Source organism: Lagopus muta, chromosome 2 (genome assembly GCF_023343835.1).
Source record: "Lagopus muta isolate bLagMut1 chromosome 2, bLagMut1 primary, whole genome shotgun sequence".
Classification (NCBI taxonomy): domain Eukaryota; kingdom Metazoa; phylum Chordata; class Aves; order Galliformes; family Phasianidae; genus Lagopus; species Lagopus muta.
The window spans coordinates 39,034,871-39,106,540 of record NC_064434.1 but is presented as its reverse complement, the minus strand read 5'-3'; the positions used below and the strand labels follow the sequence as shown (position 1 = coordinate 39,106,540).

At 45.7% G+C, this 71,670-nt stretch overlaps 1 protein-coding gene and 1 long non-coding RNA gene across 2 annotated transcripts; one reads left to right on the top strand and one right to left on the bottom strand.

The window, feature by feature from the left end:
• Nucleotides 1-10,969: 10,969 nt before the first annotated feature.
• On the bottom strand, nucleotides 10,970-13,215 carry POU3F2 (POU class 3 homeobox 2). Its single transcript, XM_048936000.1, has one exon. It carries the CDS (start codon nucleotides 13,132-13,134, stop codon nucleotides 11,857-11,859), a length of 1,278 nt encoding a protein of 425 aa, XP_048791957.1. The 5' UTR covers nucleotides 13,135-13,215; the 3' UTR covers nucleotides 10,970-11,856.
• An 8,775-nt stretch (nucleotides 13,216-21,990) lies between these two features.
• Nucleotides 21,991-47,848, top strand: LOC125689092 (uncharacterized). The gene is made up of 3 exons (XR_007375031.1): nucleotides 21,991-23,744; nucleotides 24,650-24,977; nucleotides 46,134-47,848. It is a non-coding gene; the product is annotated as an uncharacterized LOC125689092 (long non-coding RNA).
• Nucleotides 47,849-71,670: the final 23,822 nt, after the last annotated feature.

The window sequence follows — 71,670 nt, the reverse complement described above, 5'->3', positions numbered from 1 at the left end:
GCTGATGGCTTCCTACAAAACATCTTGGCTAAAACAGGAAAGCCTTTTATTTTCTGCTATTTGAATGTTTAAATTGAGTGCTAAAACCAGAAGGAAGCAGGCAATAAAGCACAGTGAGAATAACAAATAACAAACAAGAAGCAGGCAGGAGTGTGTTGGTTGGGCAAATGTCTTGATTTAAATTAGCTTACATGAGGACAGCTGCTTCTGATTTTGTTTTAGGACTCTGTAACTTTTAGATACATCCTCTCACTAATTCATCCAGACGATATCCAAACCAAGGCTGTTTATTTTCACCTCATAGCAGTGGTTCAAACCCTCAATATTGCTGTGAACGTATGAGGACATAGATGAGTCCTATTTGGCTTCAATAACTTTCCTAGTTAAGGTCTGTTGAGAAGCAGACACTGGGAAGTTCAGTCTAGAAAAGCAGGCAAGTACATATTTAGGGTATGTTGAAGACTGTTTAGCAAAACCAGAAGCATAAAATGGTGGTAGCAGTTCATGGATGTGCTTTTCATGGCTATTTCCTGATATGAGCTTTATGGGCCCCCAAAGGTAATATCCACGTGTTTTGCAGTTGCAGTCCTAGAATATTCTGAGAGCTATGTCTGTATGTGTGATCTTAGATATCACGTTTACTCTCTGTGCTGTCATTTCATAAGTCGTATGCATTCAGCACTCACCCATCTTTCGCTTTGAGCTCCTTTTAGTACTCTAGCAGTGTTTACCTCGGTGTTCTGTATATTTGTATTGAATATTTCCCTCTGAGGATTTTTTTTACTTGACTACATTGCCTACATTTCAAAATGATCTTTTTTTTCCCCCTGAGTATTCTGCTTGACCAGTAGTAAACTGAAGACATGTTATCAGTGTATTGCTCAGATTTGATTGCTGCATCTTCTCCGCATCTCCACATAAACCCAGAGATCTCTGCAAGTGCAGGCACAGCTCAGGTCCACACTGCCTCCTCCTTGGTTGGATACCTGTGGCAGATACTACTTGGCATTCCTTTGTGGTGTGAAGTGTCGCATGACAAAAGGGTTTTACATGTGTGTGTGCAGAACGGGGAAGTTAGACCTCTACTCTGCCCTCGTGAGGCCTCATCTAGAGTGCTGCATCCAGGCCCTGGACCCCCAGCACAAGAAAAATGTGGAGCTGTTGGAGTGGGTCCAGAGAAGGGCATAAGGATGATCACAGGGCTGGAGCATCTTTCGTATAAAGAAAGGCCAAGGGAGCTGGGCTTTTTAGCTTGGAGAAGACAAGGCTCCAGGGAGAGCTCACTGCATCCTTCTAGTAGTTGAAGTGAGCTTATAAGCAGGAGGGGGCTGACTTTTTACATAGGCAGACAGTGACAGGACAAGGAGGAATGATTTTAAACTAAAAGGAGAGAGAATTAGGTTAGATATTAGGAAGAAATTCTTTACTAACATGGCAGTGAGGCGCTGGCACAGGCTGCCCGGAGAAGCTGTGGATACCCCAGAGCTTATTATCAACACTACTAAGAGTGTTGTAGTTTTCTTCTGTTACTGCCAGTATAAAAAAGTTGGAATTAACGTCCTTACCGAGTTGTCAGTGTCTGCTAATTCAGAGATGACAGTCGTGTTAAAATATATTCAGTGTACAGTGTTTATCTTGCTCTGAAAACTTAATTTGTATCCCTTTGACTGTGTTGCAGAATATCAACTGTGCATAAAAAAAAAATAAATAAAACAGAAAACTATATGTATTTATCTACACTCATTGGTCTTTTATGCACTCATTTAAAAAAAAAAAAAAAGAGCTGAAATAAATCATAAGATATAAGAACAGTTTGAGCGTATTTTTCACTGTTCGTTTTGAAATGTGAATCCTGAATGTTTTAAGAGACAAATCTGTGAGTTTTTCTTTCTAAACTGTATTGCTGCTTAATATTTAGATTACTGTAGCTCTATTAAAGCATATAGGACTTGGCGCACTGCACATAGTGTTTCACTGCCTGAGGCAGTTTGTGATCTAGGTACAGAGCGAGAGACAGCAGATGGATCTGGGCAGACGGGATGTAAAACAGAACATGGAGATGACAATGTACTGAGAGAGGCCTCCTAGAGAGTAATCACTGAATTTCTTTCCAGAATGATTTCCGACTTGAACACAAATGATGTGACCACAAAGTATTTCCAACCCTGTTAGTGGTAGGGGTAGTGATGTATTTGTTTTTAGGTGCTGCAGAACTTATGTAACAGGGTGGCTTAGCAAAGATTTCACAGAGTTCTGTGCCTTTGAAAGTAGGAAATAGAAAGTGATGGGTTATTGGCTGGACTCCATTTGTCCAGAACCCCCTGGAAAGAGCTGCTTGGGTAGACTTTGTCTTCCCGCTTCATCACTGGTCTAGAAAATTTGTTTTCTGATTCAGAACTGTTTCCCATGTGGATATAGGTGCAATCAGTGATCATTTGCTTTTAGACAAGGTTCACTAAGAGCGTTCCTCGGATTCGCCTGCTGTACTGTTAATTGTTCGAGGCAACGCTCCTGTAAAAGCTGCTAAAATGAATACTTTGTGTATTTCTTGTGTCTCTGAGGAAACCTTCCTTAAGACTTCTTTTAATCTCCAGCACCTGCAGCCTCAGTTTATGCTTTTGTCTCACAGCTTTGCCTCAGGCCAGCATTGCTTCACACATGCTGCAACCATCTTCTAGCAGCACCGTGCAGCTGCCGGAGCTTCTGGGTGTTGAGAACTGCTAAGTATGAGCCTGGACCCTTGTTCTGTGTGTCCTGACAAAGTGCAGCTGGCTTTTGGTACGTGCAGAGTGCAGTTTCAGGCTTCATGTCTGTCTGTCCTGTGTTTGACAGATTTCTCAGCGCTGCTTCTGCAGTTCTGAAAGTTCACGTGTCTGAGTGGAGGTTGTCAGGTGACTTGATTTCTATGTGTAAGGCAAACTGTTAGGAAAAGAAAAGAAAAAAAAATGACACAAAACCAACACAGACAAACCCAGATTTTAAAATATTTCAGGATTTCCAGATTTTAATGCCTGGGAGATTGCAATGCACTTTATCACTTTATTGTCTGGCAGGAGTGCTTTATTATTTGAGGAAGCGAAAGCAATTACGTGTTCTCAATACTTATATAGATTTACATGTTATCAGTCCAGAGGGACTGAGGTACATTTAATGTTCTGTGAAAATGTTCAAAAAATGTCAATGTGGCTCTGCTGCTTTAAGATGCAATTGGCAACTTTAATTGAATGTAAGCAAAACAATGTAGATCTGATACCATGCGTGCTACAAATGTGTATCCACTGGTGATATCAAATGTTGTCGTATACAATGCAGACGTTTATTGTTTTTATGTAACACTTCCTACTGAAGTATTGGAAAGCCCGAAATAGAAATGCTCTGATGTGATGACCATGCAGTCCTGAACTGTCAGACTTCTAACTCCTAAAGAAGTGCAACAGCATTTTTGTGACAAGGTCATATCCTTTTCTCTCATACACATGGTTATGTTTTATTAGAGCTCTTATTTTGCTTTTAGAAAGTGCTCGAAAGCAGCTCAGTGCTAATGAAAACTGGAATAAAGTTGTGTTTACATCTAGGAACATGATGGATTTAAGCAGTTCTCACTCTTGCAGCAAGATGCTGCTGGAAAGTTTGGTCTTATGTCTACTATCGCTTTTTAACACCTGTTTGTGGGACCCTGTGCTGACAGCAGCTGTTGCTGGGCAGTGACTGCAGTAAAGTGCCAGTGCTGAACTGTTGAGGTGGGCCTTTTGGAAATACCTGGAATTGGTGTTTGGGGATGAACTTGCTGTACAGTATCTGTTCAGGCATTTTAGAAATAAGACAGAGTCTTTAGCAGGGTTTGTTGTGATAAGACAGGGGGAAATGGTTTCAAACTAAAAGAGGTGAAATTGAGACTGGAGCTAAGGGAATTGCTTGTTTACAATAGGTACGGTGTGGCACTGGAACAGGCTGCCCAGAGAGATGGTAGAAGCCCCGTCCTTGGAGACTCTCAAGGTCAGGATGGACAGGGCTCTGAGCACCCTGATCTAGCTGCAGGTGCCCCTGTTCATTACAGGAGAGTTAGACTAGATGACCTAGAAAGATCCCTTTCAACACAAACCATTCTATGACTGTATTTTCATTGCATTTTGGCAGTGACTTTTGTTCAGTCAATGTGGGGCGTTTGTGCATGCATTGATCTGACCATGCAGAGGGTTTGGTTTGCTGGAGGTGGTGAAACACTGCTTCCAGTGTTCGCATTTTCCCCCATATACTGCACTAAAGGATAGTGTGACTCAGAGTAACTTATTTCCTGCAGAACTTCTTTCTGAGGTCTGTGGCTGCAGCCCAAGGCTGAGTATGAGGTCAGTAGGGCCTGGGCGGCAGCAGGGCAGGAGCCCCTGGGCTCGTGGTGGCTGCACTCACTGACGAGGCTGGGGCGCATCGCTGAGCTCCCTACCCACTCTGCACGTGGCTGTGATCAGAAAACGTTCGCTGCACCGCGTGCTGATCGATCCGTGAGAGCTCAAACGGGATGCGAGACTGAACCTTTGAATTAGCTAAAAGAAGGGATTTGAAAGAGCAAAATATAGCGAGTGCTGATCCAACCTAGAGATCTACAGTGTAGCTTTGATTTTTATGTTTTTTTCTAATACTTTTAAATAATTCAGTCTCTTCCAAGCACGACGGCAGCTTTCAAGTGAAGGCATTGATCCATCAGCTCTCCGAGAGGCATGGAGGCCCAAGATGGCAGCGCTGCAGGAAGGAGGCAGGAGGGAGGGGAGCAAGCTGGGTGCCGCCTGTCACCTGCTGACAGGAAGCGGGCAGCTCACAGCCCACCTCACTCTGGTTTGTCACATGCGGTCTGGGAGCGCTTTTTGTGTCTGCCAGTGGGTGAGAGCTGAACCTAAGGTGCTCCCTAGAAGACTCTTGCAGATGACCTCCATGAGAGAATATGTTGTGTTTTCAGCCACCCATCGTTTGGCCTTGGGGCTGCCTAAGAGTCACTGTCCCTTGAGCAGGCCCAGGGGCTGGATGGGAGCTGAGGGGCACAGGGCAGGACCCTAACCCTAAGCAGTGTGTTTTTATGGTGGACTGCTTGAGGAGGCATCTGTGTTATACAATGGAACTGCTTGGTTCCAATGTGCGGTTTACACATTGAGGGTGTTTGGCAGCACCTGTGCGTGAGACAGGTCAGTGTTCTCCAACTATACAGAGTGCCCGCTCTGCCCTTTCGGAGCTGGACCTTCCTCGTCGCTCCCTGCCTGCTCTGGGAGAGCCCCGTGCCTCAGCTGACATGGAGCTGACACGGCCCCGAGCCGCCCTGGGAGGTGCCGCCACCGCCGATCCCGCTGCAGCAGCCGGGGCACAGCGCTTGTCAGTCCCGCTATGGAGCGCGTCCCCAGCCGGAGCCCAGACACACAGCGGGGCGTTCCTTCCCGAGCAGGGTCGCGCTGGGGCGTTCCGTGCCGCCGGGGTGCCGGCGGTGCTCGGTGAGGGCGTTTGTTGAGGAAAAGGACTCGGGCAGCCCGCGCACCCCCGTCATCTCCCAGAGGCCCCGTCCCTCGGGCGCCCGGCGCCGGCCCCGCACGGGCGGTGGCGGCCGCTGGGGGGAGCCCGCGCTCCACGCGCGGCCCCGGGCGCTGCCCAGCGGGGGCCGGGACCGGGGGCGGCCCGGGAGCGGGGCAGCGCCCGCGGCGCGGCCCTGAAGAAGGAGAACGGGGAGCCCCGCCGGGACCCCGCCCCGGGCAGGGCGGCCCTGGGGGAGCGGACAGAGGCCCACGGAGGCGGCCGCTGGGCCGCGCAGCCCGGTGCGGCTCCTTTGCCCGGTGGCGGAGTCGGCGCCCACCGGCGGCCGTGGGAGGGTCGGGCCGCCGCTGCGTTTGTGAGCCCCGCGGGGTTTGTGCCGCACGGCAATTGGCAAAGGTTAGCAGCGCGTCCGGAGATCCCGCGTAATCCCAGCTTAAATATTAAAAGTCTGAGCAGCCCGGGCCGAGTATTTACCGATGTAACTCCATAGATTTCCCTCCAGAGCCTCACTTCTAAGAATTTACGGGACTTCTTTTTAATTATTATTATTATTATTTTTTTTTTTCCCCTGCATCTTTTCCCACTCCTGGGTTATGCATTTACCAAACTAGCGGGGAGGGGGTTGGGGGAGGGCCAACAATACCCGGGGAGCGGTCTGTAACGTGAGAGAAAGGCGAGATTCGGCCCCAGAGTCGCTCTAGGGGATCCGCAGCCACGGGCGGACCGAATCGCGCAGCCGAAGCCCGGCAGAGCCGGGGGGTGCGACGGGAACGGGGCTCCGCTCTCAGCGCTGCAGTAGCCGCAGCCCCCGGACAGCTGTGCGGGGAGAGGGGCTCAGGCGGGAACATGGCTGTAATTACAATTCCCCATCGGAGGAGCGTGGCTGAGGGAGAGATCTTATCAATTAATAGTAACGTTAATTTGAATCTCGTGGAATAGGTTGGCTGAAAATACACCTCCTTCTAAATATCCTCGTTGGAGAAAAAAGAAAAAAAAGAAAAAAAAAAAACAAAAACAGAAGGAAAGAGAAAAGAGGGGGTGGGATGGGGTGGAAAAGGATGTTTCAACCGAAGCCCAAGCAGGGGAAATTGGGGGGAAGAAACGCGCCGCTTTGGATAGAAATAATTATTTGGGGGGGAGGAGGGGAGGGGAGGAGGGGAAATAAAAATAAGAATATAAAAAATACGTGTGTATCTGCGAGAGACGGCAGCTTTTACATGGGGAAAATCGAGGAGCGCTCCCACCCGCCGACGCGGTGTTTTCATCGTGCTCTCGGCCCGCGAGCTGTTAAGGAGAAAAATAAAGGGATGGGAACGTGCGCCAACAGTTTGCCGTGAAATAAGAGTTAAAAGAAGTAATAGAACTAATCACTGTCTCCTCAAATCAAGTAGAAAACATTTCAATGCACTAATTAGAGTAATTAGAATAATAAGACTGCCTATATGTGGTAAGACAATGTGTACAAACAACTTTATTTAATGTATACTGGTAATCAGCGGTGCGTGCGTGCCTGAATGCTCAGTGCAATAAAATTCACCCCCGTCCGCCCAAACAATCAAATACAAATTAGTTTAATGATTGTGCCTGCTCGGATGTCTTAGAAATCCGCAGGCGGAGGGAAATAAATAGCCCCATCCTCGTGCGCGCCTCTCCCCTACTGACCGAGGGGCCGATGGCTCCGCGCACTTGGCAATGAATGACTGCAGACATGAATGAATCGGGGAGGGAAGGGGAATTAATGAATGAGTCGGGCCGAAAGCGGCCCCCGACTTTCGGAGGGAGCCTCTCTCCGCCTCCCGCCGGGGCTGCTCCGGGAGGGCGCGGGGCTGCGGGGCTGCGGGGCTGCGCGGCTCGGGCAGAACCGGCTCCTTCCTGGAGTCTCGCGTTTGGGAAGTTCTTTTGTTAATTTTACTGTTTCTGCTGAACCACGCTTTGCCTTTTTGCTTCAGCCCGTTCTCCCCGGAACGGCACCCGCTCCTCAAAGTGCGGCCAAGCGCAAAGCTGCCCGGCCGAGAGCGACTTAACGCTGAGCTGCTCGGAGCATCTCCCAGCCCCGACGGCAGCCGCACAGCACCCGCACCTCCGAACGTCTTTTCTATTCCCTTTCGCATCGGGCCCGGAGCGGCAGCAGAGCCTCTCATAGTCCGTTTCCCAAATACACCAGAAACGAATCACTCTCAGGCAGAGGGGCGGCGGAGGGCCGCGTTCTCCAGGCCCCATCCCGGAGTCCGAGTGACCGCCATCGCGCCCCGCTGCTACCCGCGGCTCTTTCCCACGCGTGGGCCGGGCCGGGGGCAGCAGCTCCAGGTCACAGCCCCGTGCCCGAGGGTGGCCGGGCGCTGCCCTCCCGCAGCACGCAGCCCCGCGCAAACCCAACCGCAACAAAGAGCCATAAACCCCCATCCCCAGCGTGGCTTGGGCCAACTTCTGGGGCTGGAGGAGGCTGAGGATGGCCACAGACTGAGGCTGCCTCAGCGGAGCGGTGCGAGGGCTCGGCCTCAGCATCCGCAAGCAGAAACCGAGAGCGAGGAGAAGGGGCGGCCCTGCAGCGGCCTCTCTCCCCGTCGGGGCTCTGCGGAGCCGCCGAGGGCAGCGCAGAGCAGCGCCCGGCCCGGGGAGCTACCGGCCGGGCCGTGAGCTCCTTCACGGGCTTCGGGACACCGATTCAGCCTCTACTCGAGCGAGCGAGGCGAGGAGCCAGTGCTCTTCTTGCCGACATCTAACAGAACGGCTGTGGCCGAGCCTAGCTCGCTGCGGGCACCTTGACATCCACCTGCAGACAGCGCACTCTACCACCACCACTCCGTGGGTTCTTTCCTCTTTCCCTCAGATCAAGCAGAGGGAAGCAACCACACGGGCCGGCCTCCCTTTGGCAGCACACGCCGAGCTGGGCACGGAGCAGCCCGGCGGGCACCAAAGCGGCCACCCCGCGTCCATCCCCGCGGCCTCGGGCCTGCCCCGCGCCCAGGGCTGACCGAGCCCCTGCCCGCCCCACACGTGAGCGTTGGGAAAGACGCACGGCTCCCTCCGAACCCCCCGAAGCGTCCTGCAGAGGGCAGAGGCTGCCCGCGTTCCGCAGCCGACCCGGCGGGATATTGACCAAGGACTTCAAATCCATACCCGGCTTAAACATTTTACCCGTCAGCACGTCTGCGGTCACAAAACACTTCTTCTTTCTGTCACTTCGCTTCGAAACTATTGATAAGATCATTTAGCTGAATCTGTTCGGGATGAGTGTAATATTGACTAGGAGTTAGAAAAGATGATTAAATCTAATAAGCCGAGAAACTCTCGGGAAGGGGGAGAGAGAGCAGGACGTTTGCCCTACGAAGCAGAGCAGAGCCCCAAAGGCCCTAGCACTTCCTCCACACGCTGCCGCTGCCGCCGGCACCCACCGGCACGGCCCCGATACTCGGTACCCGGCTCCGGATCACGCAGCCGCCCCGCTCCGGCCCGGCGGCCCGGCCTCAGCGGCGCTCCCCACGGAGAAGCTCCGCCTTTCCTTTCCTTTCCTCTTTTCTTTCTCTTTTCTCCTTTTCTCCCTTTCTTTCCTTTTCTCTCTCTTTTCTTTTTTTTTTTTTTCCTTTGGCACGGGGGAGGAGAGTCGGGTGTTGCGTTCTGCCAAGGCCGCGCAGAGCGGAGCCCTCTCGCCTCGGGCCCGGCCCTCCTCCAGCACCGCAGCGCGACGGAGCGGGATGTCAGCGCCGGAGAGGGACGGCACCGCTCCGCACAGCATCATCGCTCTGCCCGCGCCGCTGCGGGGCTCTGCGGGGAACGCAACCCCCGTGCTCCGCTCCCGCAACCCGCGCCCTTGGAACGGGGCAGCGCTCGGTGCGGCCACGGAACCGCTTCCCCAATTCCGTGCGCTATAAAGGGCTGGCGGTGCTCGCACAGAGCTAACAGCGCTGCGGTGTTCTCCCTCCCGATTTCAGAGCTACGCCAATCTGTGCTATCTTTCAAAATAAAACAAAAGGGATTTCAATAATTCGAACAAACTATGAAGGTATTGTGCATTTCTGTTTTATGTAGATAATAAAATATTACTTTAACATAAATATATAAGGATCTCTGCGTTTTTATTTTTTTCCCCACAAGCACATCCAAATGTACCAAAACAAAGTATTTGTAAAGAGACCGAAAAAAAAAAAAAAAATTACATCCCATATAGATTTGTTCACCTACTCATTTAAAGCTACAGAAAAACAGTTTCCAGAACCTGTTCGCTTTCAAAGAAATAAATATACATTGAGGCAGGCCACTTAAAAATGATATGAAAATATTTCCCTGGGTAGCATTTAAAAAAAAAAAAAAAGAAAAATAGACAAAGAAAACATTGAAACTATTTCTGCATTTCGAAGGACAAATATTAAACATATATACAGAGCGGTAAGGTTTGCGTGGTAACTTTTTTTTCTCTTTTTTCTTTTTTCTTTCTTTTTTTTTTTTTCTTTTTTTTTTCTTTTTTTTTTTTTGTAAGTAAACCTATGTGGAGTTTGAGGCTTTTCCCAAACAGCCCTGGTTGCCGTTCTCTGACCTTACACACGGATCGGTGGGTCTGAAAGTTGGGTCCTCCCCGCGCCACGGGCCGGCCCTGCTCGGAGTCACCAGTCCCCAGCACGATAAATAACCAGCAGCTCGGTACGGCCAAAAGAAAAGGAAAGGAAAGAGTAAAGCTCGGTGCCCGCATCTCTGTAACCATCGTTGGGAAAGTGGGAAAAAGGCTTCAGTGTGCATCGCTTCGATACCCATCACTGTCTGACCAAGGGGGAAAAAAGGGAAGGAGGAAGGAAGAAAGAAAAACAAATGTCACAGCGCTTGAAGAGACAATGGGAAACATGGTCTAACGCCTCGGCTGCTGAATGCAATATTTATATGATCTCTGCAAGAGAACGCTTCATTGTTTTTTTTCTCCATCACCGTCCAACACTCATCTAAGTAAACTTTTAGCTTACAAAAACGCCTCGCCTATGTAGCACCCGTCTAAAGGGCCCCGTTATGAACGTGTAACTACCGGAGTTTAGAGTTCCCCTCATGTCTATGGATGGCGGTGCGCAGCACACACACGGCGCTGCTCCCAGCCCGCTCCGCGCCTCTCCTCGGAGCTTTGTGTCGTGTGCTGCGTCCCCCTGGGTTCCTCTCTCTCTCTCTCTCTCTCTCTCTCTCTCTTTTTGGAAGTTAACCGTTTCCCATCAGGATAATGCCACGAAATGCACTTTAAAACTGTTACTGGGGAGAGGTGTGGGGGGAGGGGGGGGGGGGAGGCGAATTGAAAGTGGCATTTTTTCCACTTCATTTCACCCTTCTCCCCCCCCCCCCCCCCCTCCTTTCCCCGGTGAAAGACACAGGGCTGCCCGAGCGGAGCTGCTCCTTTCGTTCCGTACATGACGCTGCGAACCGACCGGGGATGGGGGAAAGGGGGTAGAGTGGGGAGAGTGGGGGGGGGGGGGGGGGGGGAGGGGAGGGGGAGGAAAAATAATAAATACGGGAAGCAAAGGTGAAAGGAGCGCGGGCTGCGAGTAGAGCCGCTCCGGGGGAGGCGAGGAGGGGCCGAGGCGAAGGGCTGTGGCCGGGGGGGCCCGAACGTCCCCGTACTTCTCTCGGGGCGGCCCCTGGGGCGCGAGGTGCTTCCTCCCGGCCCTGCAGCCTCTCGCCGGGGCCGCGGTCCCTTCCGCGGCCGCGCACTGCCGGAAAACGAAGTTTGCTTCGTCCCTTCGCCCCGCTCTCGCTGCCCCCGCGGACGGTCCGGAGCCGCTCCGCCGCACGGCCGTGTGCACATCCTACATACATACGCCTGCGTGCGGGCGGCACACACACACACACCGATATACGTACTCCTCATCCCCCACATCGGGTCAAGAGGGCAAGAAACCCACTGAATTTCTGTAAACTTCGATATCCTCGCAGTGCAAATGACTACGTCTCAATACTGCCTGGGACAAGGGCTCCTTCCTTTCCCTGCTCACATCCCGACGGGCGGATGCCCACAGCCGCGCGCCCGCCCGCACCGCCGCCCCCGGCCCGGCCGGCGCAGTACTCACTCCTCAAGGCCCGGCCACAGCCCGCACCCGCCGCCCGACCGGAGCTTTCTGTCTGCTTGGATTCGCGTTCGCTTTTCTGCTCGCTTTTTGTTTGTTTGTTTTGTTTTGTTAATTTTTTCCCTATTTATCTTTCTTTTTTTTTTTTTTTTTGCTCGATTTTTTTTTTTTGAAAGAGAGGAGAAAAATAAAAACAAAGAAAAACAAAAACAAAAACAAAAACAAAAAACAACCCCAACACCGAAAGGAGGACGCCGGAAAGGCGGGGGGAAGGAGGAGGAGGAGTAGGGGTGGGGGGAGGGCGCCCAGGTCACTGCACGGGGGTCTGCACCCCATGGTGCGGCGGCGTGTCCCTGCTGGGCCCGTACACGTCCTCGGCGCCCGGCAGCGTCCCCCCGGGCGGCGTCATGCGCTTCTCCTTCTGTCTCCTGTTACAAAACCACACTCTCACCACCTCCTTCTCCAACTGAAGGCTGTCCGCCAGCGAGGTGATCTCCTGCGCCGAGGGCTTGGGGCACTTGAGGAAGTGGCTCTCCAGCGCGCCCTTGACGCTCACCTCGATGGAGGTGCGCTTTTTCCGCTTGCGGCCCTGCGCCGCGATCTTGTCTATGCTGGTGGGGCTGCCCGAGGAGGAGTCCGCCTCCTCCAACCACTTGTTCAACAAAGGCTTCAGCTTGCACATGTTCTTGAAGCTGAGCTGCAGGGCCTCGAAGCGGCAGATGGTGGTCTGCGAGAAGACGTTGCCGTACAGCGTGCCCAGCGCCAGCCCCACGTCCGCTTGGGTAAATCCCAGCTTTATCCGCCGTTGCTTGAACTGCTTGGCGAACTGCTCCAGGTCGTCCGAGGTCGGCGTGTCCTCGTCCGAGTGCGCCTCGTGGTGCGGCCCTCCCGCCGCCGCCGCTCCGCCGGCCCCCGGCCCTCCTCCGCCCGCGGGGTGCGGCCCGTGCGGGTGCTCGGCACCGTGGTGCGGCGGCGCGGGCGGCCCGGGAGCCTCGTCGTGGGCGTCGCGCAGGCCGTGGTGGTGCAGGGCGGGCTGCGCGGCGCCCAGCATGCCGTTGACGGTGAAGCCGGGCGGCTGCGGGTACAGCAGCCCCGCCTGCGCCGCGCCGTTGGCCGCGGCCATGCCCGGCGGCAGGTGCGCCGCGCCGCCCGCCCGCCACGCCGCGTGGTGCCCGCCGCCGCCGCCGCCGTGGTGCACCAGGTGCGGCGCTCGGCCCGGCGGCGGCGGGTGCTGCGGCGGCGGCAGCTCGTCGCCGCGCGGGGCCGCCTGCACCGCGGCCGGCTTGATGTCGGGCGGGCCCAGCGCGCCCGCCGCCGCCCAGGGCGCCTCGCCGCCGCCGCCGCCCCCTCCGCCGCCGCCGCCCCCTCCTCCGCCGCCGCCGCCGGGGCCGCCGTGGGACAGCGCGGCGATCCACTGGTGAGCGTGGCTCAGCGGGTGCCCGTTGCTCTGCAGCGCGTAGTCCGCCTGCACCAGCGCGCCCGCGTCGCGGTAGCCGCCGCCGGGCTGCATGCCGCCGGGCGGCTCGGCGTGCACCATGGGCGAGCCGGAGGCGAGCAGGCTGTAGTGGTTGGAGGCTGCGGTCGCCATGACTCGCCGCGCCGCTCTGCTCGCGCCGGTTAAAGGCGCCGCGCATTTGACAGCTACTTTTGCGCCTCGGGCGCCGCGCGGCGCCCGCGCCCCCCCGGCCCGCGCGGCGGCGGGGCCCACCGCGAAGGCACGCGCGGCCGCCCCGCCCCGCCGCCGCCGCCCATTGGCTGCGCGCCGCCCGACGGACGGGGGCGCCCCCGGCGACCGCCGCTGCCGCCGGCTCCCATTGGCCGAGCGCCGCGCCCGGGCCCCGCCCCCGGCCCGCCCCCCACCGCCCGGCGCCGAGGGGAACGGGCCGAGGGCGGGGCCGGGGGAGGGGCGGGGGCGCCGACGCTCCTTTCCCCCCCGTCCCGATCCCCCCTTTCGGGGCTCCGCCCCTCGCCCCGCTCCTGTTGCTCCGCGCCCGGCGGCGGCGCCCCGACCTCCCCCAGCGGGGTGCGAGGGACCCCAGGCGGGACGGAGCGGGCCCCGCTCGGGGCTCGGCGCGCTTTCATCCCCGTCGCCGTTATCCGCTGCGTTCGCCTCCCTCCGACGTGCGGACGGGGAACGATGCTGCGGGGCGCGTGGAAAGCTCCCGGCAGCCGCTCCTCACCGGCCCGGCCCGGCGCGCAGCCCCTCGGCGGCGCTCGTCGCCCCCCACCGCCGCCCCGTCGGGCCCTCCGATCCGTCTGTCCGCTAGCCCCGCGCCAGCGGGGGCTGAGGCGGACACTGCGGCGCTCTGATTCGGCTCTGCCCCGCTCCCTGCTCACAGCGGCTGCTCCTGCACCGCTCTGCGGCACGGACGTGAGGAAGGATTTCCGACGGTCCTGCAGGCTCTGAATGCGCCGTCCCATTCTCGGGGCCCGCGGGGCCCCGCTGCTCCCGGGCTCTCGCACGGCTCGTGGGGCGTGAGCGGACTCCGGGCCCTGCGCAGGGACAGAACCGGGCCGGGGCCGCACGAAGCCCAGCGCAGCCTAGGCGCTCTCGTGGGAACCGCTCCCGCGGGCCGTGTGTGGGGGACTGGGAGCCCGGGCCGCCTCTCCTCGGGTGGCTGTAAGGAACACGTTCAGCTGAGGGACCCGCAGCGAAAGGGTGGGAATGGGTAACTCGGGTTGCCCGGCAGAAGGGCGCAGAGAGGGAACGCTGAGGCAAAGTTGTGTAAAGTTTGCGCTCACGGCCACCGCTTCCCGCGCCTCCTCTCCTCTCACGGCTGCTCCATCCCTCTCGTTCATCGCTGTGTGAGCTCAGCCCTGGGAATGGAATGGTTTGTGCTCACGGATGCGGCTCTTCTCCCTTCACCCGCGGCCCCTCATCCCATCGCTGGGGCGGTGCACTCCGCCCGTGAGCGCGGTGCGGGCACAGCCGCTGCGGCCCCGACAGCCGCGGGACCGCTCTGAGCCATGTACCAAAAGAACGGGGCGAAGTGCTGAGCGGTGAGTGTGAGGCCTTGGGAGGGAGGGAGGGTGGCGAAGAAGCAGAAGAGGAAAAAAAAAAAAGACAAATTCCATCAGTGTAGGCGATATGTTCTGGTCGATGCGCCCGCGGCTTTGCGCACTGAGCCCCGGGGCCGCAGCCCGGCGCGGTCGGTGCGGAGCTGCGCTTCGCTCCCGGAGCTTACAGGCAGAGCAAACCCCCCCGGCCGTCCGTGCCCTGCAGCCCCGGACAGAGCGGGAGGGGCTGAGAAGTTTCTTTGGTCCTGGAGGGAGGAGGAGAGGAGCGCGGTGGACAGAGGGCGGCCCATTGTCCGCACCGGGGGCATTTTTGTCGGCCCGGCTGTGGTTGCTATAGTGAGGAGGAACGGGGAGAGAGAGAGGAGGGAATGGGGAAAAAAAAAAAAAAAAAAAAAAAAAAAGCCGAAAGCAGCAGCCCCAAAGCGAACAGAGGAGCGCGGTCCGATCTCTCCGCGCTCCCCGCAGCGCCGCCCGCGCCCAACCAAAATAAGAGCGCGGCGCGGGGCTCGGGGTGCGGCGGCCCCGGAACTCTGCGGGGAGCCTCCAGCTCCGGCCCGGCCTCGGCCCGACCCCACGGCCTCTCCCTCGGGCACAGTTGCGCTACAGGGCGGCCGTGGCACTGCTCCCGGATCGCTGCTCTCTCTCTTTCTCCCTTTTTTTTTCTTTTTTCTTTTTCTTTCTTTTTTTTTTTTTTCTTTTTTTTCCCCTTTTTGGTACCCAAATCACTGACAAAAGGGGGGGAGGGGGGGGGGGGGGAGGAGAGGACGGGATGGACGACCTCCCCCGATGCAAATGAGCAGCCCTTAAATTTTACAAGAGACTCTTATTTTGCAGCGGCGCTTTTTATTGCCTCGCTATTGAACTTTGCAAACAGTGCGGCGGGGGCAGGCGGCGATGAAGGGGCGCGGAGGCGCGGGGCTGAGCGGGGTGAGCGGTGCGGGGCGCGTTATAGTCTCTCGGTGAATAGGGAACGGTGCAGCTCCGGAGATGGGCGCAGACGTAGCAGTGAGCGCTCGGGGAGGGGAAGGGGGCGGCGGAGGGGGGGCACCGCACTGTACTGCTTTGGTTTTGTTTTGGTTTTTATTTTTCTAGGAGAAGTTAGATTGCAGCTGAAGGAGAGAGGTCAGTATCTCTTCCAATCAATCTGTCTGTCTGTCTGACGCTGTCCCCATCTCATCCCGGCGAAGGGAAAAGCTCCAACTTCGCTCCTCCGCGCAGTGCGTGCAACTCCGCTCCCGGCGTAGTAAGGTTGTGGCCGTTCGGTGCCTTATCTGAGACGGGAAAATAGTAGCGCTCCTTCCAATCACGGGGCGGAATTGGTCTCCTCCCGTTCAGTTGTTACATATATATGTATTTTTTCTTTGGGTCTCATTTTGGAACTGCAGTTGACAACTTTTATTTAAAACCACTTTACCAGGCACCACTTAATGCATTATTCACGTTTTTAAAAATGCTTGAGAGAAATCACCTTAATGAAGAGAACATTTGCGGTAATTTGGTGATAATTATCAGAATCGCCAAACATTCGCAGAGGCTGTAGCGTTACGTGTTGGAAGAAAAGCAAAGCGCATTATTCTAATGGTCTGATATGCAAACTACGGACCGTCTAATTATAACCTTTAATAGCGCAGACGCGATGCGGTGCCGCTGTTGGGACGGGAGGGCCGCGGCCGTGCGCTCCGAGGACCGCGTGTGCGCCTCCATCCAGCGAGTGCGTTCCCGTGGAGCAGGGCCCTGCCAAACCGCATTTAAGAGAATAAAAATTAATGACTGCGAATTTGAGCGTTAAATTAACATTAATTATATGACCTGCCTGCTGGAAAGATTAAATTTCTTACGCCCTAATTAGATAACGTCTCCTCATACATCAAACAATTTCCTTTTCCAGATTTCGGTATTAAAATGCAGAACGGGAAGAGCGGGGCCGCTCCGTGGACGGCGCGGGGTGAGCGCTCTCGGCCGGCCCCGGGTCGCGGCCCTCAGTGGGGGGAGGGAGGTGCGGCCCCGGGACCCCTGCGCCCCCCTCCCGGCTCCGGGCTCGCGGGCAGCGGGAGCCGGGTAGGGAGCCCCGACGGCTGCCGGGGCCGGGCCCGGGGGCGGACACGGGGGTGAGCGGCGGGGCCGTGCCGGCGGCGGGCCGGGAGGCTCGGTTACAGGGCGTCGGGTTGCAGGGTACTGAGCTGGTGTGTCGGCGGCTTATGCACTAGGGAAGAAAGGGGGGGGGGGGGGGAAAAAGGAAAAGGGAAAAATAGGGAAAAAGTGGAAAAGGGGGGAAAAAGGGGGGGGGGGAGGGGGAGGAAAAAAAGGAAAAAGGAAAAAAAAAAAAAAAAAGAAAATTCGACGAAAAGAAAAAGAAGGAAAAAAGAAAAGAAAAAAGTGATTAAAAAAAAAAGAAAATAAAGATCGGAAAAAGAAAGAAGAAAAACAAGAGAAAGAGAACAAAAAGGAAAGAAAGAAAGAAAAAAAAAAAAAGAGAAGGAAGACTAAAAGAAAGAAAGGGAAAAAAAAAGAAAAAGAATAAAGGAAGAAAGAGAGGTGGGGAAGCTTCTCCCTAACCCCTCCTCCTCCCCGGGTGGGATGCTAGTGGTTGTGCGGGGGGTGCAGTGCTGGGCAGGAGGGGTGGGTTCTGGCTGCAGGAAGCCCCCTGCCCACATGGAAGAAGCTGTGAAGAGGAATCGTGGCATTAGAAAGCGTTGCCTTGTTCCCACTTCATTTCCTAGTACCAGATAATTGCTTTTTCAACTCAATTGAGACTCGGTTTGTATTATTGCTGTTACCGCTCCTCTGTGAGCTTCTGTGTCTGTCTAAGACACCCGTGTCTCCTGTTAGTCTCGTGCTCGCTCTCTGGATGTGGTTGATAACAAATGATGTTCAGTGCTAAGTTCAGTAATGGCATCCAGAAAGTGCATGGCGAGGAGGTGGCAGTGGCGACAGGAGGGAATTGCCACGTTCCTGGGCTGTCCCTGTGCTCCATCAGCTGTGGAGACCTATAGGCCGTGCAGCTGGGCCCTTCTCCTTCACCAGACCGATGCTACTGCTCTCAGGTGAGTGAATCTTTCTGATGAACAGCAGAAAGGTTTTATTTAAATACGATGGCAGATAAAGTCTGGCTGACAGCGGGCAAGGGCACTGAGGGCAGCAGGAGTGTGCAGCATGTGGGGTGTCCAGGGCTGCAGCATCTCCAGCAGCACAGCTCCGGCAGAATGTGCATGCCCCAGTGACAACCACCACCACCCAGACACAGCCCAACAGCACATGTAAAGGATCCTGAGCAGCACAACAGCACACTGTGGGAGCAGCAGAAGCCCTTATCCTTTGGAGCCCCCTCGTTTGCCACTCCTCCTAGTCTGACAACAGCTGCTTTCGGAGGCTGTTTTCATCCCTGGTCACAGTGAGGTCCCCCAACAGTTGCATGGAGAAGAGGGCAGAGAAGGTGATTCTGTGAAGCTGTGGTCCTCACCCAAAGCACACTTGCAGGTATTCACACTGCAGCCTATTCTGTTCAATAACCAAGCAATTGGGCCAATAATTTTGTATTGACAGGAGAACACATAACAGCTTCTTCCCTGAAACTGCAGGCATGGACATGATGGGATGTCCCTTTCTCTTCACTGCTCTGAGATACAGCTCAGAGTTTAAGGGTAGTTTTAAATATTTGCAACCCTGCACACATTCTCACACTCTACTTAATCCAATGCTTTTTAATGAGCTGAATCACTCTCCTGTTTGCAGAACAGGATGGACAGAGTCTTTGGCTCAAGTGTGGTAGAGGTGAACCCATAGCTGAGGCTGTCGATTGCTGTTCAGGGCTGCCAACTCAACTAGCCGAGATTTCTGTGCTGCTCCCACACAGCCTGTGAAAGGCAATCAGTCTTCTTGGGAACAGCTCAAATAATTCATGTACCATCATAATTGTATATTCCTGCTAAAGTGACACTGAACAGTCAATTCTTCAAGAGAAAAGATTTGCCCATCACCCTAGGTAATTGTGAGCGCTGCTTATCTAAAATAAACCACCCTGAAAGCCCCATGGTAGTGTATGTGAATGGACAAATGGGTGATAATTCCCAAATCTCAAGCTCGCTTACTGCAACAAGAACACTCAGCATGGCAGCTGGAACCAGCCTGGGTCCACCTCCCTTCCCTACCAGACCCTTGGTGTGATGAGACTCTGGCTGTGCAGACCCCCTCCCTCAATGTCTGCAGTGCAAACATACAGCCACTGCTGAGATGGCACCTGCAGTACAGTCGGCAGCAAATGCGATGAAAGAGAGCTCACCTGCTTGCATGTGCTCACGGAGCTGTTCACCCACTTCTATTTGCTGCCACCCCACAGGCTGCGCTTCAGCAGAACTTGGCTCAAGGTGCCTTGTTTCAGCAGCTGCACAGAGGATGGCTTCTTAGTGATTCTGTAGCTCAAAGGTGTGCAAAATAGATGCCTAACTGGGAATAAAATTATCATAAGCACGATTATGCCTGTGCTGAAAGGACAAGGTCAGGAGGAGAATCCAAAATGTCAACAGGACTAGTTGGTGATGGATTGTCCTAGACAGAGCTGTCCAATGTTATACATCACAAAAAGTTAAAAGATGATGGAATTTATATGTTGGACTCGTCAGTTCGTATCAGAACCTAAGGAGCAGCAGCAAAACCAGGCACAGTGCCTTTGTCTGTCTGGCATGCGTTGGGATGTGTGGTGAGGATGGCAGTGAGGGATCTCCTGAGCTGGCAGAAGCTTCTGCATTTGGCACCAATGGTCCCAGAAGCCACTGTGCTCTCCCTGCCCCAGATCCACAACCCACTCTCCTCTAGGAAATGAGGTCTTTCTGCAGCCTTGAGGTCCTTGTGTTGGTCCTTTATTCCATGGAGACAGTCATTGCTATCTCATAGCCCATGGACCAGTACATCAGAGTTGGGCCAGACTGCTCTAAAGAAGCTCAGAGCTGTTCTGGGTACCACCCCCTGGTTGTTTCTGCATGGCTGCTTGTACACCTCCTACAGTATTTTCTTTTTTTTTTTTTTTCTTACAGCCATCTTTTACACTAAATCAACACATGTATCCAGTAAACATTCCAAAAAAACCCTGATCACAAACCACTGCTCATACTTTATTTTGGGAGAGGTCCTTATTCACTTCTGTTGAAAATGAGGAAAGCAGAATATTAATGGTTGTTCCATTTCTAGAAAACACCTTCCCTTCCCTTCCCTTCCCTTCCCTTCCCTTCCCTTCCCTTCCCTTCCCTTCCCTTCCCTTCCCTTCCCTTCCCTTCCCTTCCCTTCCCTTCCCTTCCCTTCCCTTCCCTTCCCTTCCCTTCCCTTCCCTTCCCTTCCCTTCCCTTCCCTTCCCTTCCCTTCCCTTCCCTTCCCTTCCCTTCCCTTCCCTTCCCTTCCCTTCCCTTCCCTTCCCTTCCCTTCCCTTCCCTTCCCTTCCCTTCCCTTCCCTTCCCTTCCCCAAAACTATTGACACCCTAGTTAAAAAACCAGTCATTGTCTGTGATAAATAGCGGACTTTGAGGATCTACATTTTGCATGCGGTCCCTCCAGAGACTGCTCTGTGCCGAGCCGTATGTATCTAGAAATCTGAGGCAGTATACTTTTCCTTCGTATCTGTTTCTGTTTACCTAAAAGATCAGAGCTCCTATTTGTGTTTTCATTGTGTTTCAGTGTTTGTGCTGGGGCCGGTGAGTAACCACGTTCTGCTCTTTTGAAAGGCTCAGAGCAGAGCGTCGGTGCGGTTCCTTCTGGGTTGTAGCACTGGAGAAAAGTTGCAGTTTTCTGCAGGTTCATCTCTGATAAGGGAGGAAGGAACTCTTTCCACTGCCTTTAACTTTATTTTGGTGGGCTCTTGCAAGATGCCTAGTGGAAATGCGCAGTGGATCGGGATAATTAGAATGAGCTTGGATGGCAAGTAAGCGAAGGAATAGCGTGCATATACATTAGAATGCATCTCTCCCACACCTGCGATATTTCTTTTCTGTTACTTGCAGGTGAGATGTCCCTTCTACTTGACACTGTGTCACATCAGAGTGTTTTTGGGCAGTGTAGATTTGAGGCACGCAGATCAACCAAGAAAACCGTTCACAGCTGAATTAAGTGCTGGCTTCTCTCACAGGAGTTTGGTGCAACTTTTTTTTTCCTGAATTCTCCTGCTCCTGGATTTATGTAATTAAATGACAACCTCAGCTCTTGTGAGAAGTAAAAAATACGGTTTCTATACATCACGATTCTGGAGGGACACTTTAAAAAGTAATTTGACGTTTCCCTAAATGTGCAGCGACCAACAGAGAAATAAAATGAAACCCACATTTATTATTGGGAAAAATCTTGAAACTTTTAGCTGTGCTTGTCATTTTTAAAACTGACTTACGATTTAGATGAGACATTAAGAACAGCTTTCTAATAGAAAGATGGGAAGCATGAGAATAGATTGCCTGGAGTGGCAGTGGGAGGATTTGAAAATTGGTTGGACAAATGTCTGCAGGAACGTGGCAGCTGCAGCCCATCCAACCCTGTGCGGTGGACATGCCAGGACTCCTTCGTGCCCCTGTGGACAGGGGCTGTCAAGCCCAGGATCGCTCCCTGCCCGGTGCTGCCTTTCTGCTTGACTTCTCTGGGCTTACTTTTTGGGCATAAGCTGTTCCTCTGGGCAGCCAGGAGCAAGGCAGGGGGTCACCTTCTCTGCACACGTTATACATGAATAAACACCTTCCTAGGATTACTTAACCCAAGTCTGCTGTGCGCCTGTTTCCCTGCTGACACACCATTAGCATCTGAAGCATCTATATTTCCCGAATTGCACAGAGATAACTTATCACTCCAGCTGCTTATCTCAGACCTGCCCCGTGGATCCAGGGGAAAGATTTTCCCTTTAGCGCTAGCAACGGGTGCCTGATGCTTACTTTGAAATGCCCCTCCTCCTTTAGAAAAGGAGAGGTGGGATTCTTGCCCTGCACATTTTGCATCTCTCTCTCCATCTCTGTGCCCATCCAGCCAGGTTTATCACTGTCAGAACACTGGCCCAGGCTTTGCTGGCAGTGCTAGCTGTTCCATGCAGTGTTTGCCCTTGGAAGTTTGGCATGTGTCAGGAGCATGCCCACATTGAATGTGGGTGTGCAGCTGAGACAGTGGGCTGGGTGGGTCAGCTGTGCGCTCAGGAAACTCTTCTGGAAGCTGCTGGAATGTGGAGTAGAGGAAGGAGTGTCTCATTGCCTTTTTGTGCCTCTTTTTTCTCTCAGTGGCTCCTCTGGCTAACAGGTCAGCACTTAATATGTTCTGCAGAGGTTCACATTCTGCAAAAAGTCAGTGGGCAAAAGAGCCCATAACAATTAGCGTGACAGTGAGCAGGAGGTGAGAACGGAATGGTGGCACACAGCAGGTGTCTGTCTGCAGTCCCCTGCCACTAAGGGCGATTTGGTATTGGAAGCATCCCAGGGCAGACAGATAAAGCTTCATTTCATGAGCAGGAATAGAAAAACTCTCTTCAGCCCCTGCTTGCTCTTTCCTGCCCTAGGTCATTTTGCTTCAAATGAGGGCAGGGGGAATAAGGTTAAAATGCAAAGGCTGGCCAGGATGTCTGCCCTGGTTGGAATAGCGTTTCTTGCAGCTCTAAGCTAGTAGTATGTAGTCACCTCCAGGTCCCCCCCGCTGAGCTGCAATAACACAAGATGAGAGGCAACCTCAAGTTGTGCCAGGGGAGGTTCAGGCTGGATAACATAAAGAATTTCTTCTCACGGAGAGTGGTGAGGCACTGGCATGGGCTGCCCAGGGAGGTAGACTCTACTACTCTACTGTCCCTGGAGGTGTTCAAGAAGCGTGTGGATGTGGCACTGAGAGATGTGGTTAGTGGGAATGGTGGAGGTGGGTTGGTGGTTGGACTAGGAGATCTTAGAGGTGTTTTCCAACCTTAATGATTCTGTCTTTCTATGAACACTAGGTGTCCCACTGCAGGTGCTACCAAGTGCTATCTCTTTACCGGGCCTCCAGCCTGCTTGTGTCTGCATACAAGCACTTGGACCGTGATGCCCAGTCTTATAGGGTGACCAGACACAGGCAGTGCTTCTAGGAGCTGCTGGCTCAGCCGTGATCCCTGTGGTTGTGCAAGCCCTCAGACTTGGCTGGGACTTGCTGGGGGAATCTGCCTGCTTAGGAGCACTGCAGCTTTCTTACCACAGCTTCAGGTAAGAAAATAGGCGAGCTTCAACAGAGGAGGAAGATCAAGGTAAGAAGCAGAGCATTACTCTTGCCATCCTGAGCACTGGTATTTCTAAATCACATACTTTGTCATGCCATGAAACCTTATCAGAAGCTGCACATAACTAACCACAGAATCTAGATTCATTGGCTTGAATTTTATTGTAAGAGATACCAGGAGCATGAAAGACACCCTGTTGCTATCACCTATAGATAAATTCCTTGATGTTTTTCATCATGAAATTCTGCTTCCTCTTGCTTATGTAGCTTTGCCATCTGTCTCGATTTGACTGTTTCAGTGCTTGATGTTTTCAGCCAGAGCAAGATCCAGGAGACAAGTGAAAATATAAGCAACCCATCCTTCATTTCAGAGCAGAAGCTCTCAAAGTTTGCAAAGTTGCAAAGTTTGCAAAGGAAGACTTGACGATACAGTGGGAAAGCTAAACCACCTGAACAGGCAAATGCAGGCACCTGCTTTTACTGTTATTTGAAAAATCCTGGTTTTACAGCTAATCTGTGAGGCTTTTTGTGCATGGCTTGATTTGTAGTTTCTTAATGATTGGGACTGGCAGCATTGTTTATAGCCCTGACAGACTATTAACAATGAAACATTATATTTTTTTCCCCATCTAGTCTCTGTCTCAAAGCAAACTATCCTGGAAGCACTCAATTTGGTGCCTTGGTCATTTCAGTGAATGAAATTAAGGGAAAATGATATATCTGAACATCCTCAAAATTGCAGTCATTTCTTTGGGAAGATCTAGCACAGCACACTCTCAAACAGAAACTTGGAATTCTGAAGGGCAGGGAGGTGCCTTAAGCCAGATTCTAATGTTTCTGAAAATGTTTGTTAACAGATAGATGCTTCTTTAGTCTTTGCCACACACAGTCCCCTCAGCTTCCATATGCAATTACTGTGCTTCAGCCTCTCCCTTCAACAGATCGTGACCAGATCACGGATGGAGAAGAGACCCCAAGCCAGTGGATTAGGTGAGGATTTCCCTGCAATCTCTATCTGTGCTTATTTTATATTTCTGTGTTTCTGGGGAAGGGAACTGCAATAGGGATCTCTCTCTTGTGGTTTATGTATGTTCCATTTTTATGGAATGATGGTGGAATAAAGAGAACTGGAAAGTACCAGAAAAATGTAGAAAGATGGGGAAAGGTTTCAGATGCGGGAAAAGAACAGAAAGGAAGAGGTGGGCTAGGGACTGGGTGAGTTTATGAGAACAAGAAGAGCATTGGAGGCTGATGTAGGAGGCTGGAAGGGGATGGAGTGAGGCCAAGGGCTCATAGCTCACTGCAGGACCCAGGACAGGACCCATGGGTGCCTCTTTCATCAGTGATGTTCTGACCTGTGAGTAACAGCACACCCACCAGCCTTGCCTATGTTCCCACACACCTCTAGAAGCACTGCATAAAGTATACCAGCCTACTACTGCCACTAGGTGCCATTAGTTCAAGCAAACAGTGCCACAGAGCTAATTGTGAGTGAAGGATGTGGTTCCCCCTGCAGAAATACACTTATTTTAAAATAAATAATAAACTTCTCCTCCTGAATTTCATCTGTCTGTGAGTTAAAGAGGTTCAATAATTGAGCCTTCAAAAGTCATACCATGCCATAGTTAAGGTTCTCCTCCAGATAATGCATGCTGATATCACACAGCTGGCCCCAGCTGACCACTGCTGGGCATCTAAAGTAGAGTGACCACTTGTGGAAAGTTTGATTAAATGGCCAGATGTTTTTAAAAAAGGTTTTATTTGCGCATGGTAACAAGAAATAATAATGTGTTTTCATCCCAAAGTCTCCATCATAATGAGTGTGAAATGTTTCATTCATTGTTGAACATCATCACCCCTCCCCAGCTCAGGAAATCTGTTCTGTTATTTACCAGGGCTGAATCTCATTGTAGCCGTTTTTTCTTTGGCTGGGAGTGAAAGGAACCATCATCTTTGCACTTCTTCATAGCTGAGAATGCAGAACAGCTCTGTGCAATGCAGTGTTGAGTTCTCCTCACTGGATGTTCCCAGACTTCCACATGCAGATGAGCCATGGACACCAATCCATGTTCTGTTGTTCCCTGTCAAGCCTCTGAGACATGAGGATGCCAGAAATCTGCAGAAGTTTCCAATGGCCCACCAAGCCCGTGGGTGCAGAACAGATCTGAGTGTTTCCACTCCTCCAACTCCCCTTTCTGTCAAGCTCTAAAATGACAATCTGAGGTGGGTAGAATGAGCATAACTCTTGGGAACAGTCTTTTTTTACCCCTTGCCTTATATGCTTAATAATTTCCAGCGAGGACACAGCAAAGGCAAAAGTCTTGGTTGCACACTGAATATTGATCAGACCGTTCTGCACCTACTAATTCTTAAGCAGAGGTGAGCTGTTTCTGTATTGGGGAAAATTAGGTAGGTTGGTTCATTCACATTTAAAAAATAATCTTACAGAAGTGCATTCTCCCTACTCTACCTACAGCTCCTCTACTGCCATCCTTACACAACAACACAACCTGAGCTCCTGCAGTACCTGCAGAACACGCTGCAATCTGCTCAACTGTAATAGAGAGCATTTCCAAAATTAATTATCTAGAAACAAATTTCAAATGATTATTCCACGTAAGACAGAGAAAAAGAATTATTGTGGAGGAATGACAAATTTTATAAGCATTCCCGTTGTGCTCTGTGGTGCAGCCTCCACATCCTCCCCCACTCCCCTGCGCAAATGAAGATGTAATAGAAACGAAAGCGATGCTCCTCACAAGATGTAGGTACGTGCCTCATTTCCAGCAGGTGCACGGTGCCAGATATCTGATGTGCCCTGCATTCAGCCTGTCTGGAAATTTTTGTTGAATCAAGACCTATGGGCGTGCTGTGCTTGAGCCCTCTGAGCTGTGGGTGTGAGCGTAGGACCCAGATCCTCAGGGCTGCCTGGCCCTGCAGAGCTGCCACCCAGCTCTGATTTCTCTCGTATGCTGGAAGAGGGCTCGTTCCCCCCCACTGATTCTTCAGCAAGCTGTTTGGGATTGGGCGCTGTAAAAAGCTAAATAGTAAGTCAGTGTTAAACATAACATTTTAACTGTTCCCAATGTTTTTTTTTTTTTCTTTTAGTAAAAAGAGACCCTCGTAAAAGTAAATACAGTTTGCTTTAAAGTGTTTATGCAGGCAAAACAAGTTTACTGTCTTTTACCCTGATGTGTTACACATCAGTGAGGGTGGGGATTGTATGCACGAGCATTAAAAAAAAAAAAAAAAAAAAAGAAGAAGAAGAAATGACAAGAAAAGAAAAATTGAAAGCTGTATGCTGACAGGTGTAGATGGGCTGGGATAACAAGGATTATATTCCAAAATCTACTACGAAGATGGGTTATATCTCTCTCTTGCCAAAATTAAAAAAAGAAAATCTGATCGGTGCGGTAGGAAGCTGACTTTGACCCAAAGACTTATGGAATAAAATGCCATTTGCATCCTTTTTCTTTTCTGCAGTCTCAAAGTGGTAATAAATAGTGCAGTAGAAAAGAAGTAGCAGCGGAATGACTCATTTAAAAACTTTTTTACATTAATCTCTTCTCAAAAGGAATAAAGTAAGAAACTGAAGGTAAACAGTTGTGTTTAATATATAAAAAGCATATGAAATGAGCTTTAAGATTTATGTTTTTATGTATATGTGCTTTATACCTCTTTGATGACTGTAAAATACATAAGAATGAAAAAGAGACCTTCATTTTTTCCCCAAGCATTTTATATGCATCTCTTTTTCTAAGGCTTCCTGGTGTCAGAAATCACTTGCAATATACATGATACAGGACTTTGCTGTGATACACAATTTTACTAAATAACAGAGTAAATAGAAGACTGTATGTGCAGTAAATAGGACTGAAGCGTTATGTAGTGTAGGAAAAATCAAACAGTCCGTCTACCTCTGTCTGTAGCATTTGCCTTCTGTAATAAAAGGCTTGATTATTTTGCTGCTGGCCTCACGGGCCACCCAGAAGCAGGGGACATTAAGGCTGACTGACCACAACCACCTCTGTCCCTGGGGCCATTTCCAGAGCAACATCCCCAGCTGGAGACAGACAAGTGCAGTCAGGCTGCGTCTCGCAGGCTGAGCCAGCACTGGGAAGAAGCTGAGTACTGGGCATACACATAGGAAGTCCTACTCTTAGTGAAGGCCCTGGGGTTGTTAGTGCTGCCCTCAAGGCTTCTCCTCCTGACCAGAAAATCAATACTTAGAACTGAAACCTTTGGATAAATTTCTGAATAAAGCTTACCATGTCCACAGCTACAAGCTAGTACATCCATCTGCTTGCTGTGCTTCTGTTCATATGCAAAATGATGAAAAAAGTGCATTCTTAAGGATACTTGCAGGTTGTACAATGCTGTGCTGAAGCTTTTATTACATCGATTCAACTACTTTCCATAGGTTATGCAAAGTAATCTTTCCGTATCTCACTGAATTTGCATCCTGGGAGTGATTGATACTCTGTGTGATGGGGCTGACTTCACTTCCCCACCACACAGGTGTGTGATGAATCCCAGTTTGAGGTGTGCTATTATTTACTGCCAAGGTTATTTCATAAATTCAGTTTCACAGTTCTAATTCAGGCCTGCATGCTTTCTGAGAGGAGGGCTTTGTTATTAAGTCATCATTTCTGGAGAAAACTAAGCCAAACTAAAAGGCACCAGTAATAGATTGGTTTTATTCCACTCCATAAATGTGTGAAGTATTGTTTTATTGTACATTAAAAGTGCGATTATGTGTTATGGTGTCTTTGGATCATGTCAATGGATGAGTGCCACTTTTCACTGCTAGCTTTAATCTGGATGTAGATCACTTTTAGTTTTCTAGGAGATTTGTTGGCAAGAATGTGAAAACATCTAATGCTCAGATTAGAAAGGGGGAAAAAAAGCCTCTAATACTGCACAACAGGCTAGTGTTAATTTTCAGACTTTCTGAAAATTGGCATGTGGGTATCACTTGCCAGTAGAAAAACAGCTCTTCTATTCAGCAATTCTTTTCCTTTCTAGCAACAGGGAAATTATGAGGCTTCCTGGAGAACACATGCTGTTACTGCTGGCTATTCAATGGCAGCCATTGGATCCCTCGTTTTTGCTTTACAACAGGAAAAGTATTTGCCGTTGGCTGAAGAGTGGCAGAAGCTGTTCAAGAATATGTAACTGCCTAACTTCTGCCAAGCAGGCAAGCAAGGCAGAAATTTTAGAAGCAGGAGAGATATCTGGTCTTCTTTTAGCCTAGAAGGTTAGAAGGAACGATAACACTATTGTTGGGTTGAGTCAATCATGAAAAAACTCTTTTTTGCACATTACTCCTCAGCTCAGCATGGAATAGCCTGCCTACTTATTTGTTCTTGATCGATCCAGAGTCTTTCAGAAAGATGAAGAGCAGAATCATTCCCACTTTTTTGCTATTTGAGGTATAAACTACACAGTATGGTAATTTTTATTTTAGTTTTTAAACCTTTATTTAGAGCGCCTAGGATGGTTGTGCCCTGAATCTCTGTTCTGCAACAGTTTTGTTTTTGTATTCTTGTTACTAGTATGGGCTGTCTCAGTCTATACAGGGTCTTCCTGGTTTCCCTTGTCCTTGGTGGATGTGATGGCAGCTGTGCTATTGCATGGCTCCAGCTGTGCAATGAAAGCCAAAGAGCATTGTATTGGCTGGATGCTCAAGACAGGAACCAACATGAAGTTCATACATGCTTTTGTCCTTCTGCTAAGTCTGCCCTCACCAGCATCTCTTGCTAAGCTGTATCAAATGCAGACTCCTGGCTATATCCATTACAATGATTATTTGGATCCTTAACGTTCTTCCTTAAGTCATCCCAAAATATTCCATGAAAGAGAATTCACTCTACTCCTTTAAAGGATAAAATGAATTAAGATTTCAGCTGACCTTCTCCTCTCTCTTCCTGTGTCCCTATGTACTGCTTCAAGCATATAACCCTTTGAACATCTCACCTGTTTTCTATACCTAAATCACACCGAGAGCTTTTTGTATGACTACAGAAAATCTACATTTCCAGCAGTCGTGGCTCACTTGACATCTGTTCTCTAGAGCTGAGAGTAACCTTTGTGATTACTCGAACCGTGACTAAGGCTACCTTTCCTTCTCAGGAAATATCTTCTTTTCAGCTTTAATTCTGACTCCTTGCTCTCTCTCCTTTGGCTGCTGTCTTATCTAATAAACTTGGTTAGCCATTAGTTCCATTCTCTACTTTCTCCTTATTTTCATAAATATAATAGCTGGATGAAATGTCTCAATAATCTTCTTGATACTTTTCTTGATAGGAACCTCTGTGGACCAATTATGTCATGCTTGACTCCTTAGGAAAATGTTGCCCTTGGAGGCTGAAGCCTTGACTTCATGCTGTAATACAATGTAGTTGAAACAGGCCCAGCAAGGAATGTGTGGGGATTATGTACTGCTACTTCTACACCTCTTTGTTCTCCGTTACAGCTTTACAGGTGCATGTTTGCTTTTGCTCTCTCTATGACATGCTGTTCATAGACTCCTTTGTATGCCTAGTAGAGAGGTAACACAGAAAGTAGAATGGCCAGAGATTCAGAGGCCCTTTGAGCCCATAATAGGGCATTTGAAATGTGCTGTGGGCTGTCATTTATGGCTTTGCATCCAACATAATAACATTATTTTATTTTTTGTGATTCATTTGAAGGAGTGGTAGCAGCAGAGCCAGTATGTAATTCACTGATCCCTGCTGCACATCGTTTCTGATAAGGTGTCAGAATCATAGAATCAAAGAATCATTTGAATTGGGAACACTAAAGGTCATCTAGTCCTGCATCAAACATCTGCAGCTCAGTCATGTTACTCAGAGTCTGGTCCAGCCTGACCTTGAATGTCTCCAAAGATGGGGCACCCACCACCTCTCTGGGCAACCTGTGCCAGTGCCTCACTACCCTTGTTGTAAAAGAGCTTCTTCCTTATATCCAATTAAAATCTCCCCTCTTTTAGTTTGAAACCTTTTCTCTTGTCCTGTCTGTCCCCTTCCTTCTTACAGTCCCCCTTTTAGGTACTCATAGGCTGCTCTCAGGTATCTCTGGAGCCTTCTCTTCTCCAAGCTGAACAGCTCCACTCTTTCCACCTGTCCCCATAGGAGAGCTGTTCCATCCCTTGGATCATTTTTGAGATCCTCCTCTGGGCATACTCTAACAGGTCCATGTCTCTCCTGTACTGAGAACTCCATGTCTGGATGCGGCACTCCAGATAGGTCTCACCAGTACAGAGGAGCAGGATCACCTCCCTTGCCCTGCTGGCTACACTTCTTTTGATGCAGCCCAGTATACAGTTGCCTTTCTGAGCTGAGACATCACATTGTTGGATCATGTTTAGCTTCCCATCCATCAACCCCCAGCTCCTTTTCAGCAGGACTTTGCTTCATTCTTATATCTCCCAGCTTGTACTGATAGTGGGGGTTGCCATGATGCAAGTGTAAGACATTGCACGTGGCTTCCTTGAACCTAACGAGGTTCACTTGGGCCCACTGTTCAAGCCTGTCTAGGTCCCTCTAGATGGCATCCCATTCCTCTGGTGTGTTGACTGCACCACACGGCTTGATGTAATCTGAAAACTTGGTGAGGGTGCACTCGATCTCACTGTCAATACTATTGATAAAGATACTAAATATCTCCAGTTCCACTACTGACCCCTGAGGGACACCACTCAACACATCTCCATCCAGTCACTGAGCCACTGACCACCACTCTCTGCATACAGTCTCATAACCATTTCTTCATCCATCAAACAGTCCACCCATCAAATCCATATTTTTCCAGTTTCAGAAGAAGGATGTTATGGGGGACCGTGTTAAAGGCCTTATGAAAGTCCAGGTAGATGGCATCAGTGGCTCTTCCCTTATCCACTGATGCAGTTACCCCATCATAAAAAGCAACAAACTTGGTAAGGCAGGACCTGCCCTTGGTTATCCAGAAACAAGAAAAACAACTGAGAAGGGAAAGATCTAAGTATGGATTAAACCACACACCTCTGCTATCATTTCTTTTTCACTAAAGGAAACAAAATGAGACTTCTAAATGATCTTCTAAGACCTGTATAATTACCTCCCCAGATATGAACCATATTTTCTTTTCTTGTCCTTTGCTTTTGTAGGATATTGTGTCTTGATGTGCACATCTTTATTTTTGCCTTCTTGAGAAAAAGGAATCTACTAGCATCCAAATGCCCATTTGTCCTGATGGCAGGGGAAAATCTGCTTAAGTACAGAAGCTTGAAATGAGGAAGTGTTTGTGGTGTGAACCCAAAGCAATCTCTACTGTAAGGAAGGAGGAAGTAAGAAATAGTCTACTTTTCTTGTGGTTTGATGCTAATCTTGATCTTAATCAGTGGTCTTTTCCACATTTGTCTTCAAAAAGTATCAGTTGTATGGGTAATTAATTAAGAAGTGGAGTTAGATGCAGACGTACATTTTTTGTACAGGGAGTGAGACACCACATAGAAAAATCAGTGTGCAGAGACCACTTCTTTGGCATACACGAACACAGCCTAATTTGCTGAGCATTTTACCCCTTTTAAAAACAGAACATTTGTGGTATTTGCTTAGAATGACTGCTTGGCATTGCTGTCAGACTAAATCCATATACCTCTTTTGTATTAGATCACTATTTTATTTCAAGAGTTACATGCATACAGGATGACAGCAAGCTGATTTTCCAAATTGCTCTGCTTTGTCACTGATAGCTTCTGGCATTAGGCCATGCAGATACTCTATTTTTGAGATATGTTCTGCCAGTTTCAGAGTTGTCCCTCCAACTGTATCACCTTTCTGAAGGTCAGTTATGCTCCTATAGCTAGTGGTACATTACAAGGTGTTTCAGTTTTTGTGTCTTTTTTTCTTCTCGTAAATAGTAATTCTGTAACTCTATCAAGAAATAAAATCATGCCTTCTCCCAAACGTTGCTCTACTGAGAAACAGTTCAAAACCAACCTGTAATGGACACAGTGCTTGTCACTGATAGCCAATTTCCTGCATTCTGTGCATATTTCCTGCCACAGGTCTCCCATTAAATAAAGGGGATTTGGAATAAAACGCCTCTCTGAATCCTTTTGCTTCTCAATGTGAGCTGCCTGGAGTACTAGCAACCCCCTATCAGAGTAAGTGTTTTTCAAGCAGCAGAGTAGAACGACTGGAAGTGCTAAGGATGCAGAAGTACCCGGCAGGGGAAAAATTGGCTTCTTGCTTTGCCAATGCTTTCTTGGCTGCCAATTTGCACAGAGAGCTGCAGGTTCTACACGGGAATGGCAACTTTCTGATAGTGTCGCACAACTCTGGAGATTCCCTGCCACTGAAAATATAATTAGAGATCTGGTTATCCAGCTAGAGGTCAGGAAGCTAGAGTTAATTGCTAACCTGTTTATCCTACTCAGGGGATAAAGCACATAAATACAGTTACAAACAGCCTAACGCCTAAGAGACCTCTGCTGAAAGCCTGCTTAGTCTTAAGGTAACAGGCTTGAAAGCGCCTGAGGGAATGAAAAATACGGGATTGCATACCCGCACCGGTGCAGCACCAGCAGTTTACAGAGGTTCTTCTTTGTATACAGCCCATCAGCGTGCACCTTCCCCCTCCGCTACCCGAAGCTGGATGAGCTTCTCTGTTGGAAGGAGTAGGCGTATCCCAAGTGACTTGAGAGGGGAGGGTCCTTTTGAAAATCAGACTTAGGTACTCTTGAAAAAGGTTCCCCGGACTTTTGTTTAGGCAGCCCACTCCTCCTATTCACCCTGCCTTGTGTGAATAGTCCTTACCCTTCAGCCCAGCGGCTGAAATCAATGCCTTTTCATGTGACCCTTTCATGTTTAAATGGCAGTAACCACAAGTAGTTTGTTTGCTATCCTTTCTTTCACTATCTGATTTCCTACGTTAAACCCCTCCACATATCTATTCTGAGTAGGTCATGAAATTCCTAATGTCTGTACAAGGCAGTCCACTTTCAACTGGGAGATTTTTGTTGCCCCTTGAAAACTCTGTGCCCACACAGGCTTTGATTATCAAACACACAAAATGCAGCCAAATCTGAACGGGATTTCCACAGGGCTGGGGAGATCTTCACCCCTCCCAAAGGCAATCTTCCTCTCGAGTCTCTGCTCTCTCCTTTAGATCATGCTTGGGCTACAGCACTTGAAAGAATCCAGAAGATTTATTTTGATATCAGGGAAATGTCCTTCTATTTTTACTCTTCTCCTAGTGGAAAAAATAGGAGAAACTTCTTATCAAAGTTTCCGGAAACATTTCCCTCCACATACAGGTTGAATGTAGCAGTGTCTCTTCTCCTCATCTCCACGATGTAAAAGCAAGCAGAGTGGTTTAAATGCTCTCAGCTGAGGAAGTACTTCTGTTGCTGTATTCAGAAGAACAGTCGGGTAAATGTCAAACTTTAACTGCAGGCTTGTTGGCTCCAAAGAAAGTTAGGAACATACTTTGGCTTTGCCCTAAAGCAGGGCCCCGAGCACTTGCTGGCACATTCCTCCTCATATGCTATCATCAGGAAGCATCCTATTATCTGCTGCTTAAAACAAACATGATGGAGTAGTTGATTTGTATTATTTAATAAGAAGATGACTGACTGTTCTGCACAGTCTGTTTGCGTCTTAGGAGCCGTAAAATGAATCCATTAACTTATTAACTTTTATTTTGAAATCTTTCATGGAACTGTCATGTTATTTTGGTTGGAGTAAGTGATTCATCTCTTTTTAACAACTATATTTTGGGTCCAGAGAGACTTATACACTTCCGTTAATAGGTCAGAATTATGAGACGTATCACTCATGTTCAGAATCTTTTTGTAGCGTAGCTTATTAATAATAGATTTGAATATCAAAAATAATGATATGCTGTTTCAGCATTTAATTTTGGGAAACATTGAAAAGATTTCCCCCTTGTATTGGTACAGTCAGTTGTGAAGACTGAAGGAGACAAACTGTACTGTAGGTGGGAGCAGAGACACTGCAGCAGCTAATGTGAGGTTGAGCTTTAAATTTTTATGACAATTCATAAACTGTTTTTCTTGCCGACACCCTGGCTAATCGCAGGCTCTCCCTGACAATTTTCTTGTTCTGATTCTCATGGATTTAATAGTGTTCGTGGGGGGTGAGTCGGGCGAGATAGCTTGCTCTTGTAAGCTGCTTACCCTTGTGTACGTTTTTCTTCAAGGAATGTCATGTCTTCAGCAAGCGGTTAGCAGCGAGTGATTTCTCTCCTCTTAATTCTTGTCTGTCTAATGGTTTTACAGCTGTAGAGTGGACACCTTAGTTCAAAGCGATGGCTCTGAAGCCTTTTTTCTAGACAAAGCTATACTGGGTTGTTATCCTTACAGCTGATATCTCTCTGTACCTTTCCTCATCTCCTTTCCACTCACCCTGCCCCTCACCTTGGAGCTGTCTCCAACAGCCCTATCTTTCCTATCTTGCCCTATCTTCCTTCACAGACTGGTGGAGCAGAACCTGCTTTTTTTTAATTCAAATATCTTGTCCCTTTGTGTGGTGGTCGTGATCTCTGCACCTAATAGGGGTATCTCTCCCAGATACCCCTATTAGGATCATCTTCATGGCTGGTCAGTTACATCTTGCCTCTCCCTTTCTCCTTGCAGCTTGACTATCTGCTGAAGTTCACTTTTCCTTTCTTCCCCTTTAAGACGTAGGGCTGCTGCATTCTCTTCTTGATTTCTGCTCCGGCTAAGCAGTGATTCCTGCTTTGCCAGCATCTGCAGTCTCACAGTCTTGTCCTTGTGCGTGGACTTTCTTTTCTGAAAGAGCTCATTCATATGTTACCATCTTGCCTCTAAAATTTCTTCTCAATCCTATTTCAGTCAAAAAGCCTGCAAAAATTTCTACCCACTGATGGCTAGGTACGGAACCCATTTATACTCTCAAAATCTCTTTCCTTTGGATGTGCCTTTTAAATACTTTTGAATGCATCCCTGACTTATTCCATACCAACTGGCAGTGCCTATGGAAAGCCTCTCGAGCCCAGCAGCTACTCAGGGGGTGAGGTCACGGCCATGGATGGCCATCAAACCTTCAGGGCCAAACATCTGTGTCCCCTGTTCATTGAAGCAGGAATGTTGGTGGTCCTGGTTCTTCAGTGTGCCCAATCTGGGAGGAAGTAATCTATAAGTTAAAACACCTCTTACTTGGATTTTGGCATTGTCAGGAATTCAGCTAGGAGCAAAATGGTTCATTGAGGAGACATTTGGTGAATTTTTGTTCTGCTTTCATTGTGAAGATTTGATTGCTGTGCTGTCTATATAGAATGAAACACACAAGAACAAAAATTGGACGTACATTTAGTGGTCTCAGGTCTCCTCACTAAGGAAGGTCTAGGAATAATTTCCTCATGGAGAGAGCAGTCAGGCAATGGAATGGGCCGCCTAGGGCAGTGGTGGAGTCCCCATCCCTGGAGGCATATAAGAGGCACGTGGATGTGGCTCTTAGTGACAGGGTTTGGTAGGTCAGGTTCATGGTTGGATTTGGTGATCTTGAAAGTATTTTTCAACTTTATATGATTATATGAGTCTATAAAGCCCACATAATAAACACTGCTGCTGACCCTGAGGTAGCAAAGTGTACTTAGAGACACAATAATAACTGTCTTTACAGCTTTCTTCCCAACCCTCTGTCCCTTTTCTCTCACTGTATTTCCATCATGTGCTGGTTGTGTGCCCAATATCTCAGTGCTTTTTCTTTATGTATTTTACATACATTACATATACGCCATACTGTAGTGAACAGCTTTAAGATTTTCATGTGGCTTACCTCATCCTCTCAACCAGAAATTTCATAAATAAATCACTGTCTTTCAAACCTTTTTGCAGGTTGCATCTGTCTGAAGCGTGTGCGCTTCAATAGGTGTGCCTGACAGAGAAATTAAAAAGAAAAATCATCTCCCAAACAGAAACTATAAGAGGCATGTTGAGCTAAACACTTGCTGCACATTATTACAAGGGAAATGTGATTTGCAAAAGAGGGTTTAGAAAGTAGAGGTGACATTTTGTTTCCCTGAGCTCAGTGGGCCATAACTTCACCTGGGATAAATTGACATAGATTCACTGAAATCAATAACTGATTTGCACTCTCTGGGACCAGTCCTGTTGAATTCTAGCCATCGGTAGTTGAAGAGCATATTCTTTTTTTTTCTGTGAAATCAAACATTTCTTCATGGTATGCCTTGCTGTTTGGATTGATTCTGTTTTCTATGAGTAATTCAAAGAGATTATCAATGGAGACTTGTTTTTCAATAGAAAAGTGGATTTTTTTTTAAACTAAACAGATTTTTGAAAGCAAAATAAGTATAATTTTTCTGAAAAAAATCTGTTTTGTAAATAGAAGTATATATAAATATATATTATATACATATATATGTATTTTTTTTACAAAAAAATGTATGCATATACATATGCATTTTTTTGTTAAAAATGAAAAATTTTGGTATTTTGGTTAAAAACAAGTCTGTGTTTGATCAGAAATTCTGTCCGAATGCCTGATGGGAAGTATAGTTTGGAGATGCAAAACATCTCTTCCTCCCTTTTTTCCATATTTCCCTGCTCTATGAATACCTGGTGACCAGGACAGGTGTCTGGGAAGTACTGGGAGAGATGTGTTCTGGTCAGGGTCTGCCTCATGGGGGAGCGTGGCTGCATGAAACCTGGAAAGATGGCTGAGGCTTTGCAGTGGTGTGCTTCTGTTGGCCTTTCTTACCTCATCTGGGGAGCCATTGGCTTGTGAATTCCCACCCCACTGCAGCCCATCTTTCTGTCCACCTGCAGTATGGGGTATGACAGGAGAGAGGCCACGCCAGGAGCAACACATTGTTTGCATGGGGCCCAGCCTTTCTTCTGATGCTCTCTTTGCCTCCAAGGAGCACTTGGGCAGGGACTAAAGGTTCTGGCAGAGACCCCGTTTCTCCACATCCTCTCAGATCTCTGTGCTTATGCAGACAGGCCAGGTGATTCCGTTGCACCCGCTCCTGACGTGAAGCCGTGAGCATTTGTCTTCAGCTTCAACATTGCCACCTCCAGGTACTTTGGTTCAGGCAGCTTACCATCTTTAAACAGCATGTGTGAGCCAAAGGGCAGGCTTTGTGTATCTTCTGGAGACTAATACACCCTCACACCATTCTGGATTTTGCTCCGAGGCGTTGTGGATAATCTGAGTCACCCTGGGCCTGATGCTTATTTGCAGTGAGGCCACCTTACACCGAGGGTCTTAAAAAGGCAAACACTAAATTTGCACTCTCTTTAAGACCTTGTTTTATTGCCTGAAAGGGGGTAAAGTGGCCTTTGCAGAAAGGAAAGGAGAGTTTATTTATTCCCAAGGCAGTTTTACCTAAGTCCTGCAAGAAGGCTGATTTTTCTATATCCAGCTTTATGTTTGGATTGTGTTTGGAAATAGCAGTCTAAATACTAACTGCATACTTACCGTGTGTGGCTGGCTCTTTGTTTTTCCAGTGCACACTGCATGGCTCGGCTCTTGCTCCTTCCCACTGGAGCCGGTGTCTTCCCTGGCTCTCGCCTTGCTTCGGTGTATGTGAAAACCTGTCAGTGTGAACAGCCTCAGGATTACCACAAAGCAGCGTGGTTAAAGAGGGCATGTTCATACTTAGATGGAGCTTTATTGCGTTTTAATCTCTATATACTTAAGCCTGTAAATATGTGCTAACGCTAAAATCCATTTTGAACTTTTAAGCTTGATTTTAAGGCCATCTTTTTTTTCCCTTTCCTTTGCCAAACAGGGAAAAAAAAAAAAACATCACCAAAGCAAAAGGCTGAGCAGTGATTGTGCACCGTAAGTTGCTGTGCTCTTTTGCATAAAAGATTTTCCGTACTACAGCAGGGGGCCTTCCCCTGATATGTCAGTGAGAAGAAGAAAATTCATTTCTTACACCCGCCTGTCATTTGCCCTTTTATGATTGAACTATATACTGCTAGACAGCCACAAAAATGACAAAAGCTTCTGCAAGTGAGTACATCTGATAATCGCAGCATTTGGCTAAATTTAGCACTACGGTAGTTGATACTGCAGTGTCCAATAGAGAGAGAAAAAAAGAAGAAACTGTCTAATCCTATTTTGCAGTCTGAGAGACTGTAGTGATTACCTTACATGATCCATCACTTTAAATGTGCTTCTATTTTGTTAATCTTCCAGATTTTAAGAATTTTTCTTAAAAAAAAATACAAACCAAGCCTCTAAAGACTTCAAAGAAGCCGATATGCTTTGAGCTGCCTATTCAGTTTATGAATTTTGAGGTTAAAGTGGTTCACCTTTGCAGAATGCCTGCAAAGCAGGTCCAGCCCCTGGGATCTCTGCATGCTCTGAAGGAGGAGACGTGGAATATCTCCCCAAGAAGCAAATTTTATGTACTGGTACTGTAGGAATTTATGTTTTCCATAACTGCGAGGGAGGTTTTGCATGTGGAAACCCACTGTAGCATTTTTGCTTTATATGAGGAAGACAATGAATGTGTTTGCCTCTGGAAGTATCCCGTGAAAGCACATTCCAGGTGAATGTGATTGTGTTAGCAAAGAATACTGTATTTATTAAAACAAACCAGATGCAGTATTTTGATGAAATTTAAAATCCTAATGGGAGCCATATGGTCAGTCTGTCCCAAAGCTCATTGATGTAACTGGGAATATTCATCCAAGACTGCTTTTAAAAGGATGTCAGTTAAAAGCAGATTCTGATTTTGACTTTGGCCAAATAGCATTGGAATTTTAATTCCCAGGAATACCTGAATAGTGTGAGAAATGGAATGGCAGAATACCTTAAAGAAGCATGCTTAAGATTTTGGTGTAGTGGTAAAGCTATTTCAATCCAAAAAGGCAACTTAAAGTGACATAAACACTCACTGTTCATGTATACTAATCATTACATGACTTGATTAAGCATCACCTAGCAAAACATACACCACCTGGGGGACCCTGCTCTGCACCTTGCCTAGGCAAAAGCTCCAGTAAGTCTTTTTCATCAGCTGTGCAGTGCTAAGGCTTTGAAAACTTCACCAGTCGATATCCCAATATGAATCAATGTAACTAGTAGTATTGGACTGATATTACAAACAAATCATTTTCTTACTATAGCAGAAAAATCTTTCCATCAGAACATTAGAGGATACTGAAGTGAAAAATAATTCTATACGAAGTTCTTTCAAATGGTTATCATCTGTATATGTAGCTATTTAGGGTATTTTGAGAGTAGCTTGAAGTTCTCTTAAATGATTTGATGCATTTTAATGTATTTTCATGACCGTTCAAAGCACATTGTTAAACATTGTGTATTTACCTTTTTGATGTGTAAAGACACTCATGTAATTAATATTTAGCCTCTGTAACTACAGTAGCAATCCCCCCTTCCTCGTTAACATAGTATACATAGCAGGTGGGGAGCACTGTTCTCTTCCTTCACTGCTGGAAAGAAATATTGCAATCAAAGAGGGTTCAGTGAAGGGGATGAGGAAGGTGGTAGGCACCAGGCACCTTAGAGAAAGGCACTTAAAAATTTGTTTTGCATTCCAGATGAATCTTAGTTTTACAGTTATTAACTTAGCAGGAAACTTGACTCTGGAATATAGGGAAAATATGTACAGGATGGGGTAAAAGACAGCAGGAAAGGTGGCAGAACAGTAAGAAGCTTTCTGGCACAATAATGATGGATGTGAAATGGATGAGATGAAGGGAGACACCAGACCCTGACAGCAAAGCAAAGCAGGGCTGGAGTCGTGGGTACGCAGTGGGCTTCGTCTGGGCTTGATCATGCGGTATCAAGAAGGGACCATGGAAGGTTGCAGGGCATTTTTGTGCCAGTGGGACCTGCTGGAACACCGAGTCTTACATCCCTGTAGTACCTTCAGCTTTTAGCTCTCTCTGAAAAGAAGTGATGAAGTGGGCCAAAATATTAACAGAGAAAATAGAGATCTTCAGTGCATTTGTCAGGATAAAGCCATTAATGGGAATGAAACTATGACGGAAGCTCAAGTCTGGCTAATAATGGCTGATGATAACATTATTAATATGGACATTTCACACTTCATTTTTATTTCAGATTATATTGTTAAATATTTAAAATGGGCTTTAAAAAATGACTATTATTAGGACTTATCTGATGTTATGTTAGATTGCCAAGTCCTTTGCATAGGTTACATACATACAGGAGCTGTGGCTTGCACTCCATCAAATTCCCTCTATGGAATTCAGCATCCAATTAAAGGCTACTAAGATTTGAAGTAGGATGTTTGCAATGTAGAGTAGGTAAAAACTATTGTTTGGGGTGATACACAGCTTTTATGAAGAAGGGAAGATGTTTACTATTCTATGTTAAGAATTTACTATCAGGGCACTGGTGAGATGGGATGCCTTTGGTTTCTGCTGGGGCTTGTTTCTTCTCTGCACACCACCTGGCATGCTACCCAGCAAAGTGCTTTAACATGAGGTGAGTCCCCACAACCAAATTGCAAGTTTCAACCTTGCCAAAGGTGACATACATCACACAGTGAATTGATTCCCTCCCTTGTCTGCAGCTGTATGAATGCATTTGTAAAAAGGAGGAGCAGGTGAGGGGCATGCTGCCCTGGCAGCTGTGCTGAGCCTGTAAGATGCTGTGGGAGGGCTACAGGTCTGGTCTGTGAAGCTATGGAATGAGATGCAAAGAGGTACTGATTACCCAGGGATTCCCAGCTCATCCTTGCAGCAGTCACAAGAGGGCTTTGCGCTATTTGTGTTTGGGAGGCTGCTTGAATTTGAGGTAGGAGAAGGCCCAGATACTACAAGCTGGCTGGAGTGGGCCTTTGCATAGACTGTCAGGATCAAAGGGGTGACCAGCTGCTGTGGCTTTGACAAGTTAAACTCAAACTCAGCATCTCTGCAGTAGAGTCACTGCTGCTTGTCTTGCAGCCAGTCCAAGAGGGGCAGATGGAGGGCACGTGTCTTGCTGGAGGTCAGACAGTAAGTCAATAGCTTCACCAAGCTGAGATATCAGGACCTTTTATTTTCCCAGAGCCATATGCTCCTCTTTTTTTACATCTCCTTGAGGTGGCAGATGGATAGAAGCCACATCCTTTCATGGCAGTGGTGGCTGGCGACCCAGTAAATGCCACTGCAGTGTCCTGGAGGGTCTCTAGAGACAGCTCTCAGGAAGGTGGCAGTCATTGGAAACATCTATTCAGCTCCACTTCCAGCCCTGCTTGCACTGCTTAGCCTGTTGCAGTGCAAACTGTCATATTCTGCATGGTGAGCTTTTCTGGAAGGTTAGCATAAATCTGTGATATGGCAAATCTTGTGGGTACCAGCCCTGCTTCTGGAGACCCTGGAGAATGTGCAGAGGGTAATGAGATTTTATGCTGTCAAATACAGGACTCCCAAATGTCGTGATGGACACAGCATCTGTTGCAGACAAGGGAGGGGCAAGATAGGTGGCTGCTCAGGGAGGAGCCTTTGGGGAGCGCCCCTGCCTGTCTGGGGAGGGGCTTTTCTATATGAACCAAAACGTTTTGCCTCTGTGGGCCCTGGAGACATCGGAGCTGGCCTGGAGGGAAGATGGGGGACATGTGTCAGGCTCCTGCCAATTGCACCAGTGGGGGGCTTTGTGCAGTGGCACAATGGGGTGTTGTACCTCTGATGGAGCAGGAGCTCTCTTGCCTCCTGAAAACTAACGGCGGCTTTCCCTGGGAGAGGAGTATTTTATAGTAGGCACGTCAAGTTGCTGTCCTGATTATACAGCTGCTAGCCTAGTTCTGGGAAACGAGCACATGAAAATGAGTGCAGAAAATGAGCCTTCTAATAAGGCTCAAAGACTTTGAACTTCCCCTATTGTCACCGTAGGTCTTCCCCTACTTGCTTAGCTGAGGCAGAACTATTCAGCTACAATCAAATAATGCAAATGACCTGAGGAAAATTCATCCTAGAGACACTTGCTGGATACACTGCTAATATGGTTTCTTCTCTTTCACTACTCAACCAGAATCTAAGATGACCTTTCCAATGAAACATAAAACCTACAATGTGCACCCTTACTAATGTATTCTAATGCAATTAGTTCATACAAAAGGCTTGTTAAATTTGCAGTATCTGCTTTCACCTTTACAATAATTGCTAGTGATCCCAAACCATAAGTGTGTGTCATTCTGCAGGGCTCCTGAACTGTAAATAAAATGGAAAGTTTATTTGATATCTCTCCTGCCTGTCTCCTCAACAGCCTTGCTTTGCTCACAGAGGCATTTGCAGGAAGCATCTCAGAGGCTTAAATCTGGCTCAGGAGAGTGGGTTAAAAGAAAAGATATAAACTGCAGTGAGGTGTTACAGCAGGAGTGATACTGCTAGTCTGCATCTTTGTGCTTTTTGCAGGGCAAGAGAGGAAATGCAAAGGTTAATAAGAAATATAGAGGCTTACTTCATTGCCAAGTAGTGGGTCCATTTTTCTGAGGAAATAAGAGAGCACGCGTCTTTTTTTTTTGCTTATTGTGCTGCAATGCCTTCTAAATAGTTTTGTCACAGAGAAAGCTGATTATTACCCCCTTCCATCTCTAGAACTTTGCAGAGAAGTTGCCATCCCAAATAAATGCTCCCTGTGCCACTAAGCCACGTCATGACTGAGCTCTAAGGGCTTCTGGAGACTTTGGTGGGTGGGATGGTGCCCTGAGCATCACTTGGTGCTTCAGGAGGGCTTGAGACAGAAACCGTGGCCCATAAATGAGTGAGGTGGTTGAAAGCCATTTAGTGATTCTGCTTCACAATTTCCCTTTTTGGTGCAAGTTCTGCAAAGTGTCAAAGAGCAAAACTTGTATGAACTTGCACTTTTGCTTTGAATTGTCACTATTATATGAATTGCTGCCATCATTTTGTAAGTTGTACTTATCCTGAAGTCTTTCTTTTCCTCAAAATATTTTTACTGCAAGCAGAAGGTCCCTGTGAAGTACTGAAACAATGCTGTATTTCCATTCCTCTACTCTGGCATGTACATCACACGAGGTTTCCTAAGGGACTGAAATGAGGGCAGGGAGCAGTCATTCTTTCAGTCTAATGGCTTTGTGTGCTTATGTGGGTTGGAGCCACAGTGTCCCAAACATCTTCTTCAAGAGTGAAGGAGAACATCTGCAAACCTGGTTGGGAAGTCCTTTGGTCCATTCTGGAACTGGGATACTTGAAAGCAGGTGTCCAGCTCCAAGAGAGGACTCCCACAATGTATTCAAGTGCACACAGAAGGATGCTTACCTTACAGTTTGTTCTCTTTTGTTTCTAAGAAAACTCCTTAAGTTTAATCAGGATGATGGGGTGCTTGGTATCTCCACAAGTGTATCTGTAGAACGATTCACTCTAAATCTCAAAAGAAATCTAGGGCTGAGCAAGGAGCCAAGCTGAAATGCTGTCGGACTCAGACAAGTGCTTTTGTCTGTACTGGACTTGTCCTGTCACAGTCGTGTTGGGAGCACAGCTGGCTCACTGTACTTGGTATGCAAATCTTGCCCCTTTCCTTTGGGTTCTAATAGGTTTGGTAGAAGAACCAGTAGATTACAGCTGATATCAGGGTATACGTGCATTTTTATCCCCTTTATTTCTATAGGTTTCCAGTTACAGAGAAATAAATGAATCCAGTGAACATACAAAGAAGAGTTCATCCTTCTTTGTTATGAGCTTCTTACTATTCACATTCTCGTGTATCCTGTGTTTTTTGATGCAAAGCCTTCTTCTCATTGTCTAAACAGGGAAGCATCAGTATTTATTTATTTTTAACAACGATATTTAACTGTAGGCAGTTCCTGATTATCTACTGCTTATTTAAAATGGGAAAACGAAGTCCTTGCTCTGACAAACTGCATGCTGAAGCCAAGAGGAAATGCTGCTGTACAAGAATTGTGACCTGCAGATAGATGATAACCCTTAAGTGTAGTATCTGCAGTGCCTGCCTTTAAAATTCCTCCTCAAATCTGTTGTCAAAAACAGCAGTAACACCAGAATATTTGTGTTGGCTTGCTTTGGTTGTTCCTATAAAAAGGTAGGGAATATTGGGTATTTGGCAGGTGTAAATGGATGAAATCATCAGTGCAGTTACATAGATGGGGAATCCGGTCCTCTGGTGTCTCATGAGGAAGAAATTAACTCTTCTTATCCCCAAGCACTGCTACAGCCTGTTGCTTTGTGAAGTTGTGCTCGTGTCTCTGGCTCTGCTTTCCCAAAAGGTGTGTGCCTGCACTGCTGGTGGGAACTGTGTGCTCATCCTAGAATCAGCTTCTCTGCTTGGCCCAGTGATCAGCTCATCCAAATCTAGAGCCAAAGCACTAGGCAAAGTGCAAGCAACACGGAAATTAGAGCTAAATACAACTCAGAGCAATCAGGACTGCGCTGATCGAGAAAGCATCTTTCTTCTTGGTCTACAGGAAGGCTTTCCTCGTGATGCTTTCTGTGAAGCACCGGAGAGTTGGGATCGCTGTCTGTCAGGCAGTGAGGGACGTGAGGATCTTGCAGAAGGGATGTGATTAGAGAGGACCCCAGGGGAAGGCGATTCCCACAGGGAGCGTGCACTGCTGGAGCAGCACACGCTGCCGGTGCGCCTGGGCTGGCATCACCGCAGACACTCCCCACCAGTGGATGTTGCTGCAGGCACATCGGAATCTCTTAATGTAGTGAAGAAGAAAGGAGGAAGAGGACAGCAGGGAAGAGAAATCAGGGGAAAAATGTATGAAAAATTCACTACATAAATTAGCTGCGCTTCTTGCAGCAAAACTAACAGTTTCTTTTGAATGCGAATTCTGTTGCTTCTCTTAACTAAATGCCTAAAGGAATTGTATCACATAATATACAAGGGTAATTATTAAAAATGCATAAATAGTCTTGTAGGTACAAAAAGTTGCAACTTGTCTCCAGCAAAACATTAAAAGGTTTGCATATGTCAATGAATTACAGGCTGTTTGCTTTTAATCGCTGCTATTTTGGGAGTTCCTGTAAGGATGTTTTTAGAAGAAACACATTGGGTAATTGGAGGAGGCCGCCCCATTGTAATGGGCAGTTGAAACCCAAAGGAGGCCCAGGGAGGATTATTCAGGGTGTCTAACGGTTTTGGCCCTGGCTTTGGGTGTTAAGTATCGGCTAACATGTTTATGCCTGGCCTTCAGATGTCCAAACACAAAGGCTCTTTTCTTCTGCTGCTGGCAAGAATCCAGGCCAATCTTAGAATATTTGCCCATCCTCCTCTGCTATATCCGACCCATCATTGAGGACAGTGTTTCTCTTGGAGTTTCATCTGAAAAACACTACAGCAGAGGAATGCTCACTGACCCAGAAGCCCAGTGACAAGAAGAGGGAATTATATGTGTATGAATGTCTGCCTTTGGGGAAAAAAAGTGCACAGAAAGAGAACTACAACAAATCCAAAGTTTCTGTCCAAGTTGAAACACCTGATTTTTTTTAAGAATCAGATTTGATGGCAATTGTCTGGATACATTATTATTATTATTTTTTAAAATGAAATATTGTATTAAGACAGCTTGATTGCTATTACAGCTACAAGATTCAAGAATTAAAACACGCAACTTTTTGTTTAAGAGTACAGGCATCGGTTCAGATTGATACGTGAAGATTATCCTGAGCTAGAATAATGTATTTATGACTGGGTCAAAGGGATTACCCACATGAATAAGACCTAGCAGGATCAGGCTCCACTGCTTACAGACAGGAGTGAATAGCGGGATATGAAAAAAAGACTTTTTTTTTTTTTTTCCAAACCTATATGTTTTTAAAGATACTAAGAACATTTCATGCGGTCCTTAATACTGGTCAGTATTTTCATTCTGCTTCTATATTTTAAGCCCAGAACTTCATTTCCAGCTGATGGAAACAGAAATGAATGCTTCTTGCAACCAGATAGAGGCCAGCCCATCTTCCTAAGGCCTAAGAACTGCCAGTATGAAGATTGCAGAATCAGTCCCAGTGTTTTGTGAGCTGGCTGCTCCAATGTTTATATTAGAAAAGATCAGACAGAGAAAACATGCATTCAGCTAAAGCCTCTTATTTCTCCATTTCCATAGATATGTACAGTATCTGTATCATATCTTTTCTGTTTAAAGTCTGTTGTGCTACAATGAATGGTTGTGACAATACATTAAATGCATTTCACTGACTAAAAAGAAGGGAAAGAAAGTGAAAGGTAAAGTCTTAATCATTGGGTTTTGTATTCATGCTTTGTTTCAATAAGTGCAATTCAAGTGCTTGCAAAAAATATTTGGTTACTGAGAGTAATTGCATGCCGTCTTATTTTCCTTCTAGTTAATGCATTTATTTTTATGACTCATGAAAGAACCCTGGGTGTTTTGATACTCATACAACTATGTCTCTCCTTAAAGAACCTCTCCTCAATCCAGATCTCTGGCCAACACAACCAGCTGTTTTTGGCAAGGAAGAACAACGGGAGCAAAGTCAGCTGTCAGAGAGGAGCTGGAAGACAGATTGCTCTGACTGCACAGGTGGTATTTTCAGCTATGCTGTGGCTGATGATTTGTTAGGAAGGCCGAATAGCCATCACTGTAACACCCTTACACAACTCACTCCTTCCTCTGCTTCAAGAAGCGAAGGCAAAAACTCCAATGGATTTCAAGAGAAGCAGGATTGGGCCCTTAGGCTGTACATAAGAGTCTGTGTTGGAAAAGAGAATGTACAATGTTGGATGCTTCTTATAATACAAGATTAGATCAAATCCTTTCAGTGCCCTGAAGCTTTATACCTTAATGCTGGGCTACCTGTGGCAGATAGCAAGCGAATGCCTGTCAGCATGGATCATCCTCTCAGTGTTCACTAAAAATGTACAATTCTCATTTTGCAGCGTTTGAGATCTTTTAAAAAATGGAGTCAGGTGGGAATAGAATGTAACATCAAGACAAGTAGCTTCAATTTTTACCTGATCATTGGCACATTCCAAGTATTTTCTTTATAGTGATGCCTGACAAGCAATCAATGGGCATCCAGACAATCAGTTAGTTTAAAGTAGTCTTCTCATCACGGTGAATGTAAATTGTAGGTAGCTTGTCTGAGGGAATGGTTTGCCAGGCAAAGAAACTGCTGTTTTCAACAAAGGCAAAAAATACACTGATGTTTATAACATGAAATAATTCCTCCTGTTGCATCTGTAATATGCTCATGAAGGAAGTGTTCTGGCTGGAGTGTGACCTTGCCCTGTGTGTGCTCAGTGGCCGTTGTGTCTCATGCTGTCCTGCCTGGATGCCCTCACCAGCCCTTTTTCTTCCAGCAGAGGGTAAATCTCACAGGTGTTGGGCTGAGGTTATGGGGGTGAAGCTTGAGGACCTCTGGCTTTCTGCTCTATGTTTTTTGTAGAGTTGCACGGAAATGAAATGGGACAGAACATTTCCACTCCATACTTTTGTAACTGGAATTTTGAGCCATGCTGGTTTTTTTTTTTTTCTTTCTTTTTTTCTTTCTTTCTTTCTTTTTTTTTTTTTTTAAATTAAAAGCTCCTTTTTACATAAGTAATACACAATAAGTTGGTGAACACCAATTAAAATCATATTTCACAAAATTAGACTTTCAGTTGCCTGTTCTATTGAATATCAGTCAGTAATAAGGTTTCCTCATTTCCCTGAGCATGTAATTTTTCCCATGAATTCTTGAGTCACTGCTTTGATCACTTCTTGATTGCTTAAAGGCTGTGAGTCAGTAATATTTCCCAGTTTTGTTGTCACATCAAAGATCTTTGAGGGGCTTTCTCCAACAGAAGGCAGCCAAGGTTCCTGGTTGACATAGTTCATCACCATGCTGAAGCTATGCTGCACAAATGAAAATAGGGAATAATGCATCACCTTTAGCCATTCGTGTAATCATTTGAATAATATGTATCACCTTCTTAAATGGGCCAGCTGCTACACAGCACTTTTTTTTTGCTTGAATTTTTACACTTGAAAATGTGGAGGGCAAACATTAAACAGGAAAGGTGATTTTATCCAGACATGCTGATGAATGAAAGCAAAGGCAGTGGCTTTCTTCTGTGTGCAGATTTTTGCAGTTGCTTTATTCAGGCATTACGAGATGAACAATTCTGGCACTCAAAAATCTCACGTTTTTACATTTATTGTGATAATATGCAAAGTATGAGAAAAATCCTGAATAATATAAATAATTTGCACAGGGTATGGACTAGTGGTTATGTATGGGAGTGCTCTCTTAAAATGAGCAATTCGCATCACACAGAAGCAGTTTAGATCACCTTAAATTGCTGATGTGCTTGACCACGATGAGCCTGATCTTCGCTGGGTTTTGATTCTGGTTCCTCTGTGGGAAAACTCAGGCAGGCTTACTAGAAGAGCTTTGGATTTACAAAGATTTCCAAGAGTAAATTGAGGGCTACGTTATGGTCCTGACTGGCTAATCCTGTTCAACATCTACCATCCCTTGTGGTTAAATTTGTGCCAAAGGAAAAATGCCCTGTGGAGAGGGACCTAGGGCTGGAAAGGAAAATTTGGCTTGTGGGAGGAAGGAAAGCCTGCCATTTTCCACTGCTCCTGTGGGACTGCTCCTGGTGCCTCTGGGCTTTCATATTTAGACAGGAAATGCTGCCATGCTAAAAGGGGGGGGCATGAGGTCCATGCCCATCTGGACCATCTTCGTAGTTCTCTTTGCTCAGGGAGTCTGGGTGCCCATGAAAAACCCTTTGGGATTCCTGGGCAGATTCCCACAAAAGGGGAAGTGGCTGAGGAAATGGACACTGCTCTTGGGAAAGAGTTTGAACAGGCATTACCTGAAAGCAAAAAGCCCTCTTTGAATGTGAATGGGAAATTTTAGCCTTGGAACAAGTGGCAAATTTAACCTCTTCGGGAGCTACAATTATTCCCACTGTTAACTTCACTGCTGTCTTTCTTGGAGCAAATAAATTACAATGGGGAGGCATTTAAAGGGACACTGACACTTTATAGGTTGTATGCTGCAAACAAACAAAAGCCTTTACCCGTGTTACAAAGCCCACATTAATGTTATTAAAAGTGAAAGAATTTTTAAAAATCCAATTTACTTGTCACTCTTTCTGCTTTGTTTACTGGTTGTGTTTTCTCACCGTGGACAATAGAAATCAATGAAGTCAGATTTGCCTATATTTGAGTCACTTCCACTTTTAAGTTTTCATGTTTAGGGTGGAAAGATCAGGGGAATGGTTATTTCATTCATTCGAATACGATTGTTTTCTCTTGCAATTAAAAAAATCAATGACAACATTTCTGTTCAGACATATGTTGTATAAAAGTCTGCTTAAACTTTGGACCGACCTTGGCATCAAGATGCAGCTAAGTAAAACCTAGTGATAATAAAAATAATATTTTATTATGGTAGATGGAAGACCAGTTATTCAGCACAAGTCCATTTTTATTGATATTGCATAAATAATGGATAAAACACAGTCACAGACTCCGAAACAAGGAGTAGATACATCCCTAACGGGAACAAGGATAATGAAATGCTGACATTCATTGGTATGAACCATGATTTCAACAGCCCAAGAAACTCCACTTCTTGTAGATAATATGGCAAAGACTGTTCTACAGAGGAATATGAAAGCAGATAAAGCAGTAACTTTGCAGATAATTACATGAGATTCTCATAAGCACAAGGGGCAGCTTTTGATCAAAGGATATAAATCTGGGTGAATCTAAATGTGTTTTTTTCTATGCTGGAGTTTCCAATTCTGTGCTACTGCAGGAGGACTCTATTTAGATCCCCATAATGGTATGCAAAACTTGCAAAATATATCCCAGATGGCGTTTGCTCTCCAGGTAAGACTTCCTTCTTGCTCCAGCAGGACTGAAATTCCAGGAGTTGCTGAAAGAGTGAAGCAGAATACTAAGTGCTATGGGCACACTGAAAAGAATCTTCTGCCATCACTGACCTCAGAACGGATTTCAAGATTGGGTCTCAAACCTCCATTTACTGAACAAGTCTTCATTTACTTCAGAGTAGTGTATACCGATGAGAAACAGTCAATAAATTCTAAATTGTAATCAAAAGACATAATTTAAGTAATGGAGAAATGTATTTCTTTAAAAATGTACAGTCAGCTTGAAGAATTTGCAGTCCAAAGTATGCTTTTGTTCATAAGGATATAGGGGAAATTTTATTGATACTAAGGGGTAAACCTTGTGGTTTACTAATAACTGAACCGATCATCTGGAGTGCCTCTGTACTCTCCAAAGACAACCATTTCCTCCCTGCTGAAGGGTGAGAAACCACTGCACACAGCAATCTCTGTTTTTGATGACTGTGCGCCACCAATAGGCTGACCATTCATGGATATGGACTCCTTGTTGAATGTGTGGCCTTCTGGTCACTGCTCCCCATGAGGTGCTCATGCTCACACTGGCAGCACCTAGTTGCTACAATCACCTGCAGCATATAATTCATTTGTCCTCCTTAATATAAGTTAACATAAGTAGTTTGGGAGAAAAATGGCATATGCTTTCTGGGCATTTCTAAATCTCCTGCTGCCACATAACAGTGGGCAGGGTGGCAGTAGCTGAGACTCTCACCTGAGATCAGGTTGCTCCCAGCTGAGCTGCAGATTGCTCTGAGGACCCAGAGGGGCCAGATCTCTGTAGCGCTATATATATCATGGACAGGAAGCTCCTGGACAGTGAATCCTCGTGTACTGGTTGCCAGAACTTGCTTTGGAAGGGTGGAAAGCTGGACGATAAAAGAAGACCTTGTAGAAAATTCCAGTCTATTTAGAAGACTTGTGTTAAAAATGATTTCATGTGTGTTTTATGGTGGAAAGCAGAGTCAAAGAATGTGGTCGTGTGGACAAGGTAGAGTGTTTCAGTGATAGGCTAGGGTCACTTGAATCACACAATGGCATATTTTGATGTTCTCTCCTGTTCCTGATGGCACGGTGATTAAGAAGGCTCTCTCCCAGTTCCATGGAAATGCTGAAGCATTAGTATGGATAACACAGCTGCACTCTGACATTTGTACAGTTTTTCTCTTTGCTGAAGGAGGGACCACATCTTGGCCCTCCAGATCATTTCATCTGTGTCTGCCTGTCTGTCCTAGAGTTGATATATGATACTAAAAGCCCTCAGGAGCCAACATTCCCAGGGAAGGAAACACTTTATACAAATGCAGTCTTCTTTAATTTTAAAAATATCTTTACTTCCTTAAAATAATCTGTAGATATTAAATCTATTCCTGTTCCAACATTGCTATTATATGCATTTACTACCAAGCTTAGTGACTGATGACACTTCTCTTTGGCTGAACCATTAAAAGACTTCTCCATTCTCCTGTTTTCAACACATAGCACAAGTTTCTTTGTCTTTCCAACACATCCTGAAGGTGAATGGGTACCACCTGGATTAACCAGTTTCTCAGCTCAGCTTCCATCCAAACCTCACATCACAAAACAAGCTCAAGGGATCTTGTAGTCAGTTCCAGGCCCCGAGGCAGGAGATGATCATTTCCTTAGTTTCTTATGAATATGGAGGTCTCAAACCTTTATCAACGTGAGAATTTTTTCGATAGAGAAAATTAAGCTTTTGGCCCTGACGTACCTCCAGATGCTCAGTCACTGGGGACATTCCCAAATCCTTAATTTTAGACTTTTTCCCACTGTGGCACTGCAGAGATACGTATGAGAGTAGAATTGAGTAGAAATTGCAGTGTTCCACTCCTGCAATGAAAGCGCTCTTGACGGTCAGCTCCTGGCTCTTTGTCTGCTTTTTGGAGAGGCCCTATCCTCTTGTGTGGACATAAGAGACTTCAGTTGAAACCCAGGTCTCCCCTTTGCCTCTCCCCCCTCTTCCTGAGACTTAAGAGGAAATTGAATGCTGCAATATAAGCATGAGGGTTACACTTGTATTTAGTTCAATGGCCTCTTCTTTATAACAGTTTACTTTGTCTCTTCTAATTCAAGCATGTCAGTAGCAAGTATCATATCTGTGACATCGATAATAAAAATCCCATTGTAAATGCTGGGGTGTCATTTTCCATTCTGCCTAAACAATCCCGAGCTTTGTACTTTCTGGAGTGGCCTCTGTCTTTCACGGGTGACATTTCAAATGGGGATCTGCATGTGTAAACTGCACAGCTAACCATCTCATTTCCATACATACAAGATAGCGTAAGACCACTCTATCAGTGGCAGATGGAAATATGGCTATCATGTTTACCACAATTTCTGTGGTAATTTCAAGTGCCATCCTGGTGATGAAGCGGAAGAGCATCAAGTAATGCAATAATGTACAGTGTAGTTTCATGCTCTGTATTGTGTTAAGAAGGAAAACGGGAAAACCATCCACAACACTGTGTGCTTTGACTTGCTTTTCTTGAGATGTTTCGGCCCAGGGTGCCAAAGCAAATCGATACCCGATCTCTGGAAAGCAGCTGCTGGTGGCACTTCTAACACTCTGGAGCAGCTGGTCTTTTCTCAGAGCCATGGAAGATGCAGCTCCTAGGTGGGCAGAACAGGTTTTGAGCAAGCCAGGACTTTTTCTGGATCATCACTGGTCCTCCTTCTGAGGCTTTGCCAGTGTTGCAACAGCAATGAGGAGGGACTGTACTCTTTTCATAGAAGAAATGACTTGTTGTGAGAAAATGTGGCTCTTGGAAAGGCTTACTTAATGGAGTAGAGGGTCAGAATTACCTATTTTTGTGGTCTGATTCCTTAGATTTATACCATTATTTATATACTGTTACAAAGCTTAACAAGTCTAAATATGTACCAACATATACCAAAGTGGTTAAAAAGGAACAATTACAGGACCATTTGGCACGGCCATAGCATCTGTGAAAAAGATATCTTCTATGTGTAACACAATTTGTCCAGAATTAATGAAAATATCCAGGGCTGGTTTTATGAAGTAATTTGTCACATTAAACCAAAAAAACCTAAGGTTATGTTGGACATGAAAAGAAACTCCCCGTGGGTCAAAGCAATTAAACACTGGAGCAACCCATCAACCCAGAGGTCACTGAGGCCTCATCTAATGAGAACGTTCAAACAGAAGGAAATCCTGCAATCGTCTCTACTCATTTCTTCGCCAGGCTAAATACCCATTTGAAATCCTGGTGCAATGCAGCCAATGGAAAAATTCCCAAGGGCTTTATTGGCTGCATTTTTCTTGGAATTTAATAAAACCTTTGTAACTTAAGTAGAACTGAAATAATTGTGAATTTGCATCTTCCATGAATTTCTGTATTTCAAAAGACCTGCAAGGAACCTACCTGTCTCCGTAGCCTTGTCTTTCTTCCCAATATTAACAGCTAGTATTTGACTGTTGTTAACAAATGCCTATTTCACTGTTTCTGAGGGAATTTGCGTGTTCACAATCTAAAAAGATCTCCTACAGAAAGCAATTTTAGAATAGTGCAGTCCAAAAGAAAGAGAACGATTATATAGATCTGGCAAGACTTCAGCATACTTTTAGTATTCAATCATATCTTTTCACAGTTTGGAAATCTCAGTAATAAAAGGGACTCATCACTAACAATCCGAAAATTTGTGTGCTGCCCTAACCTTCGAGAAGTAGATTTCATAAGAATTATAAATACCCCTCTTTTAAAACTGATTTAGAAAAATGCCAGGTAAACACTCAAAGGTTTGTGAAAAGAGCTGTGTGTCAAATGCTACAAATTTCTTGTGAGCCCCAAATGGACAGAGCAGTTTCTTGCCATTTCGTTCCTTCTATGCTTTGCTGCTTCGGTGTTTTCATAAACACCATAAACAAAAAGAAAAGAAATAGAATCAATTCTGTCTCACAAAGTCTTGTGAAAGACTGAAATATTTAAGACAGTTTTTATATTAGGTAACAGGAAAAAAGTAAAAATATGTGCTTGAGACTATGTACTATTATCTGTGCATGTGCTGAGGTCCATGTGGGGAGTAGGGGTAAAACAAATGAAACAGGTTGGAGCTCAGTATGCAGAGATGAAACACGTGATAGCTTATCATTTGGAGCAGGCTAAGTCTTCACCCCGCTAGATTAAGAACAGGCTTTGTTTATCAGGCAAAATTTGGTATTTTGTGCTCTTTAGCCAAGTGGGATGTAATGCATTCCTGTTTTCTGCACTTGAGTGCTCATCAACATTTAAATCATATTGAATAATGATGGTATTCTGTAGCGTGGAGATGATGTTGCAAGTAAAGATTTCACTAGTAATCACTGAGGCTGATGTTTTATCAGCAATCACCAGATAAGAATGGGAAATGGCTCAAAATACAATCCATAATGATTCATCCAATACCTTACTAATTTTCCCATGCAAATAATGATATTATTGCTCTAACCACATTGCTCTAACCACTTCATTCATGTCTTGCTTTTCTTCAACGGTTGTTGAGCCTAAGGGTTCATTTGAATGTTCTTCTTAAGCAGAAAAATAGACACATGGAGCCGTCAGTAGTGATGGAGCTGAGTTAAAAGTTTTACCATTCTTCCTCTGTGAAAATGCACTTGAAATAGTTTTTATACCTACCAGGAAGAGGGGAGAAAGTGTTGGCTGTTCTGAAATGTAATGGTGATATGGAAAACATTTAGGAGTGGAGAAATTCAAAATCTGCATTCTACATTTCTCCCAGTGCCAGCTCCATAGACAACCAGCTTCAGATGCAGGTGATGTCCACTACCCTTTTAAAACCAGGTCCCAGTAGCTAAGTGCTCTGCTGATGTCATTCTCTCTTTTCTTAAAGGAATCAGGCTATAAACACGACATCAATTCTGCAATGCATAATACAGATAATTGGCTTTTTTTTCTTCTTCTTTTTTTTTTCTGGAGATGCTTGCGTCCTGCCCGTGCTTTTACATGACATGAGCATATGGTCCAGACAGGTTTAAAGGAGTACTTGTGAGGGAAAGGAGAAGATAAGGCAATTCCAAAGAATTCTTCAGGTGTTTAGGTTCAAATTAGGTGCTTAATGAGTTTTCTGGACTTATTGGTTTCCTGGGGCTCACAAGGCCCCAGATCACTCTTGATTCACAAGTCCTTTTCCTTTACCTCTTTCAAATCTTTCCTTCGGGATTTCTTTTCTAAGACTGTAAAGTCATGCAAACTGAAAGGGTAAAGTTTAAACAAACACACAGTGGCACTTGATTAAAACCTGGTCTGGATTTTTCACCTGTGTGACTTGGTTTTCTCTGGAAAGGACAGGAAAAAAAACGATAGTAGACAGTGAAAGTGAGCAGTACCCCTGCTTTGGTGTTAACTACAATCCTGTATTTGATGTTTCCTCATCTTCTGTGGCCAACCATGGCAGCACCAGCTTTGAGGAGAGGTTAGGGGAGCGTAAATGGGAAGTTGGAGGCTCTGAGGGAGCTTCTGTATGAACCAGACAGGAGGAGATGCCTAATGAACTCAGTATCAGCAATGCAGTGCCAGGGGGAAACAGTGAGGCCAATGGGAAGCATCATGTTCTGGCTTTGATTTTTAGTGGATGGTTATGGAATGGCCTGTAATTTTTAACAGCTTCCTACCAAGTCAAGATAGCCCAGCTTGTCTCAGCTCCTGTGCTCTTTTTCTGCTTGGTTTATAAAGTCCTGTGTAAAGTCTATTGAATTTAACATGTACTTGTAAGCAGGGCTAATAACGATCTTGAAACCAGGCAGAATGTGAGCACAATCCATGCCTCAAATAGTGACAGACATGAGGGAGTGATGGGCACCAAGCTCTCCAGGAGGAGTGGAGGAACCTTCCTCCTTTTTGAAATTCTCCCTCTCCAGGCAGCAAGTGGAGGAATAATAATGGGCTTTTGTACGAAGCATGGGACTACTAATAGATGCTTGTCTTGCTGATATTCCTTTACTGAAATTATTACTTGTTCCATTTCACAGGGAAGCAAGATTAAAAAAAGCTTGAAATATTATTGCTATATTGAAACCAGAAATCTATGCAGCACCAGCAGAAAGACAAAAATCTAACCCAAATACTTATCTACAAGTTGGAGGGCAGAACTAAATCATCTGTTTCAGCAGATAGAGCAGATGAAAGTGATCTTTTAAGAAGAAGCTGACTTTCTGTTGATAGAGATGGACACAGACATTGAATGATCTTGGGGCCAAAACCACAAGAAGAATGTAGCTAGGTCAGCAAAATGTCATGGTTAATAGTATCAAAAGCAACCAAAATAATTAAAAAGCAATAGGTCAGCCACATTGCCACACTGATGACTGTAATAAATAATTAAAAATTCAAAACAATGCAGCCTCAGTATTATGGAAATCAAACTGGACTTTAGGGAAATTTTTTGTGACTAGATGGCCAGACGTATGATTATATTCCCCTTCATCCCGCCTTGCAACCCTTTCCAAGGTCTTGGGAATGGGAGGTGAAAGAGAAGGTGATAACTCAAGATGCCTGGGAGACAGTGGTAACTTACTTATGATAACTGAATAATACCAGCACAATTCAAAACAGAGAAAGCAAAGTCACAAACAAGAGGTAAGATTATCCATGTTGAAAATAAAGAATCAAATGCTCAGGGACACTGATTGTACTTGGAGTTATTTTGGGTCTGGATCATGCAATGCTTCTGCATGAACTTAATTTACTTCTCTTAGCTCTGAAAATGTCAATGGAGTGACTCCAGCTCATCAGATTACCTGTCTGCTTAGATTTGTGCAGTATCAGACTGAATTTGTGCAGTATCAGGGTGAATCTGACCAATACAAGTTGAAGTAATCAGCTAAGAGATGATCAGAGAAGATAGATGGGATATACGAATAATTAAAAGGTGACATAAAAAGGCAGCAAAATTTTCTGCAGAAGTTTCAAAAAGGAGTTTTGCTGAGAGATCAAGAGCTCTTCATTTATCTGAAAAAACTTAATAGGACTTGAAGGCTAGCTGGTCTGCTTTCTTAAAGTCACAATGTCAAATAGTTTGAGTACTCTGGCATCCTATTATATACAACAAAACTGTAATTTATGTTTGATTTATTTTCTCTTATTCAGTTCTGTAAATACAGAAATAAGAGTATTCCATGAAAGTGAAATACAAAGCCACTGACATCAACAATAGTATTACCAAGGTCTTGAACCATGCCTGCTGCCTTTTACAGCACCAGAAAGAAAGTTATATTAGTTCAATTCCACTGACTAATCCATAAATACAATAAAGGAAAAAACACATCAGCAAAGAAATGTAGAGCCCATATTAGCATTATTATTTTAATTTAGTAGCAGGTATATTAATAAAAGACCTGGTGCGAGAGTAGTGATGTGGACAGCTCAGCCATACCCCAAGGGGATGCTTGTCCGATGCTGCTCCAGAATGATCTTCCTGTAGCTATGATGCATAGGAAACATTTTTGGATGTTCGAATTTTTTCATGGGATTGAAAAAAATCTCCTTGACACTAGTGAAAAGTCAGCTGGGTAGTTTACCTCCCTAGCATCTACGTAACAATGCTTAGTTTTCCTTTTTGCCAATGGCTGCTGTGTTATCCACATAGCGATTCTCTCACCAGATTTGTATTTCTTTTAAGTAGTTTAAATTTATTTACTTTTTTGGTGGACTTTGTTGTGTATTTTTCAAGTCTCCTCTCACCCTTCCATATTCCTGCCATCTTCTTCTTCTTCTTGCTTTTTCTCTGTTGGCTCCAGGTTTTGTAGATCATTCCATCATCAGCTATGTCTCAGGAAGTGGACTGAGTCAATGTATTGCCTCTTTCTACCTACCTCTCCACTTTTGCTGGGGCGTCCTGATGCTGGTGGGCCTGAACTGCTCTGCTGCTAGGCTAGTCCCATTCTCGGGGCTTGGGCTGCACTGACTTCTCTACTGCCAGTCAGCATGGTGTCCTAATGAGACAGAATAATAGAATCATTAAGGTTGGAAAAATCTGCTAAGATTATGTAGTCCAATCACGCCTAGTAAACCACATCCCTCAGTACCATGTCTAACACCTCCAGGGATGGTGATTCCATCACGTCCCTGAGCAGCCCATTCCAGTGCATCACTGCTCTTTCTGAGAAGAAGTTTTTCTTAATAACCAACCTGAATGCTTAATTAAAGGTATTTTGTGGGTGTCTATAAAGAATACAACAGGTATTTCACTGTATGGTGCACATCTGATTCACAATCCAAAAATACTGACCCTTACCTGACAAATTCTACTAAGTGCTTTGCTTGTGTGAAATTCCTGGAGACTATGACTTGGAGGAAGAAATTAGGTTTCCAGTGAGGGAGAAAAAAGAATATAACATGTTCCTACAAGTTTCCCCAGCCTGCAAATAAAGACTAAACATGACTGGGACATGATGAAGCCAAGGCTCAGAAGAGAAATATCATCAGTAAAACACCCTAGTAGCATAGACACTGGATGCTGCTTCTTAGGCTTTGTGTCACCTCAATAACAGGCCATGACACAAGTAAATGCCAGCTACTCTAGTCAACCTGGTCTTAGGCTATATGACACTGCTAAGACTCATTCCACTTCCTTGCTGCTGCCTTCCCAGACCCTAGATCCCACAGGCAGCAGGAGCAACTGTGCCTGTCCTATGGGTCAGAGCAACTGCTGGGGTAAAGCACACAGTTATCAACAATGAGCAAGTATGGAAGAAAGCAAAAGATACATGTGGACATGTACCTGGACTTCTTCAACTAGGATTGTCAAGGGAAAATACATCAAAATCCTTTCTGGTCTAGAAGGCATATTAATCAGTACTTTTCTTCACTTTTCGCAGTGCATAAATCTAATGTAACAATTTATCAGTGTAATGGAAGAATTGAAAAATCTCTTAAACAAAATCATGTTAGCTTTGAATTAAAGTTTAAAGATAGTAGAGAGTGGAAAGATGTAAGATGCCGAGGAGGCATCCATTCCAGAAATTCCACAGTCAATTCATGCTTCCCGCTGAAGCCACCTTTAGTTAATAATCTGACGACTGATGAGCAGCTCAGTGAACTGTTCTTACTGAGATCTTCTGTCTCAGCTATGAGATCCCCAAACACATAGTCGGCACTGAAGAGTCTGAATTTTATGTCAGCAAATTTGTAATGATACTAAGTCTTACTCCTAAAAAAGATTTTGAGATATTAATATAAACCTGTATGTCTCAGAGCCAAAAGAGACAGGAGTCAAAGAAAACAGTGGACCAAGATCACTGCTAGTGTTGATGATGGTATAAATGGCAGCTCAGATAAGCTCACGTGCTGGTAGAAGTGATGAAAAGGGTAAATATACTGATGCTGAGTTAGATAACCCTGTGAAGCTGAAACCAGCAGCTGTCAGTGAAAGAACAATGCACGCACAACAGCTAACCAAAATATTCCCTTCATCAAGATTTTTTTAACCTTTCCATACCGCCACTGATACATGAAGAGAGTACCTTGAAGTATCACATAGAAAAGGCTGTAGCTGGATTTTCTGCTGCAAAACAGAAAAAAAATCTCTAAAAAAATCCCCTAAAGAAAACAAACAAACAAAAAAACAGTGAAGGAGTGGAACTGTTAGTATTAAAACATCTGTTGTTCTACACACATTCCTTTCTCCTCAAGCATTCTCTAAGATATTTATGTAGCTTTCTCCACTTTGACATCCATATAATGTCTTATCACTTATTGCTGTCTTATCAGTTTACAGCTGCTGTAGAAATTACATAGAACCTTAAATTTCTAGAGATTCAGCTGCTTAATTTTTTTCCAAGAAATTGATTCATATGAAAATATTGCCACACCTTTTCCCCCATCTAAGCAATCTTATCCACAAATCAATGCTATTGCATTTTATTTAAAGCAAAATGATTGGCTGGGGTTTTGAATCAAGGAAAAATAGCAAGATAGGGAAAAACCTGATGTCTTGCCAATAAACATCAATTAATGTGAGAACGATACAAATAGAATCAGAAGAGTGGTACCACAGCTCCAATTTGTCCTGAAACGGGTATAGCAAAATACAGCCAACCTCAAAGCAAGTGGTTTCACACCTTTTTTCCCCCCGTGGTTTTCAGAAAAGATACTTGCCGCAAGCAAAGCTAATAAGTTGTTCTGAGAGCACTGAGATTTACAACAATTGATTTTCTATTGCACTGTCTTCTGGCTGGATCCTCTAGTGTCTGCCAGGGCTTGAGTTCTGAGCAGAGTTTATGCAGAGGTTGGGGCAGCCCTCCCTCTGGGGTAGCTCCTCTGGCACCTCATGGTGGGTTTGTGCACCTGTGGCTGCCCTTCCTGCTAGGCACTCATCAGGTCTTTCTCTACCATTTGCCTTTCTTCATGAAACATTTAAGAACTGGGATGCCTTTGAGCACTTCTATTGGGTTCAGCTGAAACTGCTAATGAGTTCAAAAGGAAGGTGAGGTTGAGGGGAGATGGGATGTCTGTCTCTCATATACATGTGCACATACATATGCACTAGTATGTGATAAACCATTATGAGTGTGCAAGCCTTATTTTCTTACGCATACAGATTCAGAAATTCCCACTGATGTTGCAAAGCTCTAAGACAGGAGTGTTGCCAGATATTACTGACTCTGCTGGGTTGATGCTGGAATTACACTGGGAGTTATGCTAAATGCATTGAGTCTTGTCTTGCACAGGGTATTATCCATGTGGTGGATGTCCTGTCCCTGGAGACATTCAAGGTTGAGGCTGTACAGGGCTCTGGCAACCTGATCTGGCTGCAGGCATCCCTGTTCACTGCAGGGGATTTGGACTAGATGACCTTTAAAGGTCCCTTCCAATTCAAACAATTCTATGAATTGTAAAGAGCGTTTTCTGGCTATTCAGGGACACAGGGAATGGGAGCTGGGGGAGGTGGGATGCATGAGCCTGTTATAGAAGAGTGTTCCAGTGGCAATTTTGATGTCACATTCCTTCCAGATGACACCAGGACCAGAGAACAAAAATTTCATCTGGGTCAGCAGGCATAGAAAGCATGTGGCTCAATAGGTTAAGTAATAAGTGAATACTACCTCTGCCAAGAGGGAGGTATATGGATAAGTGCTGTCCCCTTCCATGTTCCAACAGTGACCAGGATTCCTTTCCTTGCCCACCCTCAGGATTCCTCAGGAAAGGGGAGAAAAGCAAATCCTTTCTCTCTGACCTGTGCTTGTGAGCTGCTGCTGAGAAATGCATATATTTGTAAGACTCTTAATTTCATTGAGGAAAATACCCAGAATTCATATGATGAAAGTCACATGAATGAGAGGTGCCTGTTTACCTGGGTGTATCCAACTGCAATGATGAATTGAGATCCCTTTGCAAATGTCCTCCTATTTCTTTGAGCGGAATAAATAAGAAGGTGATGACAGCTAATAATACTTTTCCAACCTTGCCACCTGGGGATTTCAGCACATTCTGTGAACTTTCCTCACTTACCTTTCTTAAATCTCATCTCTGCAGATGTCAAGTCATATTTTTCTCATTTTGGAAGGGAAAACTCTGTGTTTTGACGAAGGATTTGGCCCAGATCATTCAGGAAACCTTTAGCAGGGACAGGAAGCAGAACAGTTTGATTAATTAATGAAGGCTTCCACATTTACTCCATAGTTTCTTTTTATTCCAAATAACTTCAAAGAAAGTTTGAGAAAGCAGCCTGAGACTGCTAAGATGTTTTCTTTCCTCCACAAGCAGGACACCGTCCTGTTGGGCACATGGTAGTATGGGTCAACATGGACCCCATGGAAGGTGAGGAGCCTGGCTTCTAGGGCACAGGGCTGCAGCTCGCCATACGGCCAGCCCCTTGCACTGGCAGGCAGGATCAGTGTTGGGGGGAAGAGTCCCTGGCACTGAGCTGTGAGTGTGGAAGGAATGGGATAATTGCAGGGGATGTATTCCCAAAATGTCTTTCTTGGTATATCCAGCTATAAAGGTGCAGCTTCATGAGAGAGCCGTGCCTGCTTATAAGAGAAATAGATTTGGACTAAAATACTAAACAGAGCAAGTCTTAGTGAGGCAGAAATCTACAGACAGAATTATGGATATTGCTGAATCCCCAATGTATTTTTAAACTTCATTTTAAAGGGAAAACAATGGAAAAAAGCCTCAAAGGCACATATTTAAGTGTTAGTTTCACAGTAATACCTCCTCAGAGATCTGACTTTATCACTACTGAAAGGAGAAAGCAGAAAATGGAATTGTTTTTGTTGTTCTATCATGTTTGTGACATGACGAAAATGTGGAGTTCTTCTGCCTTTTGCTTTTCACCTTGTTGAACTGCTGTCAGACTTCTGTAAATCGTTTGCACCGTAAACAAGCTTTGTAAGTGAAAGGGCAAGTGCTGACAAAAGCCAAAGGCAGAAATTTTGAATTGCATCTTTTCTTACAGAGGTAACTGGCTTCAGTGTGGACCAGCTTCACCTGGATCTGGGAAGTAAAGCCAAGATTTCTTGAAGCCCTCAGCATAATGAAGCTGAAGCAACAGTAAACAGACGAAGACTCTGAATATCTTGGTCTGGGCTTTTCACAAAGAATAAGGTAACTATTACTGAGGAGCTGGGTTTTGAGCAAAGCTATTGCCTTGTTTCACTGCAGGACTTCAGCTGCAGAAGTGTGTCAGACAAGCTCCCAGAAAGGCAGACACCCTTTGGCCAGGAATGCTACCTGGAAACTGCCAGCTGCTGTGAGTCTGTGGCTGTTTCTAATCCCCATGTAAAATCTGCAAGACTGGCTGTGTTTTGCTTGCATACTTGACTGTTGCAGTGTAAGTACCCAGCACAGCAGGCAGTGCTGCTCTTGGGCAGGGAGCCAGTTCAGAAAGTCATGTTTTAGAGCATGCAGTGGCAGACTGGAATAACCTGGTACCTGCACAGAGCAGTGACTGTACTGGCAAGAAGCGAAAGGCATGGTGAGGGAAGCCTGCTCCTAATGCATCTTGTCAGCCCAGGATAGGATGGGCTTTCTGGGCTGCGAGGGCACATCCTTGGGTCATATCCAGTTTTCCATCCAGCTGTACCCCCCAGGTCCCTTTCATCAGGGCTGTGACTTATCCTTATGTCTCCCAGCCTGTACTAATAGCAGAGGTTGCCACGACTCAGAAGCAAGAACTTGCACTTGGCACTGCTGTATGAGGTTCACTACTTGAGCCTGTCTAGGACCATGGAAGTGGGACTGCACAAATAAATGTGTCTTTCACTCCCTGAAGTTTGCACAACATCAGCTACATCCAGTTTGTACTCAAAGTGTCCTGTTTGCAGATGTGATACTCCTGAAAGTTGGGGAGTGTTATTTAAGGAAACTGAGAGTCTTTACTTATCTGGTATTTATGCATAAACCCAAATTCATTTATGTTGGAGCCTGGGAAGTCCAAGCAGCAGCTCTTTCACATGAATACCTGCAGACTAAGGCCAACTTGCAACTCAAGTGAGATGATTGGTATCTTCATCTGTTCCTGGCACAGCAGCACTAGCTGCCCTTTTGTCTTCAATGCTTAGCTTTGGTGATTACATCTGAGGTGTCTTAGAAAGTCAACTGGTGTTGTACTAATTAATTTTCTTTAACCACTTTCTTTTTATTATTGTTCTTTCACTGTTGCTTTTGCAACTCTCCAAGACTCATGCAACTATAGTTTTAATACAGCAGTGAGCTCTTAAGAATGTTATAACTTGGAAAATGTAAAATAGACAATAAAAATCACACAACCATAACTCAGTTTTTAAAAAAAAAGAAAAAAAAAAGGGGGGGACATGAAATCTATAGGTAGTATAAACCCCTAATCTTGCCCTGGCACCTCAGCATGTTTTTGAATGCACCTGATTTGCAATCAGCAATGATTAGTGTGAAATACAGCACCCTGTACACAGTGGATGAACACAGAGTCGTCAAGAGTAGGTGCTGCTTTAGCTGTGATGGACTGAAAATATAGAGAATGTTCAGGAAATATTAAACTTCATGCCTTGTATGTAGTTGTGATGCAGAGGAAAGAACAATAGAAAGAAAGGCTGCGTGTCTCCATGCATGCTAGGAAGCTTCCAAACAGTACTTCCAAAAGTACTGGGCAAAAAGACTTCTTTCTAGAATAAACCCATTTTTCCTATCTAATGTAAAAAAGTGTGTTAAGAAGTAGAGATCAGCTTTGTCTGATGAAGCTGATTAGAAGGCTATGCAATTAAGGGATATGCAGTTTATATAATACATTTTTCAGGAGCTGTCTGGGAAATACAAGTGGAAGAATAGTTGAATCTCTACCGTTCCCCTCACAACTAACAAGGCACCATGGTCTGGAGGAGGAGACATCATGTGCAGGAGCAGAGAGAAGTATGAAAAAGATTTGGTTTGCAAAAGAGAGCCTCTTCAAATAAGTGGAGGAGCTGAGAAGGAAAAAAAAAAAGCCAGACAAAGAGAAGAAAGGGACCTGAAGGTTTGTTATCTTTAGATGCATACATTTCTGGGTCACTAAAGACAAGACAGCGTGATTTTGGATCACCTGATTATTTCATCCAAGATAGCTACCAAAGTGACATGAATCCCTCTCTGGAGATGTCTGCTTCTTGGCATGTATTAGGAATGGTTAGATAATTAAAGTAGGCAGAAGGAACCTCTCCTTCAATATTCCTAATTTTTCCCTCAGAGTAACAAGCCTGTAGTTATCCTAAGTGAAACTGCCAGACTGAATCTTGTCCCCAATGTGTTTCTTAATTGAACCATAACTGTTAAGCTGTAGTGATGTTCCTTGCACATTAGTCTAAGATTAAAGCTAAGGATAAACTCAGATGGCTTGCTGAAGTAGAGCCTAATTACTACTTTTTATAGCAAAAAAACCCATACTCATTTTTCTGAGGTTCTAACTAGTTATGAAGACTGTAATGATTATGAGATAGAAATAAAATGCATTTATAGGGTCAGAAGTTAAATTATGTTTGGCAATAATTGTCTTCGGGTGCCATGTGGCTTGAGGATGCTCTGGTGCAGTGTACTGATATCAGCTTTATTCACACAGGCATCAGAATTGCTGTTAAATCTTGTTTCCAGAAGTCACAACTTGCTCCAAAGGGAGAGCTCACCTCAAGCCTGGGGTCAGTTCTGCAGCCACCGGTAATGCTAAGTAAAGGCTGGCAGGAGATTAGACAGAAATGCACATTCAATAAAGTCAAAAGGATTTTGTCTCCCTAAAGGTTTGGAAGCAATGAGTTTATAGATAACTCAACAACTGTTTGCCCTATGGACATCACTCTTTAACTTTCACCGAGGCAGAGCATGCTGTTATCCTGTAGACGTCCAGCAAAGCAGACAAGAAGAAATAGGCAATTTTCCTGGTTAGCTCTGTAGTACATGTAATACTTTTTTAGGACAGATCTTCTATGAAAGTCTGTATATAAAGTTCAGTGCTATTTTTAACTTTGCCAGCTACTAAAGATATTTCTTTGGATGCCTCCAAAACCATCCTAAACTATTTTCATCCATTCTTTTAACTGTCTGTCTAAAAGATCGTAGACATATTCCCACAGATTCAGATCTTCTTGATCACTCTTTGACTCCACTTGACATTCAGATTTTGTTGTCTCAAATTTATGCAACTCAATGATGTGCAATTTCTTTCCAAATCAGTATTGCTGAGAACTGTTTAAATAACTTAGTACTCAGAAACAAATTTATTACATAGCTTCTTAAAGCCAAATTAAAACTTAAGGTTAAAATGAAAGTTAGAAATATTATTAATGAGAAATAGAATAATTCCTAAAATAATTTTTCTTGCCCAGTCTTGCCTTCACCTCCTTTTCTCCTTCTTCCAGACAAGGCATACCAAAGCAGTTTCCTTAACAGAATGATATTTAACACAGGGCATTACTGTTAATGATATATGTGCCACTGAGTTTCACGCCAGTAGCTAAACCTCAGAGATTTTTTAGAACTTAAATTTCAAAGTTGATTTGCAAACTGCACTTTGGATTAGAAATCCTGAATGCACTTTCTCAATATCCCCATTTATCATTACCAAGTCATTATTAGTTAATCAACTTTGAAAAAGACATTTCTTGCCCCAAAACTCTCCTTCCTTCCTTCCTTCCTTCCTTCCTTCCTTCCTTCCTTCCTTCCTTCCTTCCTTCCTTCCTTCCTTCCTTCCTTCCTTCCTTCCTTCCTTCCTTCCTTCCTTCCTCCTCTTCCTCTTCCTCTTCCTCTTCCTCTTCCTCTTCCTCTTCCTCTTCCTCTTCCTCTTCCTCTTCCTCTTCCTCTTCCTCTTCCTCTTCCTCTTCCTCCCTCTCTCCTTTCCTTTTCCTTTTTTCTTTTCCCTGTTGGGACTGCATGTGAATCTATCAGAAGCAACAAGACATATAGCTTATTACTGGTCACTGGCCTCATGTGGCACCAAGTCTCATGGGGACACCAGAACAAAACAGTTGTTGCTTTACAATGGGTTTTTAACAGCAGCAGTGGCGGTCACATCAAATGGATCTATGCTTCATACAGCTGAGGAATATATGGAGGATGCTGAGAGCACTCCTCTCTGAGGATGTTTGATGTTGAAGGGAGCACTACAGGATGCTCTGAGAACCCTGTGTGTACAAGAACATTGCAGACTTGTCCTCTCACTGATGCCCAGTGTCATGACTGGGCAGGTGGTGGTAATCTTGTGGGAGCTATTTCTTTTTAAGGCTGAGATGTTGACACAGCAGAGGAACATCCCACTGGATGGCTCTTGGGAAGCATTTTCTGAGACGCAGATGGCAGCAGGACCTGACTGATTTATGTCAGGCTTGTGCTGACATGATGAGATGTTGTGGCTGCTGCTCCTTCATGGAGGTGGAGAAAATAATGTGGTGAGGTTAATTCATAACAGCACACAGAACCGGAACAGGAGCCCCAAAATCCACAGATGGGGAAAAGAGCTTTTGTGGCAGCGTGCAGAGATTGCCCTGATTGTCCCCACAACAACTGTCTGAAGAAATGAATGCAAAAGAATAGTGGCGCTTGGCTTCATATCTGGGACCCTGAAATTCCTGAGTTTGAGGTGTCTCTCTGTCACCAGAAAGAAGGTTGGGCTGTGTGGGCACTGAGAGAAAGCTGGTGTTTGCAGCCATCTCACATTGCCGGTTTTGCATTTGCTCTCTGCACAGCATGGCCTGCATGCTTCCTAGGTCCATGCAGAGTGTCCTCATCTGGCATGGTCTGTGAACACAGCAAGTTATTGACTGGCAGGTCTGTCATGGGTAAGCCATGGTTGTTTGAGAAGCAAGGAAATAGAAAGACCCTCGCAGGTCTGGGGAATGTGAATGCCTTGTGATACATTAAGGTGAGATCTATGTAGTTTGAACCCCTTAAATCAATTTTTAATCAGCTTTTACTACACAAGAACAATTTATTATAGGCTTTGTGTGATTATAGGCTTACTGTGAAGTTTACTTACCATAGTTTTTATAGGCTTATGGCAATTTTAGTTTTTTTGTGTTAATGACATTTTGCAACTTTGCTAAAAGCTTATCTGTGCAACTTCCCATCCTTTCTACCCTGACAGAAAGGAACATTGGTGCAGTTCATCCCATTTATTAACCAGCCTGTTCAAATTAGGGAAAAATTAATGTAATGGAGTCAATACAGATTGGTTTTTTAAATGCAAAATGAGTGTCACGTGCTGTAAACACTGAACAAATGCACACACCTGCATAAAACTCTCAATACCATGGAAGGACAGGGCTCTAATGTTCCTGGCATGATGGCAGAGATCAGATTCCCAGCAGCTGGAGTTGTCTGTGCATTGCTGTGTATTTCATCTCTTTCAATGGACACAAGCTGAAGCAGGAGGGAGACATAGACCCACCTACTCTGGGATGATTTCTGAGGCACTGGTGACTGAACAGCCAGTCGGGCATTTAACAAGGACTGGGATATTACCAGCATGGTCCTGGCAAGAGGGAAATGCTCATGGACCTCATTAACAGACTCCTGAGACTCCAGAGCACAAGGACTGGCAAGCCTTCCTGCAGCAGCAGAGGGAAACTGAAGGAAAACTGAGGACTTTCTCTATTCCAGGCTTCCCTTGTGCTAGCCCAGACACAGGCAAAAGATGCTGCAGGCTGCTGTGAGCAGCAGGGTGATGCTGGCGTTGCTGCTTGCAGTGCTGTGCTGCAGCCGGAGGGCAGCCAGCAGGCTGCTGCTGAGCACAGATCCAGTGGTGACGGACACAGCAGGGACAGCTGCAGCAGCTCCATCCCATCTGCCCTCCTCCTGTCCTGGGCATCCCCCGCTACTTGGTAGGGTTTGCTTGGGCTCTGCTTTGCTGGGTGGAAGGCTCACAGAAAGTGATTCAAAACCCAGATATCCCTTAAACAAATATATGTGGTAGGCTGGCACTGCCTTTTTGTCTCGTGTTTCTCTTGTAAGTATTATCATGAGATAAAATGTGATCTAGCTGTGTAAGCCAGCATTAATATGAACTCCCTTCTGTGTTTGAACCACTCAGCATACTAAGGCTGGCGTTCAGGCTGATTCTTGTGGCAGAGATGAGAAAGTTACACAATAGACACTGGAGAATCGCTTTAAAAAAACCCACAATCCTCCATTGAAACGCCATCCAGCAAGGCCCAGCCGCAGCCCCGGCTGGGCCCAGGCGTGATCACATGAGCACCCAAAACAATGAGCACACAGTGCAGAAAGCTGAGGCCATTGAACTTTATGTCACTTCCCAACTGCAGCATTACTCATAATTTATGGCTGTACTCGCCTTTCAACCTTTAAAACCTTTTTCCCAAGTATTTGCAGCATTCTCACATAAATATTGCTACAATAAGTAACATCAACATTTAGTAGCTGTTTTTCAAGAATAACCGTGTGACACTATTATGGCATTCCATTAAACCAGCTGCAGTGTGTGCAAGGCCTAAATCAAATCGTGCCTGCTAATGGTAACATCTACACATATACAAGAGAACAATGGGTGGGAAAACTTTGTTCTGTGTTCTGAGACATAAACCACAGCTTTGTCTCCATTCATGGTTATGCGAGATGTCCCTCTTCGCTGAAATGACCCAGAGTGGACGCAGACTGGAAACTACATCCAAGAGCTGTTTGTTACCTTCTTAAAAACAAAACAAAACAAAACAAAACTGCCATGGCCAGATCTGTGATTGTATTTATTTATAGGAAGAGAAATGCGTTACAAAGGAACAGAGAATGCTGTCTTTTCATTAAAGCTTTCAAATGTTGTCAAATGATTAGTGAAAAAAATTCCTTGCCAGAATTGTTCACTGTCCAAAACGCATTACAACGACTAAATGTAAATGACAGATAGTTAGTGTGTATATAGATATGTGCTTAATTGCCCTCATCCCTCCTGTCTGAGGAACGCACTTAAGCATATGCTCATTTAAACACATATGCTTCATTTCTGCTTAGATCAACGGGATTTGAGTATGTGCTTAAACATAAGCAAATGCTTAAGTGCTCTTCTTGGGTAGTGGTGCTTTCCCGAGGCAAAGCTGGAGTGATGTTCTTTTGGAAGCAGCTCTGCTCTTTCCTCCCTCTCTTTCCAGCTGCTCTGATGGAGCTCTCCTCCTCCTTCCTCAAAACCAGCTCTCCCCAGGGAGCCCCTGGGGCTGGTGTCCAATACACAGCCCAATGGACAGGGCTGAGGACAGGAGAAACAGCAGCACTTTGTCAGAGAAACCATGTACAAACTCCTGTTTGTGTTGTTCGGCAATGCTTTTGGATGCACTTGGGAGCTGTATCTGTTTTCCGCTATCAGTTTAATTAAGATAAAGATATGGAGTTTAGGTTATATTCCCATAAACAACAGGGCAGGGATATGAATGATTTATATGGGATTAATTGTACTTGCAAAGCGCAGGTCTGACAATATGAATAAACAAAAATGCCATGTGAATCCAAGAAAGAGAATAAAAGCATGAGATTGTTTTTTTCTTAATTACTTTCCCAAATTCCCACTGTCTGTAAAACAGCAACGCATGTTTCACAAGAAGTTTGGAGGGCTGGAGGCCGGACTGCACGGGCAGTGTTCATCAGGCTCATCCCAGACCAACCTGGGAGGGTGGATGTGGTCTAGCAGGAGGAGGCTCACACCACTGCCTGCCCCACAGGTAGCAGGTTTGCCTCCAATGGCAGCAGATTATTTGCCTTTTTTTTTTTTTTTTTTTCCCCTGGCACTGAACTAAAGAATGCATTGTGGGAAAACCATCCTGACACATGACACTGTGCAAAGGAGGATCACAGCATGAGGCAGCATCAAGGGGCTTACTTGGCCTTGATGCACTCTTGCACAGCATGGGGCTCCAGAGATGAGTGTCTCTTCCAACTGAAGCACTGGTGCAATTTGCACAACTCTCATGAGAGCGCACGGTGAAGCTGCTCTCAAAGCCCTCATGTAAACACGGTTGGGGGAAGAAAAGAGGGAGAGAAAGAGCCTGCACCATGCACGGGATGTGCACAAAAGGAGGTGGTTCAGAAGGGCTGAACCAAGAACGAGGGCTGCTGGGGAAGGAAGGAGGGTAGGAAGGAGCAGAATATGAAATCCACATATCAGAAGCAAAGGGAGAGGCACAGAAATATAACCGAATGACCAGTGCAGCTGTGAAAGGGGCAGGCAGGAAAACAGAGCATGTAGGGCACTGAATGGCAACGTGCAACTGGAGGTTCAGCTTTCAAGGCAAAACTGCGATTGAAATGTGCTCTGAAGAATTTGTGCCTCAGATACGCAGCCCTTAAACTTCTTCAAAACCTCCTAAGTTCAGATAATAAGTTTGCATAAAGAGAGGGAGGGAGTGAAAAGCAAAACTAAAGGCACTGTAAGTGCTCCTCGCTAGCCTGTCTCTGAGCAACAGGCCCTCCTGTACTCTCTCTCCCTTGTTGCTCCTGCTTATCATAATATGCCACTTTTGCGCATCAAATTTACATTTCAAAAAATGCTGTATCGCTGCTCCAAAATTAATTATTAATCTTTCATCAGTCCCTTCCACAGATACATTTTTAACTTTGATTTTGCTACCCGTTCGGGGGAGGGCTGGGAGCGGGGGGCGGGGGAGAGCAGCTCCTTTAATCTTGTCACCGTTCTGTGGGGTTCTCTGCTCGCGCTGCTGCCGCTGCCAGTCCCGCGCGTCCCTGAAGCACTCCGCAGCTGCAGCAAGCTCCGATCGCACTGAGAGAAGTTTTTGAGAGCAGGGAGTTTTCAGCCTGCAGCGTATGGCTGCGAAAGAACCACATCTCCCCTTGTCTGACCTGGCATTTCAGCTCACTGCAGTGAATCTGTGCTGGTGAATCGAGCCCCAGGCTGGAGAGCAAGGTGGACTGTGTCATAGAATCATTGAATCATTAAGGTTGAAAAGGACCACTGAGATCATCTCATTGAAATATGCCCACGAGGAGGAAAAAGAGCAGGTCAGATTCACATAGTGTGCCCAGATTGCTGTATGGAGTCATTCATCCATCAGTTCATCATATTGACCTGTAGAGAATAGTCCAAACATCGTCTACTTATTTGGAAAAGAAGCTCTGGAAGTGTGGCCATTTGCTATTGGTCTATAGGAAGAATAAATCCTGTAGAAGGAAAGCAGGAGGAACTAGGGGAGCAGTGTGTCAGATGTACATTGGGAGGTGCTGGTTTTTGGTAGACTGTACATGTCCCATGCCAACCCCATGCCTTGGGGTTGGGCCCAATAGTACAATCTGCCTGAAAGAGTGGAAAAAGGCTCAGACAAGATGCGGTTATGATAAGAGACTCTTTTATGGATTACAGGATAGATGTATTGAGAAAGTGATGAGGCATTGGCATGTGCTGTCCAGAGAATCTGTGAATGTCCATTCCTGGAGACATTCAAGGCCAGGTTGGATGGGGCCCTAAGCAGCCTGATCTGTTGACCGATTTAATGGATGGCAACCCCGCCCATGGCAGAGAGGTTGAAACTAAATGATCTTTGAGGTCCCTTCCAACCCAAGCTATTCAATGATTCTATGATTCTGTTCCTTTTTACCCGTACTTTGCAAAATGGCCAAGTGCATTTGTTTGCAGATGTGAACGCACAC

Excerpts from the sequence above, each read along its gene's own strand:
- POU3F2 (XM_048936000.1), bottom strand. The coding sequence starts at position 13,134 with ATGGCGACCGCAGCCTCCAACCACTACAGCCTGCTCGCCTCCGGCTCG.